Source organism: Nicotiana tomentosiformis, chromosome 8 (assembly GCF_000390325.3).
Source record: "Nicotiana tomentosiformis chromosome 8, ASM39032v3, whole genome shotgun sequence".
NCBI lineage: Eukaryota > Viridiplantae > Streptophyta > Magnoliopsida > Solanales > Solanaceae > Nicotiana > Nicotiana tomentosiformis.
In genome coordinates this window covers 57,031,844-57,103,932 of record NC_090819.1, presented here as the reverse complement: position 1 = coordinate 57,103,932, position 72,089 = coordinate 57,031,844, and the positions used below count along the sequence as shown (strand labels likewise).

General features: G+C 39.1%; 4 protein-coding genes across 7 annotated transcripts; 2 read left to right on the top strand and 2 right to left on the bottom strand.

Annotated features, from left to right (window-relative positions):
• The first annotated feature begins 6,542 nt into the window (after window positions 1-6,542).
• On the top strand, window positions 6,543-8,259 carry LOC104108589 (probable aspartic proteinase GIP2). Its single transcript, XM_009617665.4, has one exon. The coding sequence runs from the start codon at window positions 6,633-6,635 to the stop codon at window positions 7,959-7,961; it is 1,329 nt and encodes a 442-aa protein (XP_009615960.1). The 5' UTR covers window positions 6,543-6,632; the 3' UTR covers window positions 7,962-8,259.
• A 21,282-nt stretch (window positions 8,260-29,541) lies between these two features.
• On the top strand, window positions 29,542-30,780 carry LOC138897513 (protein BLISTER-like). Its single transcript, XM_070183486.1, has 2 exons — window positions 29,542-29,790; window positions 30,127-30,780. Exons 1-2 carry the CDS (start codon window positions 29,542-29,544, stop codon window positions 30,778-30,780), a joined length of 903 nt encoding a protein of 300 aa, XP_070039587.1.
• A 1,888-nt stretch (window positions 30,781-32,668) lies between these two features.
• On the bottom strand, window positions 32,669-34,332 carry LOC138897512 (uncharacterized). The gene is made up of 2 exons (XM_070183485.1): window positions 33,701-34,332; window positions 32,669-32,705 (listed from the first exon to the last, which is right to left on the bottom strand). Exons 1-2 carry the CDS (start codon window positions 34,330-34,332, stop codon window positions 32,669-32,671), a joined length of 669 nt encoding a protein of 222 aa, XP_070039586.1.
• Window positions 34,333-36,560: 2,228 nt separating this feature from the next.
• LOC104108573 (uncharacterized) lies at window positions 36,561-46,517 on the bottom strand. Of its 4 annotated transcripts, none has more exons than XR_011410351.1 (4): window positions 46,387-46,517; window positions 46,169-46,268; window positions 44,358-44,533; window positions 36,561-36,850 (listed from the first exon to the last, which is right to left on the bottom strand). XR_011410351.1 is itself a non-coding variant. In XM_033659286.2 (3 exons), exons 1-3 carry the CDS (start codon window positions 46,500-46,502, stop codon window positions 44,447-44,449), a joined length of 303 nt encoding a protein of 100 aa, XP_033515177.1. In that variant the 5' UTR covers window positions 46,503-46,517; the 3' UTR covers window positions 43,248-44,446. The 4 variants fall into 4 exon arrangements, 1 of the variants encoding a protein (XP_033515177.1); XR_011410349.1 differs by lacking the exon at window positions 36,561-36,850 and adding an exon at window positions 43,248-43,956; XR_011410350.1 differs by lacking the exon at window positions 36,561-36,850 and adding an exon at window positions 43,248-43,580.
• Between the last annotated feature and the right edge of the window lie 25,572 nt (window positions 46,518-72,089).

Below are 72,089 nucleotides of genomic sequence, written 5' to 3'. Positions count from 1 at the left end.
TACTTTTACCTGTTAGAAACCATGCCTATAGGGTATTGAATGATTAATATCTTAATGTGCGCATAGGATTCTGTTTACATACGGCTTAATTTACAAATTAGATGCCATGCCTATAGGATCTAAAAACAACCAGTTTTAATTATAGAAATCATGCCTATAGGGTCTAAATTAGTCTTGATTATTGTCCTGTTCGTTTCTTTTAACCATTATTAGAAATCATGCCTATAGGACTCGATTAAGCAATTCTGAACATATTCTTGTGATTAGCATTGTTAGTTACTGCGCGAATCACCTAGAAATCATGCCTATAGGTTTAATCTCTTATGCTTATAATCAGTAGGCAACTATATAGGCTTTAGAAATTGTATTAGAAGAAAGGCTTTTACACATGAAGCTGCCCGCTTATAAAATCTAGAATCACATAGAGATCCTGCCTATAGGATTCTGCAAAATTATTAAAATCTGAAACTGTCAATATGAATCAGTTTGCGTGCGTTTGTTGTTTAAGTGCGGAGGCTAACTTGAGCCCTTATTTGCTTATACGTGAAAGTCCAAATTGTTTTGCATGTCGTCTAGTCTTTTCTCCTTTTGAGAAACCTAAGTTAAAGTTTAGAACCACCCTGAAATAGAGGTCCAAATTCCTCCTGGACCATAGGCATGGGACGGGTAGTGCACGCATAGAGTACGGCTAGAATTGACTAGTGCGCTTTAGGTAAACAACTTAAAGATAGTAATCGGGTAGCAGGAGATGATAGTCTGTGCCCATTGAATAATATGAGTAACACCCCATCTTGAAGAAGTTACGAAGTGTTATTTATGTTGCACGGGGTGATCCTTTAGGCTAAATAACATAGGACCCCCACCTTTGTTTTAAAGTCAATCATTCTATTTTATTTGCCCAATTTTGTCTCTTCTCCTTGCTTAGAATAATTCATATAATTCAAGTTCGGCCGGGACCCACCATTGTGGACCTCGAGGAGTACTTAATACCTTCTCCTCAAGGTAATTTGAGCCCTTACCCGATCTTTGGTGACGCAACTGGTTAATCCAGAGTTATCTGCAAATAGGTGCCCTAACGCACCTTAAAAAATCGTTATGTGGCGAATCTTCTCTCTTAATACCCTTCCTTAAAAGAGTTTTCACGTGTCGAAGCCCGATTTCGCGAGAAAAAGGGGCGCGACAGGCATTCCCAAGTATAGCATAGATAGTAGGGTGAATTGGTAGCTACAACAATTCAGAAGTTAAAACTTGAATTAAAGAAATAACCACAAGATAATAATCCAAATTAACGAAGATGTAATTAATAAACGTTAATAACCATGTCAACTACAACCCTAGAAACTAGAGTGCTTAGCCACTCATGTTCGTAGTAACAATTTTTCAAGTATTTTGCATAAACACATTATAAAGAAAAGATGAAGGAATGAAGAACTCGATGATTTTCTCCTCCAAAGATTGTTCCACGTGATGTTCTTGCCTCCAAATAATGTTCTCAAAGTCTTATCTCCTTCCAAAGTAGTGTCTCTCCCTAAAAGCACGTTTTCTTGATGTATTTATAGTGGATAGGGTTTGTTGGGGCAAATTGGGCTTCTCCTAATTCGGATAGGAGAGCTGAAATTTTCTGCTTCGGTCCCGGTTTGGCGGAGTGACCCTCGCTTCGCTGTCCGGGACTTTTCTTGTTTCTTCTACTCCGGTCCTGGTCTAGCGAAGTGAACCTCGCTTTGTTGTACGGGACCTAGGCACCAAACTTATACTTCATCTAGATTCTTTCATTTTCTTTGCATGAAAACTTTCCAAATCACTTCCAATTAATAAATAACATTATTAAGCTCGAGTCACAAATATTCACACAACAATTAACAAGATCGAGGTATAAGACAAGGTAAATTACATGTAAAAACATGGATTTTTAGCCAAACATCAATCTGACTAAAAAATATGGAGTTAGCATCTACCCTCAGTGGCAGATCTATGTATAAAATTAGGGGTGGCACGCCACCCGGTCGCTCGGATAAAGTTTTATATACATACTAGTATTTTTCACAAAAACGCCTACATAAGTAACAAGTGGCACCCCAAGTCCCAAAATGACAGAAGGTGCCATGGTTGAATTGCTGAAATTTCATGCACCACACCCTGGGATCGAGACTCTCCAGATGCTCTCGTTGTTCCCTTTTAGCCTTTCTTTTCTTTATGTTCTTTTTGTTAATTTCTCTTATTTTCTTCATCTTAAATATTCACTTTTCTTATACAATTCTAATTTTATTATTTATTTATATTGTATATTTGCTTCCTTTGTCTTTTTCTGGATGTTCGTATTTTATTTGGATGGATGTAATCTAATCATTTTCTTTTTTCTATCCATATAATGTTATTTTATTAATTACATTTTTTTTATAGTGATGCATCAAATACATAATATAATATTAATCAGCTACATGTAGATGGAAGGGGTGTATCACATATTCGTTTATGCATAAAACAAATTTTAAATTGGATTGAATAAATTCAAGATGGATCGAACCAAACCGAAGTAATCCAAAACGGATCGAATCGACTGAATGTACACCCTAATTCAATCTTCTTCACTAGTGGTTGTTTTACATTAAAATAGTGGCACCCGAAACCATCAAATCCTGGATCCGCCTCTGTCTATCCTGATTGGGATTTCAGAGACAAATCTGTGATTGACAAGTTGAAGTACAATGGGCTTGCGGTATGGCAAGAAAGAAGGTTGGCCTATGCTATATTGCTAGTTATAACTTTGTTATGCTAGTCTATTTGATACGGAGAAAATGAAACATGCTCAGATTCTAGAATGGTACATTTCAGGAGAACAAGGGGTGCCGAGAAATGGTATTGCATATCGCATCAGAATTCCCTAATGGAAGTAGGCTCTGTATACGGTTAGAACCTGGCCTACCCGATTTTACTGTTTGACCGAGACTGGGAGTTTGCATCGAAGGACTACTCCGAAGTAGATCGGATCGAGGCATGAAGATAAGGTATCGAGATCAGGATTCGAGGCACCTGCCAAGATCGAGGCTGAGAGCAATCGAGACTGAACGAGACAGGCATCGAGCAATGCCGAAGATTGCGTAATAACGGAAAAGCGAGATATCCGCGACCGGTCGAAGATCATGGCAGAAATCTCATAATGGATCGAATCAAGAACGGTTGTATAGTTAATTATGGGATTTCCTTATGTAATTAGAATTGTACCATATATAGAATTCCTCTACTATATAAAGGGGAGTTTTAACCATTTGTAGGGACGACTAATAAAAAAGGCAATATAATTTTCTTCCTCGCTCAACTCTTGTTCTTCAGCTTATTGTGTTTTTATTGTCCCTGCATCAATCAGTTCGGGAATACTCTAACTCAAGGGTTGAGTTCTACTTAAATACTGGTTTGATTTACTTTATTGTATAATTCTATCTTTAATTTTCATATTTATTAATCGGTATTAAGTGAAATTACGTATCCTTAAATCCACATTATAAGTTTAATTGTTATCCAATTATGAGGGTAAACGTTTGGCGCCCACCGTGGGGCTAAGGATAATAGTGACTGCTTAATATTGATTCCGATAACACACACTACTTTACGCTTGTTCTTGTAAGTATTTTTGTTTTCAGGAAAAAGCATGTCAAACTCACAAACAACACCCACACATGGTAACAACTGTTTCGGATTTCACCCGGAAAACGACAATATAGTCGCCCCAGAAATCGAGGTGCCTCAGGCTGATCTCGAGGGAGTACCAATTGCAAACCCCATCGACGTCAGTTCACATATCGCCCTAAATATAAATTTGGGCGCTGATCCCGAAGGTAGTGTACGCAGGGAATGTCGATCTGGTGGTCGAAGTACGCAGGGCAGAGGAGATGGTGGAGTCAGCCTTCAATTGATATTTGAAATGTTATAGGCTCAATAAGCTGCTATAGCACAAATACAAAATCAAAATCAAGCGACAAGTAGGGTAGAACCAGAAGTCGTCCACACGACCGAGCCAGTGCTGGAAAGGTCGAATGTCAATGAATCGGGGACTGACCCCGTCATTATGAAAATGTTCGAGGAGCTCACTAAATGAATTGAAATGGGAGAAAAGAAAATCGAGGAAAATGACAAGAAAGTAGAGACATATAACTCCCGGGTTGATCAAATACTGGGGGCACCGCCAATTTTAAAAGGTATGGACTCGAAGAAGTTCGTGCAAAAGCCAATTTTAAATAATTTATTCCGAAAAAATTCCGCATGCCATAAATCCCCAAGTACAATGGGACCACCGATCCAAATGAGCATGTCACCTCCTATACATGTACGATAAAAGGAAATGATTTAGAAGATGATGAGATCGAATCGGTTCTACTAAATAAGTTTGGAGAAACTCTATAGAAGGGGGCAATGATATGGTATCACAATCTGCCACCTAATTCCATCAATTCCTTCGCCATGGTTGCAGACTCTTTCGTAAAGGCACACGCCAGAGCAATAAAGGTTGCGGTAGGAAGTCGGACCTCTTCAAGGTAAAACAGAAAGATAACGAAATGTTAAGGGAGTTCGTATCTCGGTTTTAGATGGAACGTATGAAACTACCACCAGTCACAGACGATTGAGCTGTTCAGGCTTTTATTCAAGGTTTGAACGATCGAAGTTCGGTGGCCTCATGACAGCTAAAGCAGAATTTAATTGAATACCCAGCGGTAACCTGGGCCGATGTACATAATCGATACCAGTCGAAGATCAGGGTCGAGGATGATCAATTAGGGACTCCTTCCGGTTTCGCTTATCCGATCAGTCCCGTTGGAAGAACTCAGAGAGATATTCGCAACCAGAAGGCACTTTATCATTTAACGATGAGGAAGCAGAAGGAATCTCACAACCCCACAATGATGCATTGGTAATCTCTATCCTTGTGAATAAAATTCAGATTAAACGTGTTTTAATTGATTAAGTGAAATCACGTGTCATTAAATCCACATTATAAGTTTAATTGTTATCCAATTTTGAGTGTAAACAGGCTCTTATAGCAATAAATTCTTTTGAGGTATAGTTCTTCAGGTTGTTTGTAACCTGATATAAAGTTATTATTCGAGGTTGTAAATGGTCCTTATTTTGTAACGACCACTTCTTAGTTATAAATAGAATTATCCATTATACCAACCAAAAACAATTCTAGCTAGGTAACCAATTGGAGTTGATCCAATTATACGGATCACAAGGGAGAAAGGTCTTCGTGACAATTAATCGTGACCTCCTTTGTTGCATAGATTTAGAATTTAAATTTTATTTATTTGAGGTTGAAATTCTACTATAATTCATCTATTTACTGGGTTCGAGATCAATTATTTGTATGTCACATTTATGGTTTAAGTCATAATGACCGAATCCGGATGAATCAATATAATTAATAATCTGCATCCGACCCGGCTTTGTTGGGCAGCAAGCTTAATGATAATTAATTAACGGGGAAGAGAGGCAGCTATTGAAGTTTCCATACGGAATTGCAAACCGGCATTATGAAGTTGATGGGTGTACAAAGAAAATCGATAAATCGATAATTTAAGTCAAACCGGAATTTTTTTTTGATGTGGTTTGGTATTGGAAAATAAAACATGACCATAATTGGTTTGGTTTGGTTTTAACTAAAAAAAGTCAAACCAACCCGATAGTACATTTATATAATTTTTAAAAATATTTTATACATATAAATATTTATTGTAATGTAATTTATAAATATTTCTTAAACTTTTTCACAATTTTATCTTTTATCGTATTATTTCAAGTTTACACTTAACATTCTTGAATGGTAAATAAATTTTATAGCCAATAAATGTAGTAACTCAAACAAAGTTCAAATCAATACTTATGCTAACAAAAGAAATTTAATTCAATACTAGGAATGACGATAGTGTTGGATAATTATTTTAGTTTTACATTAGTTTATAATGAAAATACATAACTTAGTTTATCTTTTTCTTTAGTGCTTAGTTATGTAATTAATATTAGTACTTATTAGCTATACTTATTTTAGCATAACCCATATAGTATTTTTAGATTATGTTAATTTTTATTATGGCTTATTAATTAGCAATATTTATTTTATGTAATTTTATTATTTTATTTTTGTTATTGAATATTTTAGTATAATGCTATGACTTATCTCATATTGTTTTATTAGTTTCTTGGAAAACACATTATATAGTTGTATTTTACTAGGACTTAAGAAATATTTGGAACACAAGTTACATATTTTATGCTATGAAGACTTTACAGGAAAAAAAATCTGAAAACCGGAAAAATCCGAGAAAAACCGAGATTGAAAAATCCGACTTTGTTGGTTTGGTTTGGTTTATAAATTTAAAAACCCGACACCATTGGTTTGGTTTGATAATTGAAAAATCCGAACCAAACCTACACGTACACCCCTAATACAAAGGGTTGATTTCATATCAAGAAACTTCTTAGTTGATTGAACATTAAGGATCAAGCTTATTCAACGGATTAGCGAAGCTTTTCTAAATTACATCCTTTAGCTATAAATACATCCCTTAAGATATATCCATAATATCTCACTGGAGCCATTGCTTAAATGATTCTTCCTTTTAACTAAACTCATTGATATTCCAATGTCGTCCTCCAGCTACCTGCATCTCTTTCAGTTCTGTTTCTTTCTCATCATATCAACTTGTCTAGCTCAAACCACTTTTCATCCTAAAACTTTATTCCTTGCAGTTAAGAAAGACCCTTCCACTCTAGAATACATCACTGAAGTTCACCAAAGAACACCTCTTGTCCCCCTTAAACTAGCCGTCCATCTTGGTGGCGAAAGCCTATGGGTGGATTGTGAACAAGGCTACAAAAGCTCTACGTACAAGCCAGCTCGTTGCAATTCAAGGCAATGTAATCTAGCTAGGTCAACCGCATGTGGATATTGTTTCGAAAATACTACACGGCCAGGTTGCAACAACGCCGCATGCTATAACCTTGTTGTAAATCCATCTATGGATGCTATGTCGTCCACTAGCGGTGAAATTGCCGAGGATGTTTTGTCCATACAATCCATTAGTGGATCCATTCCAGGCCCTGTTGCAACTGTGCCAAGGTTTATCTTCAGCTGTTCGACTACCAATTTAACCCAAAATCTTGGTAAAGATGTGAAGGGAATGGTTGGTTTCGGGCAGCAGAGTCCGGTATCATTTGCTACTCAATTTGCATCAGCTTTTAGATTCAGCAGAAAGTTTGCCATTTGCTTGAGTTCTTCAACCGAACGAAATGGTGTAATTTTCATTGGACATAGCCCTTATTACTTCAGCCTTGCCTTTGACGCATCACAAGATCTTATCTATACACCTATGATTACCCTCCCACATTATATTACCATTACCTACCCACATTATACACGCATCAATCGGGCCTCATCAGAGTATTATATTCAAGTTTCTTCCATAAGAATTAATGGAAAAACATTGCCCCTAAATAAAACATTGCTCTCATTGGATGAAAATGATGAAGAAGGTGGGACGAAAATCAGCACTGCCGTTCCTTACACTGTATTGGAGGCTTCTGTTTATAGTGCTGTAAGTAAAGCTTTCGTTAACGAGATGCCAGAAGAGGTGAAGACAGTCTCCTCAGTGCAACCCTTTAAAACTTGTTTTGACTCGACATATATTGGTATGTCACGGTTAGGTTACAATGCTCCAGAAATTAATCTCGTCTTGCACAAGCCAAATGTGTATTGGACAATTACTGGAGCAAATTCGTTGGTTAAAGTTACCGAGAAAGTAATATGCTTAGCGTTTGTTGAACGAGACGAAGCATTGGGACAAGCAATTGTCATTGGTGGATATCAAATGCAGGACAACCTCGTGGAATTTGATCTTTCTAGAGGAAGAATTGGTTTCAGTAATTCTCTCTTTTTCCGTCAAACTATGTGCTCTAATCATAACTATGCGTAGAGAATCGTCATTTGCCCTGCTCAATGACTTAATGGTGGAACAGGCTTACTGACTAAGGAAAGGGTCATTTTATCTTTCTTATTCAATAATCTTCATACCTACTTTGATGATCTTACACATCACGATTTAGTGCAATCTTCAGAAGAGATGAAGTTGCTTTTTCAATAAGGTAATATTATCATATAGCTTTGTGCCATGTGAAGTTGATTAACATCTCCGCATTCTTATAAAAAAAATTGTATTCAATTTAATTATTACAACTAAAAAGGAGCAACTTCTCAATATGATAATGCAATGAGTACAATGTTCTTCGATGCAGCGAATTTTGCGTTTTATTTATTTATTTATTTTATTTTGCATTTTGATAGCGTTTCTAATTTTATATAACGTCTAATTTTATACCGTTATAATAAAAATTTAGATCTGAATTTTTGTCATCAAGCTTCATTCTCGATCTCATGCTTTACAATATATGTTAGCAGGAGACTTGCTTCCGGAAATTAAGCTCTTTCTGATGACCACCACCAGGGGCATAAATTACACTTATATATAAGGTCTGCGTTGTTTTTTATGTATATATAGTGATACGTTAAATCCCTATGACACAACTCAAGAGCTCTCCGTGTTGTTAATTTTTTATATACAATGTCTAAATTTTTACTTATGTACATGTAGATGTTTAATTCCCTTAACAATCCGTTTGCTCTTCGTGTGGTAATTTTTTTTATATTGTGAATCCCTTAAGTGAAAATTTTGGCATCACCACTACCCCAAACCCCATCTCTCTTATGTCACTATTACTTAAGGTTCACTCAGACACAAGAAGGGGTATTGAATTATGTCTTACGCGGTTTTCGTGATCTCAATGAACCTGGTTATTTGAACTAAGTAAACAGACAAAAAGTGAAATTCAAGTGCGAAAATTAAATAACTCAGTAATTTTTACGTGAAAAACCTCCTTACTCGAGGGAGTAAAAACTAGTTTGTCTCAAAACTTCACTAACTTCAATGAGCAATTTTAGGTTATAGCTATAGCCTAGTTGCAATTACTATGGGAGCATCGATTGTCTTTGCATTGTCCATCTCAAATCTCTTTGATCAACTCCTTGATGTACTTCTATTGATGTATCATTGTTCCTTTTACAGTCTGCTTAACTTGTAGTCCAAGGATAAAATTCAATTCTCTAATCATACTCATCTCAAATTTACTCCTCATGAGTTTAGCAAACTCATTGCACAAAGATTCATTTGTAGCCCCAAAGATGATATCATCAACATAAAAATAATCAACAAGTTCTTGCCGCATTCAACAAAAAATAGAGTGTTGTCAATTTTACCGTGTGAGAACCCATTCTCCAGGAGAAATTTTGATGACCTTTTATACCATGTTCTTGGCGCTTGCTTTAAGCCATGTAGTACTTTGTCCAATTTGAACACATGATCTCGAAACTTGTGACTCTCAAATCTTGGAGGCTGACACACAAACACTTCCTCTTTCAAATACCTATTCAGAAAGCACTTTCCATATCTATTTGATACAACTTGAAACCTATGTAGGATGCAAATGCAATGAGCATTCAAATTCTCTCCATTCTAGGAACTGGAGCAAATGTCTCATCATAGTCGATGCCTTCTTCTTGATTGTATCCCTGCACAACCAGCTTTGGCTTGTTTCTAGTGATATTGCCTTGTTTCTCTAGCTTGTTTCTGAAAACCCATCTAGTCCAATGAGTGTCCTATCATCTGGTCTAGGAACCATGTTTCGTACTTTATTTCTTTCAAATTGGTTAAGTTCCCCTTGCATAACCACTATCCAGTCAGCATCTTCAAGTGCCTCTTTTATATTCTTTGGCTCAATCATAGATTTTTAGGCTATGAATGTAATCATATTTCTGAACTTTGATCTTTTCACTATTCCAGAGTCAACAAGTATGAGAACATTTATGAGTGGATAAGAGCTCTGGTGCTTCCAAGCTCTTACTTGAGAATTGTCACGTCCCAAAACTCGCATGTCGTAATGGCGCCTATCGCAATACAAGGCAATACGACATTCACAATAAACCCACGCATTTTAAGTTCGGAAAGACAGTAATATAAGTTCGAAAGAAAAATATCATAAATGATGAATGAAAACATCGCAACTCAATACAGAATTTTTAAAAATTTGGGTGTCACTGAATATATGAGCATCTATACAATAACACGATCTGACAACTGAAACACTATCTAGGAAGGTAGAACAGTATAAACAAAACTAAAAGATAAATGAGGAGAGTCAAGGTCTGCGGACGCCAAGGCAACTACCTTGATAATCTCTAAATTGATAAAGCTCTAGAAATCAGCAACCACCGTGCCCGAAAATACCTGAATCTGCACACGAAGTGCAGAGTGTAGTACAAGTACAATCAACTCAATAAGTAACAAGCCTAACCTTTGGGCTAAAAGCAGTGATAAGCTCAACCAATACAGTCCAAATACATAGTTTAATTGTACGAAAATGACACGAAATATGACAATAATATCTCTGAGAAAAACTCGCGATCTGTTCGTACATAGTACATGAAATGTAGACATGCTTTCAGGTTTAACAATTAAGCTCAATACGAATACAATATGCCAAGTCTGACTGATATGAGGAATATGACATCTCTATATCTATATGCCAAGATGCATATCGTATGTGATGCCACACAATGAAAGCCTCACGTACTCACACTCTCGGAGTACTCAACCTACTGTCTCAATTCTCACTCATCACACTCAGTCACTCAGCACTGTACGGTACCCGTTGTGGCGTACAGCCCGATCCCATTGTGAATCAATAAAACCTGCGCTCACTGCTGGTATGTCAAATTCTGAAGGGACAGGTCATGCCCAAGCGCTAATAAAACCTGTTGCGGTGCACAACTCGATCCCATCATGAATCAATAATACATGCTGCGGCGTGCAGCTCGATCCCATCATGAGTCAATAGTACCTGCTGTGGCGTGCAGCCCAATCCCATCAATATCACTCACAAACAGGCCCTCGGTCTCACTTAGTCATTAATCTCTCCAGTCTATCGGGCTCACAACACTCATGCCAAGCATCCCAAATCAATGATACATTATGTGACAATAAATGATAACAGAGACTGAGTTATGATATACAATGATAAATGTGACTGAGTACATAACTGCAAATTAAGCAAATAACTCAACAACAAAGAACGACCGTTGTGAGTCCCAATAGTACCGGCACATAGCCTAAACATGATTTCTAACACAAATCACAACTCAAGTTCTCTAACACATAGATTACAATAATAATATTCAAATAAGGTGACTACACAGTCCCACGAAATCAACTAAGTCATAATTACTACGGTGTACACCCACACGCCCATCACCTAGCATGTGCGTCACCCCAACGCCGATCACATAACACGAAATTCAGGGATTCATACCCTCATAACCAAGTTTAGAAGTGTTACTAACCTCAAACCGTGCAAATCTCTACTCCAATAAGCCCTTACCTCACGAATCGGCCTCCGAACGCCTCGAATCTAGCTTCAGACAATTTGATACGATCAACACAAGCTATAGGAATCAATTCTATATGAAAAATCTAAGTTCTTAATAAATACTCAAAAGGTCAACCCCGGGCCCACGTCTCGGAATCCAGCAAAAGTTATAAAATTCGAACACCCATTCAACAACGAGTCCAACCATACCAAATTTCGACACCAAATAGTCACTCAAATCCCCAAATCTTACTCTCCAATCCCTAGCCCAAAACTCCCAAAATTCCAACTTAAAAAACACATAAACTAGGTGGGAAAATCAATGGGCCATCAATATTATTGAATAGAAATTATCAAAAGTGACTTACCTCAAGAAATCTCGTGAAATCCCTCTCAAAATTCGTCTCCAACCAAGCTTCAAAAGTCCAGAAATGATAAAAATTCACGGAATCCTATGTTTATATTCTGCCCAGTACTTTTCGCACATGTGACCCACTTAACCGCATTTGTGGTCTCGTAGGAGCGACAAATTCTCCACTTTTGCGGTTCCCCTGGATACCTCCTGCACTTTCACCTGCGGACAAGGTTCCGCACATCTGCGGAGCCATAGTAGCGACCGCCACTCCGCTTATGCGGAGACTGCTGCTACACGCCCACTTAGCACCTACGCTCTCGCAGGTGTGACAAATACCTCGCACCTGCGCATGCCCTCAACCCAACCAAAATCTTCTTCTGCGATGCCATCCACACACATGCGGCCTCGCACCTGCGACCAAGACCTTCGCATGTGCGATCACACCAGTCCCGAACTCTTTAGCCATTTCTTAAGTTCAAAATTCGATCCGTTAACCATCCGAAATCCACTCCATGGCCCCGGGACCTCAACCAAATATACCAACAATTCCTAAAACATGATATGAACTTAGTGGAGGCCTCAAATTATATCAAACAACATCAAAAATACGAATCGCACCCCAATTCAAGCCTAATAAAAACTAATGAATTCCAACTTCTGCAATCGATACCGAAACCTATCAAATCAATTCCGATTGACCTCAAATTTTGCACACAAGTAATAAATGACACAACGGACCTACTTCAACTTTCAGAACCAAAATCTGAGCCCGGTAACCACAAAGTCAACTCTCAGTCAAACTTCTCAACTCTCCAAACTTCTAATTTTCCAATTTCAAGCCAAAATCACGTATGGAGCTCCAAATCACTATCCGGATACACTCCTAAGTCCAAAATCACAATACGGAACTATCAAAACTATCAAAACTCCATTCCAAAGTCGTTTACACATAAGTCAATATCCGATGAACTCTTTCAACTTAAGCTTCCAACCTTGGGACTAAGTGTCCCAATTCATTTTGAAACATCCCCGGAACCATAACAACTATCCCGGCAAGTCACATAACAAGTATCCAAATTCTCCATCGTCAATAACATGTGTACCTTTCTCAGCTAAGTGGTTAGTTTTATCAAGTATCATATGTATACTCTCTTTAATACACATAGTTCTTTATTAAATACCTTATACGTTTTACTATGTGGAGAATAACCTAGAAAGATACCTTCATCACTTTTAGCATCAAACTTTCCTAGAGCCTTTTTACCATTATTATTTACAAAGCACTTACTACCAAAGGCACTTAGGTGAATAATGTTGGATTTTTTGTCCTTAAGTAACTCATAGGGGGTCTTTTCAATTATTGTCCTAATCATGCACTTATTAATTACTGCCTCTGTTTTAATTTATGTGAACCTATTTCCTTTTTAGTCTATGCAAAAAAGAATGACCCCTTTCCCTATTTGAAAATAATTTACCTTTATGAAATAATTTATATCCACACAAAATATATGTGCATCATTTTACACTACAAGTTTAAAAGTCTACTTTCTTTTCTTAAACTCTGTGCCCAGTCAAATGGATTAAACAGAAGGAGTGTATAACGTGCAATACTCATAGCTTTAGCCCAAAAAGATTTAGGAAGGCCGCTATTAATTAACATAGTTCTTTCCATATCCTCTAAGGTCCTATTATTTATTTCAATAACACCATTATGTTGTGGGGTCCTAGGTGTGAAAAAAGTTATGATCAATTCCATTATTCACAAAGAATTCAATAAAGTTTGCATTTTCAAATTCAGTTCCATGGTCAGACCAATACTAACAACATGAGTATCCATTTCCCTCTACAATTTCTTGAGAAAAGTTACAAACATGTCAAATGTCTCATCTTTAGTTGCAAGAAGTATGGTCCAAGTAAATTTGAAGTCGTCATCAACAATCACAAACACATAACTCTTTCCTCATCTAGTTTGAACCCTCACAGGTCCACATAAATCCATGTGTAGCAGTTCTAGAGCTCGAGAAGTACTTACAACTTTCTTTGATTTGAAGGATGATTTGACATGTTTATCTTTAGCACAATCATCACAAATGTTTTCCCTTGAATTTTGATTTTGGAAGCCCAAGAACCAGGTCCTTTGTTATCAGTTTATTCAACAATGAGAAACTAATCAATTTATTCAACAATGAGAAACTAACATGTTCTAGCTTCTTATGCCACATGAAGGAATCAATATCAAGTGCATTAACATTTGACAATTCATTTTCAGGTGAAGACATAATATAAGCTTTATAAAAACATATGTGCCTTTTATCTTTGAGAATCAGGTTCCCAGAGTTTTCATTTATAACCATGCAATTTTCAGAAGTAAACAGAACTTGGTTCCCTTTATCACGCATTTAAGAAACACTTATCAAGTTATGCTTTAAACATTTAACATAGTATACACTTTCAATAGCATAAAAGTCTGACTTACCAACCTTACCTATACCGATTATATTACCTTTTTAACATTGCCAAAGCCCACACTCCCACCTTCATAGGCTTTTAGTGATAGAACATTTTCTCTTTTTTCATCATATGGAGGGAGCAAGCACTATCAACATACCACCATTTTTATTTTCTCTCACCTTAGCCTGCAAAAATATTCAAATATTACCTTAGGAACCCAGGCTAGCTTTGGTCCCTTTCTTTGAGTAAAATAATGAATCACATTTCTTTTAGTCCAGCCTGAAAGTCTTGCTTTTTTAGCGAAGGACCACGTTTATTGTTCTTCTTTTTCTCAACATATGCGATATTTTTCCTATTTGATTTAATCCTAGCCCATGCATGTTTACTTTAAGTGGCCATTATTACCACAATGTGTGCACAAACGATTGTCAAAAATATCAACATACTTTTTATGGAGATTATACGAGGTTTTAGCCTTAGGATGTCCTCAACCATTTTTATTGTTACTGTGATTCTCATGCATGTTAAACATTATTTCCGAAGATCTGGTCTACATATGATTTCTTTCCAGTTCATACTTGATTTTGTTCAAGTTTTCTTCAAGCATCCTAGCACTTTCACTTTCAACTAGGAGATTAGTTTTAACCTTATTCAGTTCACTCTCTAGTTTCTCCTAAATCTCCGTGAATCATTCCTTTCCTCTGATAGAAGCATCAAGAAGTTTTTTATTCTCAATTTCTAAAGCTGCCTTTTCATTTTCTAATGTAAGAACATGGTCCTTTAGATCGGTGATGAATATTTTGCTACATCCTATGCGTCCCAAGGTGATGTATAATAAATATGAGACTTGTTAATCATGATTTAAATGAGTCAAAGTCATAATATGACTATATATGATGTTTGGATATAAAATATAAAGTTTGGAAAAAATCGAATTTAAGTTGCGGAAAAACCGACTAAGGATTTGCCTTGTAACGAAACGTTTTGTGCAATACATTTCGTGTGATATATGAGGTCTTCTTGGGACATGTTATATACCAAATTTAAGGTCTTTTAATGAAGTTTCTAACACTCTTAACAGTTCATTCATACGACATCCTGATAAAAAGATATAAGCGTCTGAAGAAAGGTCAATGCGTGCCAAGCTAGCACCTCTTTAACTTTTCAAAAGTGAATATATATATATATATATGCCTTGTGTCAGTCTTTTTCTTTATTTTTCCAGATACCATGACCAAATAAGATGTATAAACTTACCATTAAGCTTTCTACAAGGGTATAAAAAAGGATTAACATCTCGGGTATGAAATCAAGAAGCGATAACATTAGAACGATCCCTACGACATAAGTATCATTATACTGCCTCTCTTTTTCTTTGTAGTTTGAGTTTTGGAAGGTACTTCATAGTTAAAAAAACTCCTAATTACTGTATTTAAGCTTTTAAATCTCAAGGAAGGTTGATAAATTCGTTTTCTAATAGTTAGGACTCACGAGACGGTGATCGGAAGCCGTGAGTTCGATTTATTCCACTTGTAGTGGACTGTTTTGTAGTCCACTCATGTTGGCCTCTTGTGCTACTGATTTATGGAGTTTGGAATGATAAAGGTCGTGGAGAAATGCCACATGTGGTAGGATAGTAGGTTGGTCGCTCGTCGTTGCAATTTCAGGCTAATTGATAACTTGTTGATTGGGTGTGTTATGGTATATTTGGGCTTTTTGTTGTATTAAAGGTCTCGACTTGTAGTTAGGTTATTTTTGAGTTGCTGATTATATTGTGTTGTTGTCTCGCCTATAGTAGGCTTGAGGAGGCAGTAAAATCAGGGAAAATGCTACCATTTTGTTACAGATTAAATTACTTTTGTTATATAAATGAGAGAGTCATTCGTAGCTTGACAATAGCTTCACTGTCGTTGTTGTAGATTAAGGTGCATTGAGCTGAGTTTAGCATTGTTATTGGACAGATTTCTATAACGTATGTTAAGGTTATCCATTCTTTCCTTTTGGCATGATTCATATGATACAACGAAATGAGCAAACACGCAACTTTCACAAATAACTATTCTCTTAGAAGTACTAGGGCTGCCTATGTTCTTGATCCCCCGTATGTCCTATTATTATATCGTCTGTTTATGGGTCTCAGAAAATACATAATTTTATAAAGTTTATTTCGTGATATTAACGAAGGCATATTGATTTTATGACATCCCGAGAGATCTTATTGACTTACTTCTTATGCACTGCATTCATTTATACATGTACATTAACCCATGACCAGATGGCGTTATATATGCGTAGATTATATGTACGTCCGAATCGGAATCAAAGTAGTATCCACATGGGGTAGGGGGAAAGGTTATGGTGTTATATACGCACCACCACCTGATCAGTTGGTATACATTGATGATTTCTCCCACTAAGGCCGAGATGATATGATGGGATGCCCTCAGATGCTTGATGATATTATGTACGTATATACCTATGCATGATATGACATTTATGCGCATATGCATGACATTATAATTGTTTCATGATTCACAGAGCTATTCAGACTTACGGGTTGAGTCCTTTACTCCATGTTTCTTTCATGTCTTTTATACACTGATTTTTATGTCTTACATACTGATTTATATACCTTACATACTCGGTAAACTATTCGTACTAATGCCCATATTGCCTGGGGCCTGCGTTTTATGCCCGCAGGTGCAGGTAGAGAGGCTGATAGTCCCCTATCTTAGGATCCTTGCTCAGCGAGAGTTGGTGTGCTCCATTTGATCCGGATCTGCTATTGGGTTTTGGTACGATATTTTTGTATACATATATAGGTATGACGGGGTCCAATCCCGTCCTTTATACAGTTGTACACTCTATTAGAGGTCTGTAAATAGTCATGTATCGGCTTCTATTTTGATATATAGTTGTCCATAGCAGCCATGTCGGCTCGTCCTACCGTATTTCGTATATATATATATATATATATATATATATATATATATATATATGTCTTTTGGGCATTTTTCTTCACGTATGTTATTCACATGATTTAGCAGTTTATTGACAGGTTGTATGACCTACCCCTATTTCATTTTTATATCGTAGACGTATGCTTAGGGGTATTCGACAGGTAGGACTCGGGCACTCGTCATGGTCCATAGGTTTGGATTGTGACAAAAGTGATATCAGAGCAGCTCCGTCCTAGGGTTGTCTAAGACCATGTCTAGTAGAGTATTGTTTATAAGTGTGTTGTGCACCACACTTATAAACAGGAGGCTCAGGACATATAGGATGTTATCTTCCCTTCTTATCTTAGATCGTGTGATATAAGGATTCATTTTCCTAATGATATGTTATGTTTTCAGCGATGCCTAAGAAGGCTACAGCCGCCCAGAAGGGCAAGTCTGTGGTTGATGAGACTACGAGTTATTACAGTCTCAAAATCAAAAATGGTTACAGTTTAGAACAATTGACTCAATCTAACCAACTAAAAAACTTCAACAGCTTTGTCTTCTTGAACATGTTCTTTAGTCGAGCAACTTGAATCTTCAAGAGCACTTTCTTGTCGGGATTGCTATTGCCAAGAGTAATTCTGTGAAATAATTCCAATAGCACGAGTCTTGAATAACTATAGAAGGTCTCTTTATATAGGTGTGAGGTTGGCTAAAAATTTATTTCAATTAATGCTCCAAAACCTAGAATATTTCGGTTAACGAAAACCTTTCCAACTTTGATTTACTTTCCTTATTTGTTTCCAACTCCTCAACCTTTTCGTTCAATGCAATTATTTTCATAATTGTTAAATCTTTTTCGAACATGAATTCCTCAGCTAATGCTTTCCTTGTAGCACGCAAACGAGCTTTCTTAAGAAATCAACTTGCACACGTATTTGTCTATTCCGCGTCTGGTCATCATTCTGCACTAGTCTACTATGAACCTTGTTCCTTCAACAACAACATAAGATATCTGCACACCAGACCAGTAGTATAGTGACCTGTCCATGAAACTCGATTCTTTCGATATAATTAATTCTGGTTTGTTAATCATCAAAACACAAATGTACTCAGCTCAACAAAACATTTTCTTGTTCCTTTCTTAGAGAAATTTATGAATGTTTAACTACAAAATAAATGAAAGTGAAATCAAATATTTTCGATCGACTTATTAAAGTCATAAATTATATGATTTGCAAGTTATTAAATTTCAATTAGCAATTATGACTACTCTTCGATGTTGTTCTGAAATGCATGCCTTGATCAGCATCACAAAAATTTGATGTACCACCTATTACGCTATTTGTGTGTGTTTTTTATGTTGTAGCGACAAATATCCACAATGTTATGTTCAAATATGTAACGACTCGGCCAGTCGTTTTGAGTATTTTAGCCTCATTTGTACTATTTGACGCTTTACACATGTGTAATTATGGTTACGTAACTTACGGGGATGGTTGGTTTGGGAGAGGTTTGGATTGATTTGGGACACTTAATCCCTTAATTAGAGGCTTCAAATGTGAGAATTGACCGGAATTTGACTTTTGTGTAGATTATTCTGGAATGGTATTTTTATGGTTCCAATAGCTTTGTATGATAATTCTGGACTTAGACGTATGTCTGAATTTGATTTTGGAGGTTCCTAGGTTGTTTTGGCTTGAATTGGCGAAAATTAAAAAGTTAAAGATTTGGAAGATTGATAGGTTTGACCGAGAGTTGAGTTTGATGATATCGAATTCGGATTGTAGTTCCGGGAGTGAGAATAGGTACGTTGTGTTATTTGGGACTTGTATGCAAAGTTTGAGGTCATTCCAAGGTGTTTAGGCAAGTTCAGCATACGTTTTGAATTTGAAAAATTTGGATTAGTTCCTTAGGCTTGAATTGAGGTGTGATTCATGATTTTGATGTTGTTTTGTATGATTTGAGGCCTCAAGTAGGTTTGTGTTTTGTTTTCGGATTGGTTGGTGTGATTAGACGGGGTCCCTGGGGCCTTGTGTGTGTATTGGATGGGTTTCAAATCATTTTCCCCTTGTTTTGGACTACTGATTGGCTGGTGTCTAGTTTTCTTCTTCGCGATCACGACCAGGCAGTCGCGTTTGCGGAGGGTGTTTTGGTGTTAGGCGGGTTTGTTCTTCGCGTTCGCAAAGGAGGGGTCGCATTCGCGGAGCTTGTGAGGCAATGGCCTACGCATTCGCGTAGGTGAGGCCGCATTCGCGTAGAGGAAGGCTGGCTGGGGGTGGCATGTATTTGTTCTTCACGATCGCGTGCATGCAACTGCATTCGCGTAGGCCCCAGCAGGTTGAGCATCACGTTCGTGTAGGAGGGTCAGCATCTGGGCGGAGGATTTTGCCTTCGCGATTACGACATAGGTCCCGCGATCGCGATGTGTACGCTGGACAGACCGCTTAAGTACTCTATTTCAAGGGTTTTGGTTATTTTATCACATTTTGAGTTATAGAGCTCGGATTTGAGCGATTTTGGAGGGGATTTTCACGACTAGATAAGTATTTTTGACTCGGATGTTTTTATTATTCATAATTCCAACCTTGAATTTGGCGATTGATTGGTAAATCTAATTGTAAAAATTGGGGATTTTAGTAAAAACCTTTCTAAAGTAAACATTGACAATTTGAAGGTCGATTTGAGGTCAGAATTGGGTGAAATGCATAGATGTAGACTTGTATCGGAATGGGTGTTCGGAATTTATGGGTTTGGTCGGGTTCCGGGGTGCGGGCCCGGGGCTGACTCTTTTGGGTTGACTTTGCATAATTGAACCAAGATCGTAGCTTTATTGTTTGGGCTTGTTTCCTATGGCTTTTATTGATATCATTAAGTTATTTTGGCTAGATTCGAGCGTCCGGAGGGTGATTCACATGGGAAGGGCTTCTTAGAGTATTGACTTAGCTTGTTTGAGGTAAGTATCTTGCCTAACTTTATGTAGGAAAATTTTCCCTTAGGATTTGATCTAAGTTGCATTATTTGTGCCGTGTGAAATAATGTTTACATAAGGTGACGAGTGTGTACACAGGCGTATGTCTGGTAATTGATCGTATTAGACCTTAGGCGATTAATATGCCTTGAATTGGGATTGTTTCTTATTTGAAATATTCTTTATTGTTGTTCACTTCCCGTACTCTTATGTTATTGTTATGATTTTTGTACATATTTTTGTTAAATCGTGGTCTATATCTTGTTGTGACTTTCGTATTGTTGTTTCGGTGATATTATGGCAATTGTGCGGATTGATTGTTGTGTGTTGTGAATAAGATCTGCATGCGACAACACAAGGGTGAAATTCCATTGCTAATATGCATGCAGCGAGATAAGGGTGACTATTTACGTGCATGTTGCGACGTACTGGTGGCATTCCATTGAAAATGTGCATGCAACATCATAAGGGTGGCTTGCCGGGGATTGTCATGAGATATATCGGGGGTGATTCTTGTTATTGTTAGATGTGTTGGAAATGAGGTTTGATGTTTTGATCAAATTCTTGTTTTTATTAAAGGGGAATTCTTGTTTTTATTAAAGGGAAAAGGGCCAAATATTCCCCTCTACTTTAATATAATGTTCACATCTATCCTCCATTATACTATCGGGACATATCTACCCTTACCTTTAGTCAAACTTTTTAAAAATACCCTTCACGTAACGAAAAGCCACCAAATTAATAAAATAATCATTTAAAAAAATTCATTAACCCAAAACCAATTAAACCCATCATATAAAAATTTGAAACCTAAATTTGTGAGACATCTTAATACATTTTATTTATTTAGAGAGAGACGAGAATGATGGTGGAAGTAGAATTAGTAAGTACTTATATTTTTGTTTGTTAGTTGTTCATGGTGGCATTAGGATGCCATGTTATCACTTTCGATTATTTTTTTTTGTGTGGTTATAACATGTAATCCCTTTGTCTAAACAGTGTTATATTTTGAGATTTCTTGTGTACTCTCGGTAGAGCTTATGATTCCGTATTACCGGATAGTCACACCCCAACCTTGGGAGGTGCGACCGGCACACGATGCCCGAAGACCCGTGTGAACTGATGTATGATCTTACATCCTTTTTATTCATAAAACCTGGGCCACTGAGGCCTCCAATAACACCAAAATTTGAATTGTGAACAACTGACTTGCAAGAGAAACATTGACATTTTATACATATTCATAATTGTACCCAACAGGGTTATAACCCACTCCTTTACATACAACCATACTCTTGTCTGCAAACCTCTAAGGTACCAAAAGAAGTACATGCTTACATGACTTGATCGGGACAGGGCCTTCCCGTACCCAAAATGATTAAAATAGAGACTTCAGTACCTATCAACCTTTAACAACTACTTTGAAGAAGTGGAGAGAAACAACCAACTGCTGAATCGTGCACCTACTGGGGAGGGACGTCACCGAGTCTATCTATACTTGTGGGCATGAACACAGCGCCCATAAGAAAAGGGGCGTCAGTACAGAAAATGTACTAAGTATGTACGACCAAAAAGTATGTAATTCAGAGTCATAACATAAGAGATGGGAATAAGTGATTTCAACTTGAATACCGAACACAAGCCACCGGGGGCGAAATCTGTGGAACTATCAATCATGTATCATGAGTGTACGCAAGATTTTGTAAAACTAAGCCACCCATTGGGGCCATGCATATATATATATATATATATATATATATATATATATATATATATATATATATATATATATATATATATATCAATACATCAATACAATCTAATTACATGACACATCAATACAATTTAAAGCCACAACCCGTACAATCCGTGCACCAGATAGCAACATTCCAAATGCACCCAATCGTAACAATGAGCCAAACAGGAGAATCGTTTCGCAATACCAGCGAAGTACCCATAAATCAAAACACGCTGCCCCTTCTGAAATGTACACTCTCATCAAGCTATACCAGATAGTAATATCATTTACCTGGTCATCGGAAACCGTTCATACTGCCTAAGAATTTATGTCCTTCCCTTCAAAACTGAACTGTGACCTTGTACATGTAAATCCTATTCCCGCACAACACACCACATCTATTATGCCATCATGTGACAAGCATAAGAATTCCATTATCAACTCTGAGTCACTAGAAAATTACATACCTTATTAGTCAGAAACATCTTTCTTGCTTCTTTCTAGGAGGAAATCATAACACACAACACGTTTCGTACATCGGTAGAAAATATCGGATTCAAACCATGGTAGAACCCATCATGAACACTTTAAAATCTATTTGCACATAACCAAGCTATCTGAACTGAATTCTTCTAACTTCACCAAGCCACACAGGTTGCCAAATTCGAGAGCATTGCCACGAAACACCTGTAGATACTAGCCACATCACAAGTACCTAAAGAACCGATCATACCCATTACTGTGCTAACCCAACCTACTACCAAGCTGTCCTATTTCTCCAAGTTCTTTCTAAATTGCCTTCAAATTTCTACTTTTTCCTTGTTAGAACACTACTATCCTTAACTAAAACTTACCCCACGAACTCTAGCATAGAATCACGCCGCCCTAAGGCTTATAAGCCGCCGAAGGTTCCACAACCAAAAATGCTTACTCCGAAGAGACTTTATGTGAATCTAAAACTGTTTCCTTCACCTTCTTGATACTGAAATTCATAATTCACAATGATATAAGATGCCACGAGTCTCAACACCGTTCAATACAACTCCCAGTTTTCTAGCCATATTTATAAATCTTGAATCCATTGGAACCATTCTCGAGAGTCATCCACAGGAGATAACCCACATGTGGAATTCCTTACCGACATCTTCCAATGGCACAACACTGAGTGCAACGACCACTAAATCCATAAATTCTCCTGAGTTCATGCTCACCTACCATTTGTATAAGTCTGTACTTTCCCTATTGACATCAACTGTACGTCAACAGTACCTTCCGAACTCAAGTCATATTGCACCTGACACAATAATCAGATCTTCACGCCTCTATTCATTTCCAACACACTCCTTTCTGCCATATTCAATTTTTCCTTTGTACACTGACCATTACTCCAAATAGAGTCTGCAGGCCGATTCACATACTAACACGATTCCAAACCATTCTACACTTTCTCAAAGTGCACGACTACCCTACTAGTAAATTCATATGCTAATCTGCCACTCTTACTTCGATTAAATCATCTCCTTTAAGAAACTTCTCAACCTCTACTTCTCCTACTTGACCTGCTAGTACTTCAACCACCACGAAACACTTCCCGTCATGTCTTCCCTCATACTTTGCTACCCAACTACTGTATCAAATTGAAATGTATCTCTGTCGCACCTGAACCGATAAAATGTTACCGACTCTAAATCTCTTCGAAGATCATCTTTCTCGAGCTATCAATATCAAAAATACCCATTCGCAACCACAATTACTACACAATCACTTATCCTTCTTGAGTCCAAACTCATTGATAAGACATGAGAACTTAATTTGCCCCAAAATTTAAGAACGTGAAAGATCCTTCAAAACATTCACACTCGAGACCGTACGTCACATCTAACAAAAAATCAAGAGCCCAATGGCCTTCCTTTACATTTCAAGGAAACACTTCTCATCACATTCAAATCATCTTAACACATCTCGCAGTTACATCATACTCATCACAAAGCCATTCCATCGCTCATCGAGCCACGAATTCCACTCGTAGGGGCATTACCAGACATATGAGTGCAAATGTACAGGTTACAACTGAATCTACCGAGCCAAAGCTACGGTTTAAACCTGGCCTCAAGCCCTCCAGACTAGCCCATCACCAAAACACATAATACACATCTCGAACCTCGTTCATAGAATCACAAGCCGGCGATGCACAACTGATACCGAGCGCTCATATGCGCATACGAATGCGTGGAAGGAATTCAATGAGTTATGTTTCAAGCTGAATCAATTCCGCACGATAGAATACAAGAAAGTGAAATTTTCCTAAGGGTTCTGCAGCCTCTCAAAGATAAGTACAGACGTCTCCGTACCAATCCGCAAGACTCTACTAAACCCGTTTATTACTCGTGAGACCTATGTAACCTAGGCTCTGATACCAATCTGTCATGACCCAAAATCTAACCTGTCGTGATGGCGCCTCTCGTGGAACTAGGCAAGCCGACTCATTTCCAAAACAAACCGATATTTTCATTTCAAAGATAATTTCAGTGATATTTAACATAAAAACCTTCGCAAAGGAGCTCAAATCAAAACAAAAGTGAGGAAGAAAAAGCCCGACATCGGGGTATCACTAGTCATGAGCATCTACTACAATTTGTCTAACAATATCAAGGCTAACTCAGCCTGAAAAATAGCTAAATACCACTAGAGAAGTATAAGAGGGAGAAGAGCAGGGGCTGCGGTCGCCAAGCAGCTACCTTGCTATCCCCGAGAAAATCTGCAACCAAAATAATCAACAACCGCTACTGTGTCCAGCTACACCTGGATCTGCACACAAGGTGCAGGGAGTAACGTGAGTACGCCAACTCACTAAGTAACAATAATAAATAAAGACTGAGCAGTAGTGACGAGCAATAAAGCATATAGCGTTCATATTAGGAAATCTCAGTAAGATACCACATGCTTTTAAAATCAGGATTTGAATCAAAATATCTCGTTTAAATCCAGTTCCAGTAAAAATTATTTAAAGATATTTTTCAACAGTTTTCAAACAGAGGAAAAATGCAAAGGTGAGCAAAAATGATGAAATCATAAACAGCCCCTCGGGCAAACCTCACAGTCACTCGTGCCACTCGGGCATACCTCACAATCACTCTTGCCACTCGGGCATACCTCACAAACAATCATGCCTCCCAGTCATTTCCAAAACAAGGCAAGCCGACTCATTTCCAAAACAAACTGATATTTTCATTTCAAAGATAATTTCAGTGCTATTTAACATAAAAACCTTCGCAAAGGAGTTCAAATCAAAACAAAAGTGCAGAAGGAAAAGCCCGACATCGGGGTGTCACTAGTCATGAGCATCTAATACAATCTGTCTAATAATATCAAGGCTAATTCAGCCTAAAAAATAGCTAAATACAACTACAGGAAGATAAGAGGGAGAAGAGCAGGGATTGCGGTAGCCAATCAGCTACCTTGCTATCCCCGAGAAAATCTGCAACCAGAATAATCAACAACTGCTACCGTGTCCAGCTACACCTGGATCTTCACACAAGGTGCAGGGAGTAACGTGAGTACGCCAACTCAGTAAGTAACAATAATAAATAAAGACTGAGCAGTAGTAACAAGCAATAAAGCATATAACGTTCATATCAGGAAATCTTAGTAAGATACCACATGCTTTTAAAATCAAGATTTGAATCAAAATATCTTCTTTAAACCCAGTTCCAGTAAAAATTATTTAAAGATATTTTTTAACAGTTTTCAAACAGAGGAAAAATGCAAAGGTGAGCAAAAATGATGAAATCATAAACAGCCCCTCGGACAAACCTCACAGTCACTCGTGCCACTCGGGCATACCTCACAATCACTCTTGCCACTAGGGCATACCTCACAATCACTCATGCCTCCCAGTCACTCAGCACTCGCACTCAGTAGGTATCTGCGCTCACTGGGGGTGTGTACAGACCCCGGAGGGGCTCCTTCAGCCCAATCGCTATAATCTGTACGGACAACTCACGTGTTGCACGGATAACTCACGTGCTATAATAATAAAGTATGTTGCAGGCGGGCATCCCCGATCCACACTCATCCTCAAAATCAGGCCCTCGGACGATATCAAACATGTTGCGGCATGCAGTCCGATCCCATAAATATCCTCACAAATCAGGCCCTCGGCCTCACTTAGTCATAAACCTCTCAAGCCACTCGGGCATTTTAGTAAAACAGGGTGCTCAGCCCAAAACAACATTTATATGCATCAAAATAGAGTCATAAAATTGAGTTATGCAGTAAACAAGTGTAACCATGACTGAGTATAGATTTTCAATCGAAAACAATAAGAGGATAGTAAGAAAAGGCCCCTAAGGGTCCAAATAACACTAGCATAAGGCCCAAACATGGCATTCAGCCCAATTTACAGAAATTCTTTCTAAAACATATAAGTATCATATAGTTTCAACAAAGTATGCAACTTTACAGTTGCTACGGGACGGACCACGTCACAATCCCTAACAGTGCACGCCCACACGCCCGTCACCTAGCATGTGCGTTACTAAAAATAGTAGAATGATACAAAATCCGGGGTTTCGTACCCTCAGGACTAGATTTACAATCGTTACATACCTCAAACCGGTCAAATCTCTACCCCGCAATGCTCTTGCCTCTGGACTCGGCCTCCAAATGCTCCAAATCTATTCACAATCAGTACAATACCATCAATATACGCTAATGGAATGAATTCCAATGGAAAAGCTACAAAATTAGACCAAAACCCGAAATTGGCTCAAACCCGGCCCATGGGTCCACGTCTCGAAATCTGACAAAATTTACAAAACTAGATAGCCTATTCACTCATGAGTCTAACCATACCAAATTCATCAAAATCCGACATCGTTTGTTCCTTCAAATCCTTAAATTACTTCTCCAAAAATCTCAAACCCTAACCCCTCATTTTCACTAATTACAATGACTAAACAACGAAAAATTATCATATATACAAGTATTAGGGCTCAAGCAACTTATAATCTAAAGCCACAACCTGTGCAATCCGTATTAGGGCTCAAGAAACACACACACACACACACACACACACACATATATATATATATATATATATATATATATATATATATATATATATATATATATATATATATGTGTATGCTGAGTTACCTTTTGTGGTACTCATCTTAAAGCTCTATGTCAAAAGATACATATCATATCTCTTTTTCTAATTATGAAATAACAATATATCCATCAGAAAAGTTAATGAACATTTAGATACTTCTACGTTCCACTATGAATTGCATTAGTTGACGGAAAAGTTATTAAAAGTTTTTGTTTACCCTAAAGTTGGATAACAATTGAATTTATACGCGATTTTAAGGATACGTGATCCAATTTGATACAAAGCGGGAAATCAGGTTTAATATGGAAGAATAAATAAAAAAATAAATACAAATCATGCAGGTTGAATAACTTAAGCCATGTAGGATTAACTTCCTTCGAATTTAGGAGAGAGATTGCCGGAATATTATTGAAGCCAAAACAATACGAACAAAGCTGAAAAAGATAAAATGTTGTTCTTTTAAGTATGTTACCACGTGTTTAATGAATTACTCCATTCCCTTTATATATACAGGGAGATAAAACCTTTAAGACATTATTTTATAAGAAATTATGTAGACCGTTGGCTCCCTTTTTGAATTAATCTCGTAATTTCCGCCATAATGATTGGTCAATGACAAGAATCACGGATACTTGTCGCGTGAGTGGGTAAAGCTTTTCTTCGAGGCCGTTAGAAGCGGGGTCGGTCGTGCCCCTGATAAGCTCGAGGGCAGATCTGATGATTTTGTTCGAACTCCGATCATTGGTATCGAGCTCAGTTACATCTGTAACTTCGATCTCTTATGTAGGTGCCGAGCCTTGACCTATTGTTCCAAATGTCTCGATCAAGCATAGAGCTCGGTTCTACTCGTATATAGATAGTCCCCTCCTTTTTTGGAGAATAAGTGATTAAAAATGATATGAATCCTCGGTCCTTACTTTGATAAATCATGACGACGGGTACATGACGTAGGTGACAAGAATAGTTGAAACGTCCCGCCAGTACGGTCTTCGAGGCATTAAATGTATGTCAGTTGACGGTCGCCTACCTTGGGAGATGAACCGCCGCTTGAGGAACTTATAAATATTAATCCATTTGTTAGAACTTTTACGCTTAAATCCTTCTTGCGTTCTAAGAACTTCATCTTCTTCATCTTCTGGTTTTATCATTGCCAATCTCAAAGCTTCCCCTTATCAACAATCTCTTTCCTTCATAAAAAAAGGCAAAAGCTTCAAAGTCTATTCCCCAAAAAGGATCACATTCTTCTTCAAAACCTTCTGAAAACGCTTCTAACGCTGCTATTGAGGAACCTCCTCTGAGATCATATATTCCTACTGGGTGCCCTACTGTGGCTAACTTCAAGGTTGAGAACACGCCCATGGTACCGGGTCGATGTGAACCGGTCTCGAGGAACATGTGTACGATTTCGGACAGCATCCTCGATAAAGTTAAAGAGGACTGCAACTGGGTAGGCAAACTCGTAGTGGTTCCTACCCTTGAAGAACCAATCACCACCTACGTGGAGGGTTTCTTGAGTGTTTACACTTACCCTTTCACGTTAGGTCCTCTAGACCCGGTTATCATAGCCTTTTGCAAAAGGTATGATGTGACTCTCGGGCAGATATATCCTTCATTTTGGAGAATCGTTATTCTTCTTCGATTCTTCGTGAGCAAGGTCGAGGGATGTCCATTCACCATCGACCATCTCATGTGCCTGTACAGCTCTCGACTTTATAGAGGAGGGTTAATTAAGCTTGCACGCCGAGCCACCAAGACCTTATTATCGAGTATCGATGAGGATCGAGACCGGGGCTAGCTTGGTCAATTTGTTCGAGTGAGGACCTCGGATTTAATCCCGGCTGTGGACATGACATTTTTCGAGAAATGGAACATAAAACGTAAGTTTAGCTTTGCCTTCTGTATTCCTTTTATTACTTTTCATTCAGTTGATTTCTCATTGATGTTATGTGATGCAGCTTTCGCCCAAATGCCGAACCCCCTTCCTGAACTTAAAGAGTGGGTTGAGGGCATCGCGACACAGAGACCTTACTCCGAGCGTTTATGGCATGAGCTCTCGAAGGGCTGATGGGAGGCCCGTAATCATGGTAAGGGTTTTTCCCTAATAATACATCTGATCTCATTTTTTCATCATCAGTCTCTGATCCGTTATATTTTCATTTTGTAGGTTTAGGAAAGGACGTCAAGATGAGGCCTCTCTCAGCTGACGATGATATACACGTCGATCCCCCTGCTCTGAAACAGGGCAAAGAGAAGAAGAAAACAAAAGCTCTGAGTCCCTCTGCCCCTGGAAGGAAAATATCGAGGAAGCGACTTGCGCAGAAACCTAAGAAAACCAGCGCCCGAGAACTTTCATCGGACTCACTCAATCGTTTGAGGGATGAATCCGAGGAAGGAGAATTCTGAGTTAGTGTCCCGTGTGAGAAGCGGCTTCGAAATGCCTCGAGCCGTGGAGGTCGTAGAAGAAGCAGTGGCCGAAGTCTCCGGGAGGGTCGAGACCGATTTGCCCCGATGCAGCGAGGTCGAAAAAGAAAATATGACCGTGTATCTCGGTCAGAAGATAATGTCCCCAAGGAGGCGCTTGGGGTGATTGACCTTTCTGGGTCGCCTTCGTTTACAAATTCCATGATAAACGAGGCCCAGGCGTTGAAAGGTAACCTCGGCGAAGGGGCCCAAGGAGCAGCCGATTCTTTCAATAATTTCTTCGACAGCTTGGATTCTGCTGCTTCTGAGGATGTTACCGGTTTAGGCGATTTACCGGTACCAAGGAAGATACCGTCTCCGGGAGCTAGCGGGTCTTCCTCGAGCCCAAAATTAATGAACTAGTTCCCCGCTCCGAATGTCGATCCTACTCGGAGACATATAATCTTCATGTCCATTCCGGAGGATGCCCGGGTTCTCTCTACCCCGGTGGGTATCGCTAGGTACCTTCGGTGTTTGGTGATCGAAGAGGATCAAGCAAATATGAACGAGGTAGAAGTACCTTGTCTGTTTAATGAACTCAACAGGCGCTGAATCGGGTAACTTCGAATGTCCTTTTATTATAAACTTAGATTTAATAATGAATAATCCTAACATCTTCCTTTGTGTTTGCAGGCCTCGATGCTTCATCACGAGGCCTTTCTACGATACCGGGAGGAGTTCAAGAGTCATGAGGCCGAGACTCGGGAGCTTGCTGAAAAGAGGGATGCTTATAAGCTCCTTAATGAAAAATCCCAAGCTGAGCTCGAGGCGGCTCGTAGGAAAAATTTTGACCTGGTCAAGCAGGTAAGAATAGTTTTTGAAGTTAGTGATGATAAGTCGGACTTAATAGCTAATGATCCTTGCCCGCAGGATCAGAAAAAACTTGATGTGATCAAGCAACTCCGAGGGAAGGTGGATGCGGTCAAAATCGAGACCGAAGAATGGAAGAAAAATGTGGACCGCTTAGCCTCGGAGAAAGAGACTGCCCGGACGCAGTTGGCTTCTGCTGAGGTTCAGCTTCGGGCTGTAAAGGAGAAGAACTTGACACAGGCAAAAAGGATCGAGGGACTCCAATCTCAGTTGAGCTCGGCTGTTTCTAGTCAAGAGAATCTGGCTAAGGAGCTCGAGGCTACCAATTCAGAAGTTATTACGGCCCGGAGCGAAGCTGATAAAAAAGTGGCCCAGCTGAAAGTTGATGTCGACGCTATCCAGGAGCAGGCAAAAAACATGGTGAAACATGCGAGGTGGGAATCTCGAAGGGAGACCCTCGAGGGAGTCCATGCTTAGAATTTCGACATATTGACCGAAATCGAGAACGCCAAGACATGTGAAACCAATGCTCGAAGGCTAGCTTTTCCCGAGAAGGACCCGAGGCGTCTGAAGAGTCGGGCGAGTCCGATGATGAAGAAGACCCCGAAGGTGATGACGCAGCCTCCGATGAATATTAGGCCATTTAAAATTTTTGTACTGTCTTTTAGTCAAGGCACTTTGGCCTTTGTATAACATGTAACGGAGCTATTCAGCCTTTGTAAGGAAATTTTGATATATATATATATATAAGGCCTTTCCTTTTCATAACTTTCGACTTTCTTCTTTGCTTTATTTGTATTCGCAAAGGTCGAGATGCCTTAGCATGAGATAATTGTTTTCCATGGTTCGAACAAACCTTGCCTTAGTTTTATAGCCTTGCCAAGGGCAGTCTTTAGAACCGTTTATAAGAGTTTTTCTAAGGCCTTGCCTTTGTTACGAGCCTCGGACGTCTCCGAATTGTGTTAATATGGCCGTGGCCTTTTCAGTTCGGGCACTGCCAAATAAGCTTTTATGCCCTCGAGTGTTTTATTAACTCAGAATGGCCTTAGCCTTTAAATTCGGGCAATGCCAAATAAGCTTCATGCCCTCGAGTTTTATTAACTCGGAATGACCTTAGCCTTTCAGTTCGGGCACTGCCAAATAAGCTTCATGCCCTCGAGTTACATTAACTCGGAATGGCCTTAGCCTTTAACTTCGGGCAATGCCAAATAAGCTTCATGCCCTCGAGTTTTATTAACTCGGAATGGCCTTAGCCTTTAAGTTCAGGCAATGCCAGATAAGCTTTTATGCCCTCGAGTTTTAGTAACTCGGAATGGCCTTCGCCTTTAAATTCGGGCATGCCAAATAAGCTTTATGCCCTCGAGTATCTTTAACTCGGAATGTCCTTAGCCTTTCAGTTCGGGCGCTGTCAAATAAGCTTCATGCCCTCAAGTTATATTAACTCGGAATGGACTTAGCCTTTAAGTTCAGGTAATGCCAGATAAGATTTTATGCCCTCGAGTTTTAGTAACTCAGAATGGCCTTAGCCTTTAAATTCGGCATGCCAAATAAGCTTTATGCCCTCGAGTATCTTTAACTCGGAATGGCCTTAGCCTTTCAGTTCGGGCAATGCCAAATAAGCTTCATTTCTTCGAGTTTTAGTAACTCGGAATGGCCTTAGCCTGTTAGTTCGGGCAATGCCAAATAAGCTTTATGCCCTCGAGTTTTAGTGACTCGGAACGGCCTTAGACTTTAAGTTCGAGCAATGCCAAATACGTTTCATGCCCTCGTAATCTGGTATCTCGGAACGTCCGAGATTGTTTTTCGATCTGCAGTCCCCGAGTGAATGTTCGAACTCGAATTTTAAGATTGCCTTTAGGCTTGATGTCTAGTCCCCGAGTGAATGTTCGATCTCGGATTTTAAGATTGCCCTTAGGCTTGATGTCTTTAGCTATAGGGAATCCCTTGAAAAATGCAAGAAACATTTTTGAGAACGAGATGTTTATATGCAAAGGAGGCTCTTTTATTCTTGCACATAATAGTTGTACATGTATACATGTTTAGTGCCAAGGGTCGATTGATTTGAGTGGGCACGGTTCATTTGACCGTTTGACCCTTACAATAAATCCTATTGATCGAGGCCCTTTAATCTCGAAGTTGAAATGCAATGTTAAATTCGATATCCCCAAGGATCTTACCCCCCCCCCCAGTGCTTGAGGTTGACCGAAGAGAGGCCTCAAATGCTGTCGTGATCATTGCAACCGGTTCATAGCCGAACTTTGATCCTAAGTTTAGCATGATTTACTTATTGCCTCATTAAAAACCTTACCGGAAAACCCATTTGGGACAAAATCGGTTCAAGGAAAAAAGAGTGCAACGCGTGCTTTCAGACATAGGATCTCGTATCATCCTTTGTAATTTGCCTGCAAGTATCAATTTGAAATGTAAAAAGGAAAAATAGAAGAAAGAATCGGGGTCATACCTTAGCAATAATAATGTTTTAAGTGAAATATATTCCAGTTGTTTGGTAATTGCTCGCCGTTCATTGTTCTGAGTTTGTAGGATCCTTTTCCGGTGATCCCGATAATTTGGTACGGTCCTTCCCAGTTCGACCCTAGTTTCCCTTCGTTCGGATTTCGGGTGTTTAATGTAACTTTTCTTAATACTAAGTCCCCAGTATGAAAATATCGAAGGTTGGCCCTTCGATTATAATATCTCTCGATCCGCTATTTTTGGGCGGCCAAACGGACAAGGGCGGCTTCGCTCCTTTCATCTAATAGTTCCAGGCTCGTACTCACAGCCTCGTCATTCGATTCCCTTATTGCAGGTCGGAATCTGATGCTTGGTTCTCCGACCTCGACCGATATTAAAGCTTCGGTGCCATAAACCAAAGAAAATGGTGTGGATCCGGTACTGGACTTCGAGGTTGTACGGTACGCCCATAGGACTTCAGGTAGCACTTCTTTCCATTTTCCTTTGGCGTCGATCAATCTCTTTCTGAGGTTTTGGATTATGGTTTTGTTGGTAAATTCTGCTTGTCCGTTCCCACTGGAGTGGTAAGGAGTGGACAAGATCCTTTTGATCTTGTGGTCTTCAAGAAACTTTCTTACTTTGCTGCCAATAAATTGTTTTCCCGTTGTCGCACACAATCTCAGTCGGTATCTCGAATCGGCATATGATGTGGTCCCAGATAAAATCAATGGCTTCTTTTTCCCTGATTTTCTCATATGCCTGTGCTTCCACCCATTTAGAGAAATAGTCAGTCATAAACAAAATAAACTGAGCCTTACTGGGTGCCCGAGGGAGGGGGCCTACGTTGTCCATCCCTCATTTCATGAAAGGCCATAGTGACAAAACCGAATGCAGCAGCTCCCCAGGTCGATGGATCATCGGAGCGTGCCTTTGGCATTTATCACACCTTCGAACGAACTCCTTTTCATCTTTTTCCATGTTGATCCAATAATAACCGGCTCTGATTATTTTTCGAACCAGTGATTCAGTGCCTGAATGATTTCCACAAGTACCCTCATCGATTTCCCTCAGAACGTACTCAGTATCCCCCGGCCCTAGATATTTTGCAAGTGGACCATCGAATGTTCTTCTGAACAAGGTTCCATCTTCGGCCAGGCTAAATCGGGCTGCTTTTGTACGCATGGCCCTCGATTCTTTTGTGTCCGATGGCAAATTTTCGGTCCTGAGATACGCCATGTACTTGTTCCTCCAGTCCCAAGTTAGGCTCGTCGAGTTAATCTCGGCGTGGCCTTCTTCCACCACCGATCTCATAAGCTGCACGAGTTCTCCTGAGTTAAACTCGGTATCTTCGACCGACGATCCTAAGTTAGCAAGGGCATCGGCCTCGCTGTTTTGATCCCGAGGTATGTGTTGCAAAGTCCATTCTTTGAACCGATGTAATGTCACCTGCAACTTGCCTAAGTATCTCTGCATTCGCTCTTCTCTGACCTCAAATGTTCCATTAACTTGGTTCACCACAAGGAGGGGGTCGATCACCTCTACTCCCAAGTTTTTGGCTAATTCAAGGCCTACAATCATGGCCTCATATTCGGCCTCGTTGTTAGTCAATTTCACGGTCTTAATAAATTGTCTAATTATATTACCTGTTGATGGATTTAGTACGATACCAAGTCCGGACCCTTTGGCGTTTGAGGCCCCGTGTGTAAAGAGGGTCCAGATTCCTGAAGATGTCCCTGAGTGAACCAATAACTCCCTTTCGACCTCAGGTATCAAGGCCAGTGCAAAGTCGGCCATGAAGTCTACCAATATTTGGGACTTAGTGACGGTCCGAGGTCAATATTCAATATCGTACCCACTTACTTCCACGACCCATTTGGTCAATCGGCCCGAGAGTTCGGGTTTATGCATAACGTTCCTTAACGTGTAAGTAGTTACGACACATATGAGGTGACATTGGAAGTATGCTTCCTCGAGGCACTTAGCAAAGCGAGTGCCAATTTTTCTAGGCAGGGGTATCTAGTTTCGGCCTCACCCAAGGTCCGGCTAACATAATAAATCGTAAATTGCGTACCTTGTTATTCCCGGACTAGGACTCCACTTACCGCTATCTCCGATACTGCCAAATACAAGTATAGTTGTTCGTCTGTCTTTGGTGTGTGAAGCAACGGTGGGCTCAATAAGTATCTTTTGAGCTCCTCCAGAGCTCGTAGACATTCCGGGGTCCATGAGAAGTTATTTTTCTTCATCAGCAACGAGAATAATTGATGACTCTTATCGGAGGACCTCGAGATGAATCGCCCCAGGGCGGCAATGCGCCTGGTTAGCCTTTGCACGACCTTCACGTTGTCCACTACCGTGATATCTTCAATAGCTTTGATTTTGTCGGGGTTGATCTCGATTCCTAGATTGGATACCATGAATCCGAGAAGTTTACCTGATCCGACTCCGAACGCGCATTTTTCCGAATTCAGCTTCATGTTGTGCTTCTTCTATATACTAAAGGTTTCCTGCAAATGCTTTAGATGGTTCTCTGCTCGCAGGGATTTAACCAACATATCGTCAATGTAAAGTTCCATCGTTTTTCCTATTTCTTCTTCGAACATCCGATTTACTAGGCGTTCGTATGTGGCACCGGCATTTTTTAATCCAAACGACATTACATTATAACAGTATGTGCCATTTTTAGTGATGAAAGAGGTTTTTTCCTGATCACCCAGGTCCATTCGTATTTGGTTGTACCCGGAATAGGCATCGAGAAAACTGAGGATCTTGTGGCCAGCTGTGGCATCGATCATACGATCGATTTTGGGCAAAGGAAAAGAGTCTTTGGGGGAACGCTTTATTCAAATCTTTGTAATCTACACACATTCTTAGTTTAATCTCTTTTTTAGGGACTACCACTACGTTTGCTAACCAATCCAGGTAATTCGCCTCTCGAATGGACCCTATTTTTAGGAGTTTAGATACCTCGTCCTTGATGAAAGCATGTTTGACCTCGGACTGGGGCCTCCTCTTCTGCTTGACCGGATTAATTTTTGGGTCCATGCTCAGTTTGTGAGTGGTTACTTCTGGCGGGATCCCTGTTATATCAAGATGGGACCAAGCAAAACAATCTATGTTGACTATAAGAAATTAATAAGTTTTTTCCTTAGCTCAGGAGTTGGTCCCGTGCCCAGGTGTACCTTTCGTTCGGGAAAATACTTAATTAATACAACCTGTTCCAGCTCTTCGACCGTCGATTTGGTCGCGTCGGAGTCATCGAGGATTATAAAAGATCGAGGAACCCTGTAATCATCTCTGTAGGTCTTTTGCTTATCTGATTGGATCGTTACCAGAATCGGTAATTGCTATTTGGCCTCGACGTCAGAATTCGGATCCTTCGATGTTGTGAGCGTTGATATCAGAACCACTTCTTCGATGGCAAACATCTCTTTTGTGGCCGGTTGTACCCCGTAGATTGTCTTGATCCCCTCTAGGACTGGGAATTTTAACACTTGGTGAAGAGTTGAGGGTACTTCCCTTATGTGGTGGATCCATGGCCTTCCGAGAAGGGTGTTGTACCTCATATCCCCCTCGATTACATAAAACGTGGCCTCTCGTATGATTCCGGCGGTGTTGATGTCACGCCCCAAACTCGGGGAGCACGACCGGCGCTCAACCGAGTGAACTCGGCCGAGCAAGCCTGTTAGATTTTCTTCTACCCAAACTCATCCATGATTAAAGAGGAGATGTACTCCATTAATCAAACTTTCAAAAGATTTCATTAGCAATTCCCATTTCATTTCCATTAGCAACTTCATTCATAATTTCCCAAAATATTACGAGTTTATAGGATTAATGAAAAACATGATTTTCAAATACCAACATTTCTAATTAAATTTCCCACACTAAATACCACACACAACTTGTCTGCGTAGCCTCTAAGTATAACAGAAAAGAAATATGAAAATGCCGGCAACAAGGCCCCGACTATACCTCAACCACAAAGTACATGAGAAACAAAAGATACATGACCCCGAAATGAAGTGGGGCTCACCAAGTCAGCTGAAGAGAGTGTACCGCTATCACTAACCAATACCGCCTGATGTAGAACCACCTGCATCCATTAAAGATGCAGCGCCCCCGGCAAAAGAGACGTTAGTACCGTTGAATAGCACTAGTATGTATAGCTAAAAATCCTCTTTCAAAATAGAATGCCCATATAAGAAAAGGCAACACATAGAAACAGCAAGTCACAATCAACAATATCCAAATGTCCAGTTAAAACATAATAATTTTCAAAATATGAACTTCATATACAATTGTTTTGGTTGGGAGATCATTAGTACCGATATGCCACTGTTCACAATATGACTATTCACAATACTAATGTTCACAATACCAGTGTTCACAATACCAATGTTCACAATACCAGTGTTCACAATACCAATGCCACCGTACTTTTAGTACGGAGTCCGATCACGACCCGACCGGATATGTTATCTCATTAGAGACATCAAACACAATTACTATTATTACTAATACCACCGTAATTTTAGCACGGAGTCCGATCACGACCCGATCGGCTAGGCTATCTCCTTAGAGAATCAACCACAATTACTATCAATACCAATACCACCGTAATTTTAGTACGGAGTCCGATCACGACCCGATAGGCTAGGCTATCTCCTAAGAGAATCAACCACAATAACTATTAATGCCAATACCACCGTAATTTTAGCACAAAGTTCGATCACGACCCGATCAGCTAGGCTGTCTTATTGAAGACATCAACCAAAATCTCAATTTCAATTAAGAGGAATAATTTTATCACATCAATCTCATTCAAAATAAGGGGAATAATCACAATCCACCCCTACACCGGCACGTGTAGTTTCAGGTGTGGGCCTTATGACTCACCCTTCCTCGGTTTTGCTAATGATGCTCCCAAAAATATTTTTTTTTATTTGATTTGCACACAAAAGTAATATAAATACAATTGTACTCACCTCAACATCTTTCATATTGTATAAATTCTCATTAGTATTTCCAGTCACTCACAACAACAATATTTCATTAGTTCATTTGGTCATTCACAAGATTCTTTATTCCTGGCACGATGGCCGTATTTCATATTCCACACTTTCACCCCTTTCAATTTCAAAGATCACTATCAAAAATCAATATATAGAATATTCTGGAAATCACAACTTTAAGTTCATTAGAAATGAACAATTTAAGCACAATAGATTTCTTTCCAACAAATGGAGTAAAATAATTGGGAATTGATGCGCAAAATACACAATTTTCACTCACGAATATGTAAGAACGCAAAATACATTGAAAATACTCACAAAGCATAGTATTTGTTAAAATAGCCACATATGGCATGACTTGAGTACAAAAGCTTTTAGGCAATTCTACTTTCGAAGTCATTTTAAAACAGTTGAGTCGAGACTCATTTCATATTCTTTATCACATCATCTCACTTCATTGGCACCATTGGCCACAAGTATAACTTTCACTCTTGGCACGTTGGCCACACTTTATATCCCCAATTCAGTTATTTCACTTCCAACCATCTTTATAGATTATCAATAATAAGACATTTCCAATCAAGACTTTAGGTACACATATGAGCAATTAAGAGTCTTAAGCATATTATGTTTTCTCACACAATTTGGCATCATAACCTTTATTTGAAACACAACTCAAATACATAGCATTTTAATACACATATCATTCTTGAACACATTCCTAAAAGACAGCATAATGTGATAGGAACATTCGGAACACATTTTGAATACATAATTCTCGACACTTTGCTTATTCGGGACAATCGAATTTATTGGGGACAACTCGGAACATAGAATAAGGAACTTGGGACAACCATACTTGAAACTTACGGGAACATCATGGAATTCAATTCTAAGAGAGAAAGTTTAGCCAACATATCTTGATGGAGCTCTTTAGCGATATTAAAACCACCAACTACTCTTACAACTTCAATCTACATCCACATAATTCATTGGACCAATATTAGTAAATATTTCCAGGTTTTTGGTCATTTTGGCATTTTATCAAACACCTAGAGTGCATAGCATTCAACTACCTCTAGTAATGGTGTTTCTTCCTCCAACAATACCTCCTTACCACCAACAAGAGATACTACAACATCCTTTGTCCACTAACTACCTTCTTAGCACCATTATAATCATCAATGAACTCACATCTACCAAATTTTACTAATTAACTCGTTACAAAATCTCTACCACACCCAATAATCTAGTTTAAATATTTATGGCTTCCAATCACCATCTCATAAGTGCTAGTACTTATTCCTTGCTCATTTATTCACTAACAATCCATGCATATAGGTTTAAGGGTGAAAGATTACCTCTTGTAGACCAAATCTTGAAAGTCAACTTTTGGGGTATTCTTGAGATTTTGAAGATATTAGTAAATATTTCCAGGTTTTTGGTCATTTTGGCATTTTATCAAACACCTAAAGTGCATAGCATTCAACTACCTCTAGTAATGGTGTTTCTTCCTCCAACAATATCTCCTTACCACCAACAAGAGATACTACAACATCATTTGTCCACTAACTACCTTCTTAGCACCATTATAATCATCAATGAACTCACATCTACCAAATTTTACTAATTAACTCGTTACAAAATCTCTACCACACCCAATAATCGAATTTAAGTATTTATGATTTCCAATCACCATCTCATAAGTGCTAGTACTTATTCCTTGCTCATTTATTCACTAACAATCCATGCATGTAGGCTTAAGGGTGAAAGATTACCTCTTGTAGACCAAATCTTGAAAGTCAACTTTTGGGGTGTTCTTGATATTTTGAAGAAATCCTATGGAATCCAATACAAAACCTTGTTGTAACTAGTTATTGAGAAGTGAAATCATCATAAAAATACACTTAAAAACTCACCTTAGATGTGTATTTGAAGCCTTGGCCGGATGGGTGGTGGAGAGAAAGCCCTAGTCTTGAAGAAATGACTTAGCCCATCTCTCTACCCGTCCTTGGGGTTATTTAATGGGCTTCTACGTGCGCGGCCACGCACCTGGGCAAGTGGCCGCGCATCTGGCCGCGCACCTGAGGCAGAAACTCTCAAATATGCGCGGCCGCGCATCTGGGCGCGCATATGACACAGGTCCAGTAAAATGGCCATAACATTCTCTATACATATCCAAATGACGAGAGGTTTGATGCGTTGGAAACTAGACTCAAAGGGATTTAATTTGATAGGTATATAACCACCTAAGTCATTTTATTGAGGGAGTTATATTCGTTTGAAGTCGGGTCTTGTGACAATTGAAACATCCTTTCCACTTAATGTGTCTAACTTGTTCCACACAAGTTCTTGCCATTCCCAAAACTCCTTAGTATGTTCCAACACACCTTAAACATACATTATCAATTCAACATGATGTGGCTCTATCCCATAGGTCTCCTTTAATACTCAAATACGTTATTCCCAAATACCGTTGGCGCACTTCGAAATCTTAAATCATTAGAAATTTTACGGGGCCTTACAGTTGACCGGTAATGTTATCTCTCCTTTGGTGGTTTCACATGCCATGTTGAACCCGTTTAGGACTCGGACTGTTGGCACGATCCTGTCTTGCAGACCGAGCTATTCTACGACCTTCGATCGAATAATGTTGGCCGAGCTACCTGGATCAATTAACACACGTTTGATTCTTGTTTTATTTACGAGTACAAATATTACCAGTGCATCATTGTGAGGTTGTATGATCCCTTTTGCATCCTCGTCGCTGAAGGATAAGGCTCCTTCAGGTATGTAGTCTCGAGTTCGTTTCTCCCTGGTAACGGAGATTCTGGTGCGTTTCAACATTGGCCCTTGTAGGATGTCGACTCCACAGATGATCATATTTATGACGTGTTGAGGTTCGGTATCCTCTTGTCCTGTCCGTTTGTTAGAATCCCTGTTTCTAAAGTGGTTCTTGGCTCAGTCGCTCAAGAATTCTTGAAGGTGCCCATTGTTGAATGAACGGGCAACTTCTTTTCTCAGATGTCGACAATCTTTCGTTCTATGACCGAGTACCATGATATTTGCACATCTGGTTAGGGTCCCTTTGAGCTCGATCAGATTTAGAGGTCGAGGCCATTTGGTATCACTGATGCGCCCGATAGCTGATACGATGGCGGCAACATCGATATTAAAGTTGTATTCTGATAGCCTCGGTGCTTCTTTAGGCCCGAGGGACCTATCGAAGCCATTTTTGGTCATGAGCCCCCGATTGCTTGGTGCCCCGAATTGATCATCTTCGACTCTGATTTTCGATTGATACCGATTGTGTACATCGGTCCAGGTAACGGTAAGGTATTCTATCAGGCTTTGCTTTAATTGTTGCGAAGCCACCGAGCTTTGAATATTGAGTCCCTGAGTGAAAGCCTTAACAGCCCAATCATCAGCGACCGGCGGTAGATCCATTCGTTCCATTTGAAAACGGCACACGAACTCCCTGAGCATCTCATTCTCCTTCTGTTTGACTTTGAAAAGGTCTGATTTCCTTGTTTCGACCTTGATGGCACCGGGAAGTGCTTTTACGAAAAAGTCTGCAAGCATAGCAAATGAGTCAATAGAATTAGGAGGTAAGTTGTGATACCATATCATGACTCTCTGCGACAGGGTCTCCCCAAATTTTTTCAGATTCGATTTCGTCGTCTTCTAAGTCGTTCCCTTTGATGGCACATATGTAAGAGGTTACATGCTCGTTTGGATCGGTCGTTCCATTGTACTTAGGTATTTTGGGCATATGAAATTTTTTGGGGATCGATTTTGGGGCCGCACTTGGGGGAAAAGGTTTTTGCACGAACTTCTTGGAATCCAGTCCCTTCTGCTCCTGGGATTTGATCTACCCTGAAATTATAGGTTTCAACCATTTTATTGTTTGCTTGGATCCTCTTTTCCCCTGACTCTATCCGCTTTGTCAGCTCCTCGAACATTTTTATAATTTCGGGGTTAATCCCCGATTCTTGTTCATTCGATCTTTCCACGGCCGGTTCCGTTCTGCGGGTGACTTCTTGGGGCGGATCGGGTTCAACCCTGCTCGGTGCCTGAGTTTGGCTCTGTAGCTGAGCTATCGCAACTTGTTGAGCTTGCAGCATTTCGACGATCATACGCAGGCTAATCCCGCCTTCTTCAATGTTTTATGTGTTTCGAGGTGCAGATCGGGCTCCACCACGGACGATATTTTCAGGGTCGGTAAGCAAGTTCGCGTCGATGGCCACATGTGAATTTATATCAATTGGATCCTCAGTCTGAATTCCAACGACATCAACGGGCGGCCCCGCATTAGCGGGCGCCATGTTGTTATTCTCACCTTGATGACCGGCCTCATTGTCGATATGTAGAGGTACTATTTGAGAGTTTGTCATTTTTTGCCCGAAATCAAAGATACTTCAAAGAGCAAGTGTAAAGTAGTGTGTGTTATGAAAATTTGTATCAAATAACCACTATTATCCTTAGCCCCACGGTGGGCGCCAAATTATTTACCCCCAAAATCGGATAACAACTGAATTTATACGCGATTTTAAGGATACGTGATCCAATTTGATACGAAGCGGGAAATCAGGTTTAATATTGAAGAATACATGAAAAAAAAATACAAACCATGCAGATTGAATAACTTAAGCCTCATAGGATTAACTTCCTTCGAATTTAGGAGAGATATTACCGGAATATTATTGAAGCCAAAACAATACGAACAAAGCTGAAAAAGATAATATGTTGTTCTTTTAAGTATGTTACCACGTGTTTAATGAATTACTCCATTCCCTTTATATATACAGGTAGATGAAACATTTAAGACATTATTTTATAAGAAATTATGTAGACTGCTGACTCCCTTTTTGACTTAATCCCGTAATTTCCGCCATAATGATTGATCAATGACAAGAATCAAAGATACTTATCGTGTGAGTGGGTAAAGCTTTTCTTCGAGGCCGTTAGAAGCGGGGTCGGTCGTGCCCCTGATAAGCTCGAGGGCAGATCTAATGGTTTTGTTCGAACTCCGATCCTTGATATCGAGCTCAGTTGCATCTGTAACTTTGATCTCTTATGTAGGTGCCGAGCCTTGACCTATTGTTCCAGATGCCTTGATCAAGCGTAGAACTCGGTTCTACCCGTATACAGTTTTACATCTATAAATTATCGCTTAACACTAAAAACAGATACTACAGGACATATGGTTTTACCTACATATCTATGGCGTCATATTATTTAAAGTTATCAACTCCCCTAATTTTTATACAGTCTAACAGAAAACTTCCAATGAAAACTGCCATCAAGACAATTTTAACCTCAATATAAACATAAAGCCACACTCTTCGTAGCTGCATCCTTGATCTCTCTGTCTGGATGTGTCTAATACAAATAAAATGATTACAAAGAAGTCACATTATATGGAGAGTACTATAGATACTAAGGAGCGACAATAAAAGAAAGTCTCAGTTGGCAAAATTAGTGAAAAGCCAAAATATACCATGAACTGCAAATGCGCATAAGTGGTTTGAATATGTAAAATCGCAACACTTCAGGTATGAAAGAGCTATTATTTATATTCACCGAAACTACAATTTTGCATCCACCTCATAATATTTCCTCGTGACATCTCCCTGATGTATAAAGGTACATACATTTTAATGAAACTCTTAACACATTCTATATCTCAGTTATGATAATTTGCCATCTAGTACGTAAAAGAGGACTTCACCTCTGACTGCCATTAGAAATCTTTCCAATGTGAAGCTGACTGCCATTAGAAATCTTTCCAATGTGAAGCCACCTGGCAATCTTGTAACAACAAAGCACATTGGCAAGTTAAACACACAACACTGACCAACCCACTTTCTCTAAACACTTTAACATATGGCATGGGAGTTGAAAGAGTTCCCTCCATTTGGCTTGAGTTTTTCTTACTCCTATTACTATCCACATCTTCATTTTGCTCTCGGAATCGTAGTAGCATAGAATTAATTAAAAGGTTGACAAACCAAATTGGAGGAAAGTCATATGACTAACAATCATTAACAGTCGATAGGTAAAGATTAGCTTGACCATCAAACTATTTAATAACAAAAACAACAAACTCAGTGTAATCCCATAAGTGGTGTATGGGCATCAAACTATATGCTGCTGAACCAGAAATCCATGCTCCACACTGTCTAAGCTGCAGAATAACTTAGACAGACAGTTCTTTGATTAACACTATTTTCAAATAGACGTAAAGACAAAAGTGGACATACAACTCTATCCAACCAAATCTGTGGTAGTTTCACTTACTAAGGCACCAACAAAAATAATTTTGGTTATTATAATGTGGCTTAAGATTGCTTAAAAGTTATTCATGTCCAATATTGGGATCTAACTTTGAAGAAATTTCTTGTTTCTTAACCTTTCAAAGTAGAGAGATTTTGCTTCAAAGTGCTAAATCTAAAGAAGCAGTAAAGTTACTATCTCAAATAACCAGAATGCATAGTCAAACATAGGATGCGCAATAGACTTTGAATCATTCATCCATAATAATATTTGGCAAACTAATTTATTTATTATACTTAATACCAGTCTTACCTTTCCTGAGACCATATCAGTGAAAAAATTGTGAGATTGCACCTTGTGAAAAGTAGCAGCGAAACATACTCCTAAACTGGCATTCGGCTTCAGGTTACCAATGTCATACTCATCTTTGATCCATAGTTTTCAAGAAGTGGTGGATCATCTCCAATGTGAGAAGGGGCAATTTCAAACTGCCAAAGAGATCAACAACAGTCAATATCATAGTTTACTAAGTTCTAAATGAAGTATTGATTCTCTCCCTCTTCGAGAGAATATAAATAAGGCGTAAGAGAAGTAGTCATAAAGTTGACACGCTATGCGTCCTGCATTTCTGTATTCCTAACGTAGCTATATCGTAGCTATATTTGTAAACACATCATCTTTAATTTCCACAACTCACATTCTTTTACAATTTCAGGTGCCTATATCGTAATGTAATATATATTCTTTTCACTTTATTAGCAAGTCCAAGTGAACTTCAAGAGCCAAAATAGGTAAGTGACACAAAGTGTTTGTATGGAATCCTAAAATGCTTTTGGTTGAGGATGTAAATGCAGGATGGAGAAAGAGAGAAGGGGGGAACCGAAAACCATATCAAGTCATTTTAACAACTGAAAAGAAAAACTTTATAAAAGCTAAAATTGTTAAGTAGAAAAAGAACATTTAGGACTATGAGAGAGCTTAGATTAGAAGTAAAGCTGCATATTTCAAAGAACGACAATAGAACTGCCAATTTGATCTGCTTATAGAAAAATACAGGGAAGTAAAATTCTGTCATTTTTTCTTTTTGGAGAATATACTCCAAAAGAGGGTCACAACTTGATAAAGAGCAATTACAAAGCTGCAACACCTAGATGCAGAAAGCTAAGAAAAGAAAAAGAGGCTACTTTTTCATCTCATAAAACAAAGATACAACGTGGGAATGAACAAAAATGCAGTACCTGTATACCAAAAAATTTAAAATTAAGAAATATATTCATATCATAAAGTATATCAAAACCAAATAGGTAAAACCTTAAAAATGATCACCTTAATCTTTGTTGTAGACTATAGCTCCTCAAAAGCTAGCTTATTCTTCATTTTTATTGACACAATATTGCTCTTATTATAAATTGAATTAATCGAACAAATCATGTCAATCATAAGGATTACTAATTCAAACATAGTTTTCTCAGTTATGAAGAGAATTAAATGAAATCCTAATTTCTCTCTCACAAAAAAGAACAACAAAATTATTTGGATACTTCCTAAAGAATCATTTTTACTGCTGATATAGATTTTTTGAGAATTGCAAAAAAGTAAACTTAACTCTTACAATCAAATTAGGAAAAAATAGAACATAGTTAACGAATGTAATATTTTGTCCAATAATTCAAACTGCAGATCGGGAAACAGAAAACTGCTTTTCAGCTTTACTGGATTTTGATGATACCCAGAATGGGAAACTCGATTTCTATATCAAAAATCTAATAAAGATGAATCTATTTTATCAGTGCTCAACAAAGTATCTCTTTTGAGGTTTATAGAAATAAATACCTAGATACCATAACAAATATACACATAAGATCAATTCAGCATTAACTCATAAGAAACAAAATAAAAAAGCAAAAACCAAACAAATACAAAGACACCCAGATAGGGAAACAGAAGAAAAATTTAAGCTTTTGGGAAGAGGAGTGGATACATGGAGAAAACAGAGAAAACATATAGAAATATGCCGAAAATATGAATCAGCATTGAAAAAAATAATTCCAAACAACTACGGATTAAAAGGAAAACAATATGAAAGATGAAGATCTAGTGAACTGAAAATAGTTGAGCATCACCATAGCATCTTTGGTCTTCAGTAAGAACCATCCAGAAGCCTTGACTAATTTAGGAGAGATAGCATGCAACAATTTTTTTGCAGAGGAAGTCAGTATTGTTCTGATTAAAAGATATAAGAATTAGTAATAGAGAAAAATAAAAAGATGTAAAGTGAGTGACAAAGACACAGAAATAAAATTTCTTCAATAGTAGAATAGAAAGAGTCAAAGAAGAATACATTGAAGAAGGAAGAAGAAGAACCGGAAGTAGAAGTGAAGAGGAAGCTAGATGTCCTACAGAAATTAAAAATGTTAAACACGTGTCACTTAAAGGAGAAAAATTAAAGGACTGCATTTTGAAATACAGCTCCACGTGGTTATAGGAGTAGAGCAAAAAGATGCAACCAGCAATGATATAAGCAAGTACATGAGAAAAAATAAAGGATATGCCAAGGGTAGAGTATAATTTTCATTGCTTTTGGTTCAATTGTTTACTGCAGTGTCCGTCCGATCTTGATCACTTATATATAGTAGAAAAAGAATATACATACACACATATCTTCAGCCGCTCTTTGGGGCACATTATATCGCTCCATACCCGGGCTCATAGAGGACTCGGTCGTACCCGGCCACAGCGGTAACCTCACATCACACATCACTCCATACCCGGCCTCGTAGATGACTCAGTCATACTCGGTCTTAGGAGGTCTCGACTGTACCCGGTCTTTGGCGTACCCGGCCTCGTAGAGGACTCAGTTGTACCCGGCCACACAAGGGCTTCGATAATATCTCATATCATGCCTCATCGTACCCAACTGATTAGTGGTTGTACAATAGGTGTTATACCCCCGGCCGATTATAGTGCGACTCGGTAAAGTAAAATAGATTCATATATATATATATGCAATGTCAGTTTCAAGGAACAACAAGTTTAAACTCAGACTGAATCATACACTCCGATCACAGGATTCCAACTGGAAATATTATAGACTTTGAAATAAATGCTACCAGCAAGAAGGTACAAGAACAGAACAACGTCATTGAGAGAGACTCAGAACAACCAAATGCTTACGGTATAGAAGGTCTTTTAGAGGGGGATAGAGAGACTTACGCCAGATCATGCCAAGAAAGAAAGTTGCCCTACATACCTTGTTGAAGAACTAGCTACACTTCTATGATGCTTAACTTTGCCTCTACGAATCTTCGGAATCAATACAACCAGCTGATAGCTGTTACAACAACGATTCCAAGTTTCTACAAGCCAAATCTTAATAGAACCGTCTTCTGACTTAGTTTAGTTTATTTTGAAACTTCAAAGGAGATTTGAGAGTGCTTTGGGTGAGTTGTTGTGAGTCATGCTCCTAGAAAATGAAAGAGAATGAGCCTCACTGCCTTTATATACACGTACCAAGCATAGGAAACTCCGTTGGCTCCACATGCAAAATGGGTCGCCCCGCTTACAGCCCCCGGCAAACTAGCTGATGTTAGCCTACTGAAACTTGTCATCCCAATTCGACCTCTCTATCTCCATATGTGCCACCGGCCGATTGGCCGTGTGAGGGGTCAAAGTTTCCAAGCTTCATTTTATGTGTGAGGTGCAACATCATCCCCCCATCGGTACATTTGTCCTCGAATATTGAATGATGGTCTCATTGTTATCTCCCATAGTGTGGAATAAATGGGGGTACCTAGATTTTATATCTTCTTCAGCTTCCCACGTCATTTCTTCCTTACTTTTGTTCCTCAATGTACTTTAACTGAAGCCACTTCTTTAGTTTGTAGCTTACGGACTTGACGATCTAGAATAGCCACCGGGACTTCTTCGTAGCATAGATCTTCTGTGACTTGAATATCTTCAACAGGGGCTATACAAGATGGATCGCTCAAGCACTTTCGAAGCATAGATACGTGGAATACCAGATGCACTATTTCTAGTTTCGGGGGCAGTTCAAGCTTATATGCCACTTGGCCGACCCTCTGATTAGGTATGATCTGATGTACTGGGGGCTGAGTTTGCCCTTCTTACTGAATCTCATCATGCCTTTCATGGGTGACACCTTCAAGAACACCCAATCTCCCAGAGCAAACTCCAAATCTCCTCGTCGGTTGTCCGAGTAAGACTTTTTCCTGCTCTGAGCGGTCAATAATCGACTTCGAATTATCTTTACCCTTTCTACAGCTTGTTGCACCAACTCAAAACCTAATAACTTTATTTCACCCACTTCGAACCAGCCGATAGGAGATCTGTACTTTCGTCCGTATATGGCCTTAAATTGGTGCCATATGAATGCTAGTATGATGGCTATTGTTGTAAGAAAATTTAATGAGTGGTAGATGATCCTCCCAGTTTCCTTTGAAGTCCAAAACACAAGCTCGCAACATGTCCTCAAGCGTTTGGATAGTGCGCTCGACTTGGTCCTCTGTTTGTGGATCAAAAGTGGTGATAAGGTTGATCCTCGTTCCCAATCCTTTTTGGAATGATTTCCAAAAGTTAGCTATAAACTTGGTGCCTCTGTCTGATATGATGGAAACCGTAACCCCATGAAGTAGAACTATTTCCTTAATATACAACTTAGCGTAATCTTCTGCCAAGAAAGCAGTCTTTACTGGTAGGAAATGAGCTGACTTGGTGAGTTGATCCACGATGACCCATATGGAATTAAATCTTTGGCGTGATCGTGGTAATCCGGTAACGAAGTCTATATTGATCACTTCCCATTTTCAGGTTGGAATTTCCATATTTTGCAGCAACCTTCCCGGTTTATGATGTTCAACCTTAACTTGTTGGCAATTTGGACATGTCCCTCTTCATGTTGTTCCACCAGTATAACTGTCGAAGATCATGGTACATCTTGGTTGATCCCAGGGGAATAGAATAGTGGGACTGATGAATCTCCACCATGATCTGCTCTCGGAGTCCTCCGACATCAGGTACACATAGTCGGTCCTTGTATGTAATGACCCCGTCCTCGGATAACTCGAACACTTGCTTCTTTTAAAAGGGGATGCTTCCTCTTAATTTCATGAAGGTTAGATCATCAAATTGCCGCGCCTTTACTTTAGCTACTAGCGAGGACTCGACAGTATTATGAACTGTGGCTTCTCCGTCATCGGTATCAAGCAATCGTACACGTAGTTTTGCCAATAGGTACAAATCTTTAGTTATCTACAACTTTTGCTCCTCCACTTGCCGTAGGCTGCCTATAGACTTCCGACTTAACGCGTCAGCCACCAGTTTTCCTTTCCGGGGTGGTATAGAATATCCACATCATAGTCCTTTGTCAATTCATGCTACCTCCGTTGATAAATTCAACTCTTTTTGCTTGAATATATACTGCAAGCTCTTGTAGTTGTTGAATATGTCAACATGAACTCCGTACGGATAGTGACACCATATATTTAGGGCGAAAATGACAGCTGCTAGCTCCAGATCATTGGTCAAATAATTTTTCTCATGTTTCCTCAGTTGCCTTAAAGCATATGCAATCACTTTCCCGTGTTGCATTAGTACGTTGCCTAAGCCCATTCTGGAGGCATCACAATATATGACGTACCCTTCGGGTCCTTCGGGAAGAGTTAACACTGGTGCCGAGATTAACCTGTCTTTTAACTCTTGGAAGCTCTTCTCGCAACCATCGATCCACCGGAATTTTGCCACCTTATGCGTCAACTTCGTTATGGAGCAGATATGGATGAGAAATATTTCACAAACCTGCGATAGTAACCGTCCAAGCCCAAGAAGTTGCGTACCTCGGTAGGAGTCGTGGGCCTTGGCCAATTCTTAACTGCTTTATCTTTTTGACTACCAACTTTGATAACTTCTCCTAATACTATATGGCCAAGAAACGCTACCGAGCTTAGCCAGAATTTGCACTTGAAAAATCTGGCATACAACCTGTGATCTCGGAGTGTGCGTAGAACCTTTCACAAATGCTCTGCCGGCTCTATCTTCATTCAAGAGTACACCAAAATATCGTCAATGAACATGATAAAAAAGATATCAAAGAATGGCCTGAATACTCGATTCATCAGATCCATGAAGGCCACTGGTGCATTGGTTAGGCCAAAGGACATAACAAGAAACTCGTAATGGCCATATCTGGTCCCAAAGGTTGTCTTAGGAATATATTCTTCCTTGATTCTTAATTGATGATACCCAGATGTGAGATCGATCTTTGAAAAATATTTAGAACCTTGTAGTTGATCAAACATATCATCGACTCTTGGGAGAGGATACTTATTCTTAATGGTCACCTTATTCAGCTGTCGGTAATCAATGCACATCCTCAACTAACCATCCTTCTTTCAAACAAATAGTACTGGGGCTCCTCACGGGGAAGTACTGGGTCGGATAAAGCCCTTATCAAAAAGGTCCTTCAGTTGATCCTTTAGTTCCTTTAACTCAACATGAGCTATCATGTATGGAAGAATAGATATCAATTGCGTATCGGGTGGCACATTGATGGAAAACTCAATCTCCCTCTCAGGTAGAACACCCAGGAGCTCATCAAGGAACATATCGGGAAATTCACAAATGACCGGAACTGAATAAAGGGTTGGAGGCTTCTCCTCCGCATCTTGCACCCGCACAAAATGGTAGAAACATCCTTTCGTGATCATCTTTAGAGCCTTAAGGTAAGAAATAAACTTCCCTTTTGGTGCTGCAACATCGCCCTTCCATTCGACAATGGGCTCTCCCAACAAGTTAAGGAGAACAACCTTCTTCCAGCAATCTATTGTAGCATAGCAAGAGGCCAACCAATCCATTCCCATGATGACATCAAATTCTATAATTTCTAATTCATTCAAATCTGCCAAGGTATGGTGGTCATAAATCATCACACTGCAATCTCGATATACCCGCCTAATTATCACGGACTCGCCCACGGGCGTGGACACTTCAAAAAGTTATTGTAACAATTCGAGTTTCTTACCGCATTTACTAGCAACGAATGGGGAAATATACGACAAAGTGGAATCGGGATCTATCAAAACATACATATTAATTGAGAATACAGATAGTATCCCTGTGACCATGTCTGGTGAAGACTCTAAATTCTGACGACCTGACAACGCATAGATGTGATTCTGTTGTTGCCCACCCGGGCTGGACATTCCACCTCTTCTTCTTCGCATCGGCGGTCGTATACCTTGCTCACAAGGATGGTATGTCGATGAAGAAGATGCTACAGATCCCGTTGGTGGCACCACACCACCCACATTTCTCACTGGGCAAAAGCGCATGATGTGATCGGGTTGTCCACAAGAATAACACAAGTCTAAATACCGGCGACAATTTACAAAGTGATTCCCACCACACCGGTCACAATGTGGCATCGGGGGTCTCGCCCTGCTAGGATCCCCACTATTCGGTGTACTCTACCCCCGAAATTTTTGGCCCTGACTGGAATAAGTGGTCCATTCTCGATACTGGCCCTGTGACTGTGATGGCACGCTAGCCTCCAAGTTGGGTGATTGCCGAGGAATTGGGGACCTAAACTCGCCTCGAAACTCTCCCGTATCTCCCGTGGATCATGATATTTTAGAATGACCCAATCGTCTTCTCTAGCAGCTTGTTGTAGCCTCTTACATTCCTCCATGTTCTATGCATAGGCCTGAATATGAGCAATATCTATTATTGGGTTCTGAGAAGTAGTGGCACTTTAGTTTATCAGATGTAGCCCCAAACCGGCCATGAATCGATGTACCCGGTCACTCATCTCTGCCACCACCGATGGAGCATACTTATAAAAAGGAGTTAAATTGTTAGATGTACTCCCAGACACTCATATTACCTTGATCCAACCACAAGAATCTATCTTGTCTAGCTCGACGGAGTTCAACAGGCAAATACTACTGCAAGAATGCCTCAAAAAATCTCCATCATGCTACTGGGTCAAGAGGTCCCCTAGACTGTTCCCAAGCCTCATACCATATAACGGCTATGTCCCTCAATCTATAGGGGTCAAGCTCTACGGACTCCGTATCAGTGGCATGCATTCCTCATTTGGATATGTTCTTGTGAATACCGGGGAGATCCAACTTTATGAAATCTCGAACTCTCGTGCTGACTGCTTTATCTGAAGTGGCAGGGGCCTGACATTGGGCATGAGAGGCTACTAATTGAGTTAACAGCTGCTTTGCAACCTATTTTGCACGAGTCAAAACAAGATTCAACTTATGGTTTCTCTGTTTATGATAAAAGAGAGTCGCCACCTAATATTTAAAAGGTATACTAGGGTACCTATTTAATTAGTAAAGGTCATATCTTTATTAGTCTGCTAACCGGTGAGATTGTGGGTAAGAGTTCTTGTTCTTCTAAGGGGAAGGTGTTAGGCACCCCTTAAAATCTACCTGAGGTAGCTCCATAGGACTTAGACTAAATTTAAAGGATTAACTATTTATATTCTGCTTAAACTAGTGTCAAAGAGGTACGATATACTATATTAATTTAAAACATGATATTTACAAAGAAGATATGTAGTTTTAAAAGGATATAGGTTTAAAGAGTCTTGAAGACGATGTTTGTATGTATATATAATTGAAAGAGTTTAAAATGTGTATATGATATTTGTATTTATGAAACATGTGAGAAAGGCTAAGTTATAAAATGCTTTGTATTTAAAGAATACGACTATTTTTGTAACTCTAATGAAATAAGGGTGTTGTAAGAAAATGAGTCCATGATGTACCTTAGCTTTCATATCTCAATTTTTAAGAAAATGTTTAAGAACCTTTTGCTAGTGGCACCAATTTGCTTTAGAAAGATTCTCTTTTTTTAGAAGGTCGATTTTGGATTCCATTTCTGGTTTTTGAAAAGAGGGACTGCCGTCCTTGCTAAGCTATTTTTGGCTTCAAAGTCTTCATGAAATGTTAGTAAAACATAAGAGATTAATAGCATGAGTAGCATATGATTAACGAATGAAAACTAATTACTATTAAGCCTAATGTTTGTTTTAATCCTATATTCTTTAGGGCTTGCCTAAGTTGCTTACATGATTCAAGAGGTAAAGTAAAGCATTTAATCCGATATGATAAGTGTAATGTCATATACATGTGATAAATATGAATAGTAGAATGTAATAAAGCAGTAAAGGGTAAGGAAAGACTCTGGTTTGGGCCTAAAAGAGGTAGACCCAGCAAACAGCATGAACGAACAGCAGTGGGCTTCAGACTTCCAAATACGCAGGTACAGAATTTGGGCCTGAGTTCTTTTGAGAACTCGACAGGCCCAATGGTTATACATGCTCAAAAAAGAGAGAAAAGGTCATTAGATATGATACTCTATACATACAATCATACATGAAATATATAGGTAAATGACTTTAACAAATTATAACATCAATGGTAATTTGAATTATGAAAGTTTTACTAATGTAGGGTCACATATGGTAAAGTGATTCACATTGAAAATCTTTCGTTGTCATTAAATACTAAACCTAAAATAAGTAATGAATGTCAATATATTAGAGGCTAAGGGTAGAGTTCCATTCAAGGCCAATGCTCTCTTTGGATCCCTAACACTTCAAAGTTCCCAAGGGTCTCAAGGCCCAGGGCAGTGCTTGTGTCAGGGAGAGTAGCCCAACCAAGAGCTAAAATCTACTCCCAAATACCCCTAACCACTCACACTCACTCTCCTCATAGGTTTAAGTGCAGTGAGGCACTTTCAATATAAATCCCGACACCGCAGTGATACCATACCACAGAAGTATATACCTTTCCCATGATGGCTAAAGCAGAACATTATAGGACTACAAGAAAACCTATACACATTGTTATAACCATATTTCAAAGCTAAATGGATGATTCACTATGAGTAACATGTTAAGCAGGTTAAAAAGAAATCAGCTTCAAACATACATAAAGGCAGGGACATTATCATATTACTATTAAAGAATCAAACACCTGAGATCATATGTCATAAGGATAGAAAGAGTATATAGTCCAAGTCTGCAACAGTCTATGAACACAGATACATTTTTCCTTAACAACCTTCATTTGTACTAACCAAAGATTGATTTTGACTTAGGTCTTTCCCCCAGCACACACAGAGGTTAACAGTCCTAATTGAGACTTCTAAAAGTGTTGACAAAGATATGGACCAACTGCTTCAATTAAACTTCTAAGGGAGATTAGGAGAGGGCAGATTAACAACTACAATTAGAGCTTATAACGAGTATTAACAGCATTACAGGTTAAACACTACAACTGGTACTTCCTAAAGAGTGCTAATACAGACACATGTTAGCAGCTTCAATTAGAAATATAGATCAATAGCCTCAATTAAGAGGCACATGTTGATAACTTCAATTAGAACATTCCAAGAGTATTGACAAAGATTTAGAACAACAATCCACAGTTAGGACTCCTACAGGTATTACCAAAGATGCCACACTACAATCAGAGTTTCTAAAAGCATTAATAGGGTTGCAGATTCTCAACTAGAATAGAACTTCTATGAGTATTAACAGGATTAGCAAGATGCAATTAGAACTTCTAAAGATATTAACAAGGTCACAGGTTCACAAATTCAATTAGAGCTCCTAAGAGTGCTGACAGAATCTCAGGCTATCAGTCCTGCTTAACTTTAAAATTAATGAAATAATCACTTCTTTCTAAGAGTTTTAGCTTCACACTAATCTCATTGAGAACAAAGCATGTTGTTATATCCAAGCAGTAGTAACAAGAAATTCTCTTTAGAGTTCACTAGCTAAGTTTAATCCATTTAGGAGAGCTTGGTGAAGTTTCAAAATAGTGTGGGCATGTATGGGATCATGAAGGACAAACATAGGCTTTGAAGAACAAAAAATGAGTGCAGGATCAAAAGCACACACACAAAGGACACTTAGCAAAGGTCATATTATGAAAATATCACCATATGAGCTTCAGGAAAAGGGTAAGGGTATCATCTCATTGAGGAAACATGTCAAGTGAGTCTAGTATGGGACTTCAAATATAGTAGGACTTAGTGACAGCACCTTAACTCAACAAATGTGTCATCATGATTCAAATACATCTTATCCATACTTCATAGCTTAAACTAAGTATAGAGTAATCTCAGAATATACACAAAGATCCAACTAACTCAGGGCATGCATCAAAAGTTTGGTAACAATCTGGTTTTCAACACTAAACAGATCCATTCTTTGTTTAAGTCTAGGTTATTGAGTGAACCGTTATGAAATGCAAAATACCATTCAAGTCAGATTAGCATATCCATTATAATAATACTAATCAAATGTTAAAAAAGTTTGAAACTAGACATTAGGACATTTAAGAAGTTCTTTAGTCGTGCCAAGGTTAACAGCAACTAAGTATCATCATATGCATACCAGGATCAACATATAATTCTAATTTCAATAACTTTAAGAAGTTCATGATCACAAAATCTACTTATTAATAAACACATAAGACGGTTAAAAACATGAACACATTGTTAATAACATTATTCAACAAAAGTAATAAAGCAGTACATGTTCAACAACTTAAACTAGTAAAAGAAGAACAAGGTCGAGGTTTTACTAACTTCCTTTGGGGTAGCAAACTAAATGATTGTTCAAATTAGCTGTTAGGAAGCCAAAAACTCAAGATCTCGATCAGTAACAAACTTAGAAATAGGGAGAAAAGGAAAAGCAGAAATTGATCAAGAGCTCAGACTTTTTATCGAAGTTTCCTAAACAACTATATTCTGTATTAAATTCTCAGATGCAAGGTGTAGTTGGTAGGTATATCTTGCTTGTGTTTTAGGTGAAAATATTAAAAGCCACAATTTATAGTGGCTGTTGAAGCCCTAGGGTTCACAGATTCATATCGATAGTGGAAGATTATGATGGATGGATGATGATAGCAAGGGGTGAAATCATGGAAAAACAGAGGGAAAATGATGAAGAAGTTTACCTGAGAGAGGTAATCGACTATTGAAGGCAAAAAACCATCGGACAAAACCTAAATCCGGAGGTCACAACGTTTGACCTCTGGGTATAGAATCCTCATGATGAATCTCTGAAGGAGCTCCATGCATGCTCCGATTTGACGGAGTATAAGAGGGTTTGAATGATTTAAAGTTGCATCCATAAGCTAGGCTTTAAGATTTTAGGCATTTTAAAATTAAGTGACGAAACGGGGAAGAAATTGGTGGGATTGGCGGCTAGGGAGGACAAAAGGGATGATTTTGTTGTTGATTCGTTGACCATGCACGGATTTGTGCAAGGTCTTGTGACTGATGGGGCGAGAGTAGGCGAGGGAGTAGAGAGCAAAAAGGGAAAGGGGGCGGAGGGGTCTTTGGAAAATGATTAGGGTTTTGGTAAGTTTGTACGTCTCTAAGGGTGTAAACGGGTGAAGATAATCTGGGCCGTTGGATCTTTAGATCAACGGCCCAGATAATTCAGGGATTAATGTTTAAGATGAGAAAAAATTAGTGCCCGTTGGATCTACGGATTTCGACGGTGAGGATAAGATCTGGAGGTGTGTTTAAAATGAAAGGAAAATGGGAGTTAGAATGTGGATCGTTGATCAAACGGATGGACGACCCTGATTAAGTGTGCTTCTTTTGTGAGTTTGAGAGACGGGTGATGTGGCAGTATCTGATTGGTCTAATGGTGATGGCAAGGATCGCCAACATGGAATGAAGGGGTTATTTGGACTGGGTATTTCGGACATAGGCTTGCACATTGGGCTAAAATTAATTTAAAAGATAGCCCACCTATGTTTAATCAAAGAATTGCAATTATAGCCTTTAGCCTTTTAATCCCTTTCTAAATTAAATTAAATAAACTTAATTATTTTCAATGAGCTGTAGTAAAATTATAATTATCAAATATACTACTAAATTATTGTAATTAATTATTTATAAAATACTTTCTTTTCTAAATTGTAACACTAATTTCGAATTATTAGCATAATAATCTTATTAATTAGAAATTAAGAAATAATTCAATAAATGAATTATAAAGCCTATGTGATGTACATAAATTATTTTAATAATCTAAAAATAGTAAGCATGGTATAATTATAATTATAACATTGAATTATCAATTTCAAAATTACTAATACTAAATTAATCTTGTAAACATGGGTGTTATTGATTGAAAATATTTTTAAAAATATTCATTGTAAATTATTAAGTATAAATAAATTAATTTTAAAAGGGAGGGTCAACATTGGCCGTCAACAAGCTGCACTGACCTTCTCATGCCTAAATCTTGGTCAGTAGCGACTGGAAGATGAATAAGAGGTGCATTAGTTTCTCTATGCTGTTCCGGGGGTAGTGGTGCTGTCCCCGAAGCCTGAGTTCCAGCCTCTTTGTGAGGTCCATGTTGACCTATAGGGGCAGGTGGCACCTGACTGGTACCTTCTCCTGCTTCTTCATTATATTCTTGAGCAAGTGCCTGACGTCACGTGGTAGTATTTTCTATAAACATAAATAAGAGAGGGATCAGAAGCAATTACTTACGACTCATCTATAACGACCGGGCCGGTCGTTTCGAGAGTTGTAACCCCATTTCCCTATTTACTGCTCTATTTGTGCTTTATAGCTGTTATATGACTTATCGAGTTAGTTGGTTCGGGTTTAGAGAGATTTCGGAATGAATTGAGACACTTAGTCTCATAATGGAAAGCTTAAGTTAGAAAAGTCGACCGGATATTGACTTATGTGTAAATGACCTTAGGTTTGAATTTGATGGTTCCGTTAGCTCTGATGAGTGATTTTGGACTAAGGAACGTGTACGGATTGTTATTTGAAGGTCCGTAGTGGAATTAGGCTTAAAATGGCGAAAGTTGAATTTTTGGGAAAAATTGATCGGGAGTGGACTTTTTGATATCAGGGTCAGATTCCGATTCTGGAAGTTGGCGCAGATCCGTGGTGTCATTTGGGACTTGTGTGCAAAATTTGGGGTCAATAGGACGTGATTTGATAGGTTTAGGCGTCGGTTGTAGAAATTTGGAAATTCAAAGGTCATTAGGCATGAATCTATGTGCGATTCGTGTTTTTGATGTTGTTCGAGGTGATTTGAGGGTTCGACTAAGTTCGTATGATATTTTAAGACCTGTTGGTATGTTTTGTTGAGCAACCGGGGGGCCTCGAGTTGATTTCAGATGATTTTCGGGACGAGGTTTGAAGTTGAAGAGTTGCAACTGCTGGTGTAATCGCAAATGTGGATTGGGAACCGCAGATGCGAGCTCGTAGAAACGAGAAAGGGACCGCAGAAACATTCAAGAAGGAAGCTGGCAGAGGTCGCAGGTGCGAGGTCCTTTCCGCACCTGTGTGTCCGCAGATGCGGGTGTTGGATCGCAGAAGCGCATGTGCGCTTGATGAGGCAGCTTCACAGAAACGGATGGCCCTTCGCAGAAGCATGTCCGCAGAAGCGGACTAGGCGATGCAGAAGCGTGAAAGGCCGCAGATGTGGTCAATTGCACCGCAGAAGCGGTTTTGCTGGGCAGAATTAAAAACATAAGGGTTCGCGATTTTTTTCATTTTCAAACATTTTGAGCTCGGACTAAGGCGATTTTTGAGAGGGTTTTCGAGGGGATTCTTGGGGTAAGTCCCTTGTGCTTGTTTTTGATCAATAATCTTGTATCTCCATTGAATTTCCCACCTAGTTTGTGTGTTTTTGAGGTGTAATTTACGAGTTTGTGGCTAGGGATTTGGAGAGTTGATTTGGGAGATTTGGGTGATGATTGGGTGTTGGATTTTGATAAAAATTGTATGGTTGGACTCGTGGTTGAATGGGCTTTGGGATTTTTGACTTTTGTCGGAATTCGAGATGTGGGCCCCGTGGCTGGGTTTTTAACTAATTTCGTATTTTTGAGTTATAACTTAGTAATTTATTGTGGAATTGATTCCTTTAGCACGTATTGATTGTATTGTACTGTTTGTGGAAAGATTTAGGTCATTTGGAGGCCGATTTGTGAGGCAAAGGCGTATTGGAGTAGGGATTTTCTCGGATTGAGGTAAGTAACACTCCTAAACTTGGCTCTGAGGGTTTGAAACCCCGAAATATGTGTTATATGATTGGTGTTGAGGTGACGCACATGCCAAGTTACGGGCGTGTGGCGTGCACCGTGAGAATTGTGACCTGGTCGATTCCATGGCACTATATAGTGGACTTATCTTGTTGATGTCCGTGTTTTCATCATGTGATAAAGTAACTATGCTGTTAATCATGCTACAGATCATGTTCAGGCTATATGCCGGTACTGTTGGGACCCATAGTGTTCGTTTCTTGCCGTTGTCTTACTGCTATCATTGATATTTCGTACTTAGTCATATTCATTCATTTCACATCATATCTCAGTCTCTATTGTTACTTATTGATATATCATATCATTATTTTCGGGCTAGTTTCATTGACATGGTGAGCCCGTGAGAGAGACTGGAGAGATTAATGACTAAGTGAGGCCGAGAGCCTGATTATGAGAGACATTTATGGGATCGGGCTGCACGCCGTAGTGATTATACTGATTTATGATAGCGCTTGGGCTGAAGGAGCCCCTCAGGAGTCTGCACACACCCCCAATGAGCACGGTTGATTATACTGAGGGATGGATCATTCCTGGATATGGATCTTGTCCGAAACATTATATACCTGGGGATGGATCTTCCCCACGGGTTGGATTGGCCCTACTCGTACTGGGTGACTGATGGTCAGTCGATATATATATTCCAGGATAGATCTTTCCTAGGCCGGATTGGCCATATACAGTACCGAGTAATTGAGAAATTGAGAGTGTGAGCACATGAGGCTGTCAGCATGGTGCATCACATACATCATGTGCATTGGCATGTAGAAGTAGAGAAGTTATATGCTTCTTATCATTTAGATTTGATCTATTTTACTGTTTTGAATTTATCAGTTGAACTTGAAAACATGCCTACATTTCTGCACTGTTATTTCTATATTGAACTGTGCCGGCTGAGTTCGTCACTACTTTTAGTCCAATGTTTGCATTAGTTACTTATTGAGTTGGTTGTACTCACGCTACACCCTGCACCTCGTGTGCAGATCCAGGTGCTTTCGGTCACGGCGGCTGCTGAGTGTGGAGTTTGGATCTCTAGAGACTATCGAGGTAGCCACATGATGTTCACAGACCTTGGCCCTCCTTCGTTATCTTTACTTGTATTTCAGTTTTTACTCTTTAGACATTGCATTAGTTTATCTTCCATTATAGATGCTCATGTACTCGGTGACACCCGAGTTTTGGGAGAGACTGTATTAGGTTGCGTATTTATTTCTATTTTCGAAAGGTTTCCTTAATTATTAACTCCTTCCGTAATTTTTCAAAGCCTTTGGTTATGTTGAAATAGTTGAGTAATTGGCTTGCCTAGTTCGACGATAGGCGCCATCACGACGGTTGGGTTTTGGTCGTGACAAGTTGGTATCAGAGCCTAGGTTACATAGGTCGCACGAGTCATGAGCAGGTTTAGTAGAGTTTTGCGGATCAGTACGGAGACGTCTGTACTTATCTTCGAGAGGCTGCCGAACCCTTAGGAAATTTCACATTCTTGTATTCTTGTCGTGCGGATTTGTTATTTCCAGTGACTAAATTTCTGTATTCTATTCTCTCACATATGGTGAGGACACATGCTACCGGACAAGATGGACAGCCACCAGTACCACCGGCTAGGGCCACGAGAGGCCGAGGTCGCAGTAGGGGCAGAGGTGCAACTCGTACAGCAGCTAGAGCAACACCTGCAGATCTACCAGTTGCTCCAGCTCAGGAGCAGGTTCCAGTTACGGTTGAGCTAGTGGGGCCAGCCCAGGCACCAACTATGCCCATTGTGATCCCAGGCCTTCAGGAGACTTTGGCCCAAATACTGACAGTCCGCACTGGTCTTGCTCAGGTGGTTTCGGCTCTGGCTGCACCATCCACTTCTCAGGCTGGGGGAGGTACTCATACCCCCACTGCCCATACTCCAAAGTAGGCGATACAGGGACTTCAGACATCGGAGGCACCACTAGCCCAGTCGGTTGCAGCTGCTCAGGAGAGGAGACTCGAGAGGTTTGAGAGGCTTCGTCCTCCATCATTTAGTGAAGCTGAGTCGGAAGATGCCTAGGGCTTCTTGGACAAGTGCCAGCGGATGCTTCGCACAATAGGTATTCTAGAGATCAGTGGGGTCTCATTTATGACTTTTTAGTTTTTTGGGGCTACCTTCAGATGGTGGGAGGCTTATGAGAGGCGAAGGCCGGTCGGTGCAGCACCACTTACATGGAAGGAGTTCTCCATCCTCTTCTTGGTGAAGTTCGTGTAGTCTCGCAAAGAGGAGCTGCGCAGACAATTTGAGTAGCTTCGTCAGGATGGCATGTCTATGATGCAGTACGAGATGAGGTTTTCTGAGTTGGCTCGTTACGTAGTTTAGTTGGTTCCCACTAATAGGGATAGGATCAGGAGGTTCATTGATGGCCTCACACATCAGTTGTGGTTGCTTATGAATAGGGAGAGGGTATCTGGTGCTACTTTTGATGAGGTTATCGATATTGCTCGGCAGATAGAGATGGTCTGTACCTAGGAGCGGGTTGAGAGGGAGGCCAAGAGGCCTCGTGGGTTAGGATGTTTTAGTGATGTTCCTTCTGGAGGTCAGTTCCACCACGGTAGGGGTCGTCCTTATAGGCATGCTCAGAGGGCTCGTCCAGTTCACCGTGGTGCATCATCCGACCATGGTTCATATAGTACACATTAGGGCCAGTCATCTCTCAATGCCCTTCCAGCTCAGAGTTTGTCCCATGCACCTTCAGTTCAGGGCTCATCAGCACCGGGTTCTTCTAGCAGGTATTCTGGTGCTCGGGGCTCCCTCCAGTCCCCACCGCCATTCGCAGGGAGGGGTTGTTTCGAGTGTGGAGATATGGGTCACATTAAGAGGTATTGTCCCCGCCTTATGGGAGGTCCAGCTCAGCAGAGGAGTCAGCCTATGACTTTAGCACCCGTTACTTCACCACCCGCTCAGCGAACTCGGGATGGAGCTCGGTCAGCTAGGGGTCGCCCTAGAGTGGAAGGCCGATCAGGTTGTGGTTAGGCCCGATTCTATGCTATTCCTGCCAGACCAGATGTTGTTGCTTCAGATGCAGTGATCACTAGTATTGTCTAAGTTTGCCACAGGGAGGCCTCTGTATTATTTGACCCTGGTTCCACTTATTCATATGTATCATCGTATTTTGCTCATCATTTGGATATGCCCCGTGAGTCCTTAATTTTATCTGTTCATGTCTCTATGCTCGTGGGCGATACTATTATTGTGGACCGTGTATATCGGTTGTGTGTGGCGACTATTGGGGGATTAGAGACTAGAGTTGATCTTTTATTGCTTATTATAGTGGACTTTGTCGTGATTTTGGGTATGGATTGGTTGTCTCCATGTCATGCTGTTCTAGATTGTCACGCTAAGACCATGATGTTGGTGATGCCGGGATTGCCAAGGATTGAGTGAAGAGGTTCTCTAGACTATGTTCCCAGTAGAGTGATTTCATATTTGAAGGCCCAGTGGATGGTTGGGAAAGGTTGTTTATCTTATTGAGCCTTTGTGAGGGATGTTAGTGCTGATGCTCCTACTATTGATTCTATTCCGGTGGTGCGGGAGTTTTCGGATGTGTTTCCTGCAGTCCTGCCAGGCATGCTGCCCGAAAGGGATATTGACTTTAGTATTAACTTGGTGCCGGATGCTTAGCCCATTTTTATTCCACCGTATCATATGGCACCAACTGAGTTGAAGGAATTGAAAGAGCAGCTTCAGGAACTCCTTGATAAGGGATTTATTCGGCCTAGCGTGTCACTTTAGGGTGCACCAGTTCTGTTTGTGAAGAAGAAGGATGGTTTTATGAGGATGTGCATTGATTATAGGCAGTTGAACAAAGTTACAATCAAGAACAAGTATCAGTTGCCGCGTATTGATGATCTGTTTGACCTGCTTCAGGGAGCGAGGGTGTTCTTTAAGATTGATTTGAGGTCTGAGTATCACCAGTTGAAGATTCGGGACTCGGATATTCTAAAGAGAGCCTTCAGGACCCATTATGTTCATTATGAGTTCCTTGTGATGTCTTTTGGGCTGACCAATGCTAGGCAGGTTCAGGCTGAGATAAAAGGATATTGTATCGGTTAAGGTTCAATAGAGAGGTCAACCGGTCAAGAAAGTGACCTGGGTGATTGAGCATGATATGCAGAGAAGATATACGCATCTTTTTGGCATTCAAGGTATGTTTCTAAACTCATTCGAGGATGAAATTTTGTTTAAGAGGGGGAGAATGTAACGACCTGGCCGGTCATTTTGTGTATTTAAGCCTCGTTCCCCTAGTTGATTCTTCCCCTATGTGTGCTTGTGGTTTTGTGACTTGCATGGATTGTTGATTTGGCTTCGGGAAGGCTTGAAAGTGAATTGAGACACTCAGTCTCATTTTGGAAGCTTAAGTTGTAAGAGTTTACCAAGGTTTGACTTTTGTGTAAACAACCTCGTATTGGTGTGTTGATGGTTTCAATAGGTTTGTATGGTGATTTTGAACTTAGGTGTATGCTCGGAACTAGATTTGGAGGTTCCTAGGGTGTTTTGTCTCTATTTACCGAAAGTTGGAAATTTTTAGGATTAGAGAGTTCATAGGTTTGACTGGGGGTTGACTTTGATAATATCAGAGTCAGATTGTTATTCCGAAATTTGGTATAGGTTCATTATGTCATTTATAACTTGTATGAAAAGTTTGGTTAGAATTCAGTTTGGTTAGGCTTGAATCAGACGCTTGGTTGCGTGTTAGAAGTTCTTAATTTTAAAAGAATGATTTTGATAGTTGATTCTTGATTTTGATATTATTCGTGGAGTTTCGAGCCCTTAGACAAGTTTGAATAAGGTATTGGGGCTTTTTGGCATGATTAGACGGGGTCCCGGGGGGCTCGGGTGTGATTTGGGATGGTTTCAGACCAATTCCCCTTGTTTTAGACTGCTGGTTTTCTGGTGTAGGGGTGGTTCTACGCGATTGCAGAGGGTAGCTCACGATCGCGAAGTGGGAGAGGCTGGATGGCAATTTTTATTATTCGCGTTCGTGAGAGTATGGCCGCATTTGCGGAGAGTTGGGGTCCAGTGCTTCACGTTCGCGTGGAGGCAGCGCAATCGCGAAAGCTTATTGTCAGGTAAGTGGGATGCCTTCGCTTTCGCGGGGTTGGCCCTGCGTCTGTGTAGGCTTAGCTGGGCAGGTGTCGCATTCACGTGGGAGTCTATGTGATCGTGGAGAGGTGCAGTAGCTGGATGATTTTTTAGCCTTTGCGATCCCGTAAGGTATGTCGCGATTGCGATGAACATCGCTGGGCAGCATATTTAATTTGAGATTTCGGGACTTTTACCCACTTTATCATATTTTGAGCCCTAGGCTTCGAGAGTGGAAGATTTTGAAGAGCAAATTCACTACATCATTGGAGGTAGGCAATTTACACTTGAATTTGACTATATATCATATTTTTCCATGGATATCTACACCTAAAAGCTTGAATTTTAAAGTGAAATTTGGGGGGGGGGGGGGGGTTGGCAAAACTTTTGAAAAGTGAATAATTGAGATTTTAGACCCCGATTTAGTGTTAGTTTTGGATGAAAGTTGTATATTTGGACTCGTATTGGAATGGGTATTCAGGATTTATGAATTTTGACAGGTTCTGGGAATCGAGCCTGGGTTGAGTTTTTGATTGAATTTGTGTATTTGGTTAAAGATTCAATCTTTATCATTTGATTTCAATTTCTATAGCTTTGTTTGACGTTATTGGATTCTATTTGACTATATTTGAGCCGTTTGGAGTTGGATTTTTGAGGATTTGGCATCTTTGATGATCTTTAGGCTACCTGGTGGAGGTAAGTCTCTTGGCTAACCTTGTTAAAAAGGAAACCCCTAGGATTTGACTTGATTTCTATTTGCTTAAGGTATTGGGGGTGGTGTATATACATGGTGGAGAGCGTAAGACGGGTTTATATCATGAGTGGGATAGAATTGAAATATTGTATTTTGACTATGTGCTCATTTGATTCATGGTTTGTTTGGCTTATGTGACATGTTTGCTCTATTATTCATGTTAGAAATTATGCCTAGGTTTATGATTATTTACGAAGGCATGGGAACTTATCCTTGATATATTGAATTGCTTAAATTATCCATAGTCATATAGATATTCCATGGTCATATACCCGTATGATTCTCATTAAGTCCTAGTGCACCTTTTATATGAAATTCTTGAACATGTGCATATATTTTGAATAAGGATACTTTATTTGGATCGGGAATTTTAGCACGAAAGGTAAAGCGTGCGGATGTAATACAATTATGGCACACAGGACATGATGATTAGATATTTGATTACGAGTGATGCTATTAAGTCCTCTTTGCGCTTGGATTTGATTTCGTCCCTCGCGAGTCATGGATTATCCATTTTACTTTTGGCGCTATGAGCATGGTTGGTACATAGATTTTGTACCGGATCGATACATGTATTTTGTATCGGGTTATGGTGATACATAGATTGTGTATCGTGGTACATGGATCTTGTGCCGGTATGAGCATCCATTCACATTCTTGACTCATTTAGGAGTATTCATTTAACTGCTAATTGTTTGCATGGTATCTTTATATACTAGTTGAGAGACCCGACTCCATTATTTGAACATGCTATCTTTTAATACTATATCTAGGCAGTGTTATGATTATTGTTTTTTTGTAAAAAAGCATGCTTAACATCTTTCAACTGTTGATACCTTTGATTCTTGTTATTCATAAGGTTATCTGCTGTTTCAGTTCTGAGTTCTATTATTTTATATCTGCTGTTGTAGGTATTCAGATAAATCTAGCCTCGCTACTACTTCTTCGAGGTTAGACTTGATACTTACTGGGTACCGATTGTGGTGTACTCATACTTGGCTTCTGCACATCATTTTATGCAGATCATGAGGTGGGTCCTAGCAGAGCTTCTCGACTGAGTTTAGGTGACAGCACAAAGACTTAGGGTGAGCATCACTCAATGGTTACATTCGCATTTCTCGAGTCCATGTTCCTTTACTATTTTCTGTCTATCTATATTTTAGATAGCTTTGTTATGTATACAAACTTGTTCTATTTCCCGTAATTGCTACCACCTAGTCTTGGGGCTCGTACTATTCTGGCCGTGTTTAGGTCGAATTATGACTTTATCATATATTATTACTGTTTTGGACTATTTCTGTCTTTATTATAATATATCACTGTTAACTAAAGGAAATGGACTTTTTTTTGCGGATTGTTAGTGGGCTTGCTTAACAAGTACGGCTAGGCGCCATCACGACCTTAAGGTGAGATTTTGGGTCATGATAATTTATTATAAATTGAGAGATATGATCGTTTGAAGTTAGGGTAACTGTGGCTAAGGCATTTTCATCACTTAAATAACTCCAATTTATTCCGAACTACTTTTACCCTCTACTAAACATCCATACTATTGGAATAATAATAAGTGCATCAGAAGAACTTTCAGTATCAATATCATGTGTATACCAAACAACTAGCACATACAAGACTTTACGAGTTATTTCTTGAAGCATGAACACAATTCGTCGATAAAGTTTCCATCCAGTACTAGCGAATTAGCCAGCAATTGTTGCAGTTTCTCTACTAGATCGTGATTCCGTCAATTTCACGGTCTTCTATTGTGTTACTCGAATAATAATCGTAATTTGCAAAAGTCATGCAGGCGAATTTTTTCTCAAAAACATATTGAAAAATGTGTGTTTCCTATTATAGAATTAATTTGAAAATTTGAAATTGATATCTATAATAAATTATAAATTATTTCACTAAAATTTCCTAATTACCCTCCTTAGTTCAGTTTTGAAATTCTTCCATTAAATCTTATTTAACTCCCCATATTAAGATTCAGATACTAATCAATTAAATTACTGATAATTTAATTTATTGATTATTTCTTAAGACTTTCACTTAACTTTTTTCATGTGTTGGATACAAAATTCACCTGCCCGGGTTTACACATGAAAACTTATAAGCTTTCATAAAGGTATATCATCAATGTAAAGAATCGATCTATCGCTTTGAGTTCTAGCAATCCGATTTGAGATGCGATACTTCAATTAGGTTCATATGATGTCTTATGACTTGGGCGTGTGGTTGGATTGATTTCCGAGAGGTTTAGAAGTGTTTTGGAAGAAGAGTTCTTATTTTGGAACCTTTAAGTTGTTGGACTTGACCAATATTTGACTTGTCAGTGAACGATCACAGATTGATGATTTAATGGTTTCTTTAGCTTCATATGATGATTTTGGATTTATACGTATGTTTGTTTTGTGTCTCGGGTTACCCGAGGCTGTGTCAACACTTATAGTTAAAAGTTAGAAATTTCAGTAATGAACATTTGAAATTCTTGAGTTTTAATGCTTAATTTTTGATTTTTGATATTGTTTTGATGTTCTGCGTTTACGAGTGAGTTCGTTAAGATTATTATACTTGTTTGAATTTTTGGAATAGGGCCCGAGGGGCTGGGTGAGTTTCGAATTGGTTTCGAGCTGTTTTGGCAGGTCTTGCAGTTGCGGATGTTATTGTTGTTGCAATTGCAAAGAATAGTTTGCAAATGCGAGGTCCGCATTTGCGAATGCCACAACACAATTGCGAGGTATTTGGAAGGGTAGCTTCGCTATTGCGAAGCTCGGACCGCTTTTGCGATGTTCGCAATTGTGACTTGCTTGTCGTATTTGTGATATCAGTGGCTCAAGAGGTCCTTCACAATTGCAAACAAGAGTTCACAATTGATATCTGCAACTGGGTTATAAGGGAAGGGTCTCAAGATTAGCTTATTTTATTTTAATTTTTTGACCGAGACTTCGTTAGGAGGCGATGTTTGAGAAGATTTTCTTCCCAACCTCAAAGGTTAGTAACACAACTTATTTTTTGTTTTAAATTAATTTTCATTATTTATCATAGATTGCATTCCAACATCTAGGTTGTTAAAGTGTGGAAATTGGGCTTTTGGGTTTGAACTAAGAGAGTTAATTTTAGAGTTTTGGACCTCAATTTGAGGTCATATTTTGAAATTGATTACATATTTGGATTCATGGGGTTATGGGTTATCAAGATTTGGTCTTGATTTCGGATTTCGACCATGTGGACGCGGGTTAACGTTTTATTGACTTTTGGGATTTTATCAAAGATTGAACTTTTATTGATTGGGGATATTTCCTATAGTATTATTTGACTTTCTTAGATGATATTTGACTAGGTTTTGATAGTTTTGATGAATATTTGTAAGAAAAACGGTATTGGATTGTTGAACTTTTTCCGAAATGAGGTAAGTGTCTTGCGTAGCTTTGGTTTGAGTGAATTTTTCCAAATCAATGATATTGTCTGCTACATGCGGGAGTGATTACCACGCTCGGAGTAGATTTTAGATTACTTTATGCCTTATTGGATCGCGTTTTCTTCTTCATTTATGATTCACTAGAATTCTATGATATCATGAGCACAATTATCCATGCTAAAGATCGTATTTGTCTGTGATATCTTAATTGAATGTGATAGACTATCCTTTAATTTTTCAATATACTCAATTTAGTTGAGGTTATACTTTATATCATGAACATATATTTACATCCGTTATTCTTAGGGTACTTGAGTTTCCATATTCATGCTAAGGATCATGCTTAAGTTTTGTTGAGATAATTGAATGTTATGGTTCTTGAAATATTGGTTTGCTTATTGGTGCAAAAGTTTTGATTATCTCCCGCATGGAGTATTATGCTTAATCACTCTTCTTGATATTATTTATGCTCCCTACCTTGCTTGATATTGTTTTATACATGCTTGGTGAGGAAGAATGGATTGCACGAAGGGTGTTTTTATGCTTGTAAGAAAGAGTGATTTATGCACGAGGAGTGTTTCCTCCTCCTCCTTCTTCCACTCCTCCTCCTCCTCCTCCTCCTCCTTCTTCTTCTTCTTCTTCTTCTTCTTCTTCTTCTTCTTCTTCTTCTTCTTCTTCTTCTTCTTCTTCTTCTTCTTATTATTATTATTATTATTATTATTATTATTATTATTATTATTATTATTATTATGCACGAAGGGTGTCTCCAAGCTTGTGAGGAAGAGTGATTTATGCACGACGGGTGTTTTCGTGCTTCTTGATATTATTATTATTTTTATTGTTGTTGTTGTTGTTGTATATTATTATTATTATTATTATTATTATTATCATATTAACAGGATTTATTAGGCTGGCGGTAATCCGCACGGCCATCCCAATCTAGCTAATTTAGTATCCTTAAGTTTAAAGGCTGGCGGTAGTCCGCACGGCCAGTAAGGATATAAGAACCGAAATATACAAGAATTTTCATATAGTTTGCCGACTGTATGGAAGGTCTAACCTTTACTCAAGAAAAGGGCATGTCTTAATCTAATACATACTCTTATTGAGCCCATGTGTCTAGGAGTTCTAACCGTGAAAGAAGATGCCCTTTTTCAACACATTTAACGGTCTAAGGTTCATGGCTTGCTAGACGGAGCCACTAAGGCAAAGCCAATAAGAGTAGTGCTAGATTAGACTGTACCACCATCTCAAAACCAAGCCAAGAAACTATATAAAAATTCCTTTATATTTTGATAGAGGCCAGATCTTTCATGGTGTATATAGGAGAGAAGTTAGATATTCAACATAGATATGAAATCTCTTAGCCGGACATAGTCACGACCAGAGAGGAGAGACTAGAGAAGAGACTTGAAATTAAAGTAAAATAAATACCTCTTGAGGCCGGGATGCAAGGCCTAAATGCTATGAACTGGAGACTTTATTTACTTCAAAGTTATTACAAGACTACAATAGAGAGAGAGAGAGAGAGAGAGAGAGAGAGAGAGAGAGAGAGAGATTTACAAGAGAGAGAGAGTTTTTGCTAATGCCTCTCTCGGAATGAAGAGAGAAAAGAATCTATGCACAGTAAAATGGGTCCCATACATGGGTCCCTTATACAGTAAATTTACTGTGTAAACAGTGTATCTACTATTTAGTGGGGTATGTATACAGTGTTTCTACTGTGTAAACAGTGTATCTACTGTTGAGTGGGGTCTCCGGCAGTTTCACTGTTGATCATACTCCTCGTTTCTCTAATTCTTTTATCTGCTGGATGAAATCTACCGCATTTTCTACGGCTTCATCAGATAATATCTGCTCTGATTGAATAGGCTGGGAATCTTCTACAATATCATCGTTGCTTGTTTCACTCCGTATTGAAGTGTCAGATTTTTCATACTGATTAATATATTGAAGCAAGTTTCTTTTTACTTCTTCTAAATATTTATTAATCATCTCATCTTTATCTCCTTCTTGAAAAGAGATTCTTCTAGCAATATGCTTGACTGAGCTATCATCAATTATTCCCTTCTGGGGAGCTGCTGAGTATTCTTGGATTTTTCCTCCAATAGAATCCAAGAGTTCTTGACCGTATAACATTTTTGTCTTGGGATCCTTTTTCATTAATTTATCCTAGAAATTGTTGTAAAATATCCTATATAAGCAAGGAATCTGTTCTTCAGTGAACCCCAGCTCGGGAGTCCATTTATGAATCCATGGAATGGAGAACTCTATAAAGAAATATATTTGATCAATTTTTTCCAAATAGCAGATATGATCTGCGTGGTATAACTCGTTCAAATCTGGCGAAACTTTAGTCCATTCTTTGTATAACATAAGAAATGGGTCAGGTAATAACTTGACTGTTGGACCGTGGTATGACCACCAATTTAAGAACCAATTAGGAATGGGACCTGCAAATATCTTTGCACATACCTTTATAAACCAGGTATGTTTATGTCTCTCATTATTATAATAAAGCACTTTATCAAAGGCTTGGATATAATCCCAATATGTGAAATTCATTCGAGATTTGTTGAGGCTTATCTGCCTTTCTTTCATTGTGAAAATCCCCCAATCTTCAACAGATATAATCTGTTTAATAATGACTTTTGAGAAGTTATAAACATTCTCATCTGTCCTATAACCGAAAAAATGCTGAAATTCTGCATTGCCTGTGCTGGTGAGAATAGTCTCATAATAAGAACGAATTTTGTATGACTCACCCGGATAATACAATCCATTAATTAAATACCTTTGGAATATCTTCCAGGGTTCATCTTTTCTTTGTATCTCAGAATTTTCCAAAAGAAATATCATTTCTTTTTAGGCAATTTTTCATAGGACTTTATATCATCAGTGTCCTCTTTGGAAATTGAAGCAAACGTATCACTTTGCTTTTGAGCAGTCAAATATTCCTGCAAATGACCATATAACGGGCTGTCCTCTGGAATATCTTCCAGATGAATAGAGGGAATTGACGAAGATTCTCCTTTGGGAGATATCTTCTCATTAGTTAAGCTCCTTCTTCCCATTTGTATCACTGGGGAGTTAGATGAGGATCCGTATGATGATCCTTGAGAATATGATTTTTCTGGGGATGATCTTCCCCCTCTGCCTCTGCCTCTGCCTCTACCTCTGGCCCACAGAGGGTCCATGCTGCAAATATAACAATTCCTTTTATTAAGATAAATAATAGTCTTGCATATCACCTCTAATTTCTTCAGAATAATCATGAATAGAAAATTCTTCTTCGACAATGTTATCAATAATAATATCAATTATAAGACTTTGTAAGTCTTTATATAACTTAACCACTTTCAAAATAGTGATTAACGTTTTCTCATCTAAAAAAGTTTTATAGAAATTCATGATTAATTTAAATATTCACGAGATAGGAAATCAGGAAGAGAATTATCAACTCCTTTTTTATACTGAATTTCGAAGTCAAAGGGGGCTAATTGAGCCTGCCATCTTGCAAATATTAATTTCGAAGCATCATGTTTAAAATCTTTGTTAAACATATATTTGATAGATTGAGCATCAGTTTTTATCAAAAACTTTTGATTGTATAAATCGTCCTGAAATTTTAGAACACATTTGACAATAG

Coding starts and splice junctions, on each gene's coding strand:
- LOC104108573 (XM_033659286.2), bottom strand. CDS start 46,502: ATGCAGTCCTTTAATTTTTCTCCTTTAAGTGACACGTGTTTAACATTT. Junction 46,269..46,386: donor CTTCTTCTTCCTTCTTCAAT/GTATTCTTCTTT, acceptor TCTTTTAATCAG/AACAATACTGACTTCCTCTG. Junction 44,534..46,168: donor TGAAGACCAAAGATGCTATG/GTGATGCTCAAC, acceptor TCTCTTTGGCAG/TTTGAAATTGCCCCTTCTCA.
- LOC104108589 (XM_009617665.4), top strand. CDS start 6,633: ATGTCGTCCTCCAGCTACCTGCATCTCTTTCAGTTCTGTTTCTTTCTC.
- LOC138897512 (XM_070183485.1), bottom strand. CDS start 34,332: ATGATTGTAGGCCTTGAATTAGCCAAAAACTTGGGAGTAGAGGTGATC. Junction 32,706..33,700: donor GAAAAGGAGTTCGTTCGAAG/GTGTGATAAATG, acceptor TGATACTTGCAG/GCAAATTACAAAGGATGATA.
- LOC138897513 (XM_070183486.1), top strand. CDS start 29,542: ATGCAGCGAGGTCGAAAAAGAAAATATGACCGTGTATCTCGGTCAGAA. Junction 29,791..30,126: donor CCGGTTTAGGCGATTTACCG/GTACCAAGGAAG, acceptor TTGTGTTTGCAG/GCCTCGATGCTTCATCACGA.